Source organism: Lepidochelys kempii, chromosome 2, assembly GCF_965140265.1.
Source record: "Lepidochelys kempii isolate rLepKem1 chromosome 2, rLepKem1.hap2, whole genome shotgun sequence".
In the NCBI taxonomy this organism is placed as follows: Eukaryota; Metazoa; Chordata; order Testudines; family Cheloniidae; genus Lepidochelys; species Lepidochelys kempii.
The window spans coordinates 161,831,510-161,903,598 of record NC_133257.1 but is presented as its reverse complement, the minus strand read 5'-3'; positions in this window follow the sequence as shown (position 1 = coordinate 161,903,598).

Genomic DNA, 72,089 nt, shown 5'->3' with positions numbered 1-72,089 from the left:
TTGAGTTATACTGGAAGGATAAAACCCAGTGAAACTCAGATTAAATGCAGACATTAAATGCAGATGGTAACATGAAAAGACTGAGGATTTGTCCCAGCCATTCAACGGTCAGTGTTGTTTCACTCTAATAGAACTGAAAGTAGGATCTGGTCCACAAAATACACTTTAACATATCATAATCTACATTTACCATAGGCTTCATTAGTTGGTGTATGAGGTTTGTGCCAATGTGCCCACCTCCCTGCTATTTTGGAGCAATAGACATATCAAGCAACAATTGAATAAAATAATATCTATTGAATTATTTATATGAACACAGTATTGAAATAGATTCTAGTTAGCACAGAAGGTTAATGCAGTATCATTTCATCTTTAGAATCCAGGGTTCAAAGCATATTTAAATCAGGTGTGAAAGATGAGTGGGTTTAATCTAGTCCTCTTTAGTATTTTGTCCTCATTGCAACATTAAACATGTTGATTCGCACAGTTAACTCAAAGCAGCCCAGGTCTTGAATAGTAACAGAAGGAGTTGCAGGTCAGGTTAAAGTAAGAGCTGGTCAAAAAAATGTCCACCAGAGAAAGCCTTTTAATCAAAATCAAAACTTTTCACAAGATCATATTGATTTTGATTAAGTTTCCTTCAAGTTTTTTCCCCCCAAGCATTTCTGTTTTAACCTTATGGGTACAGAACATTTGGATTTTTCATTTAGAAATAACTTTTCAATTCAAAATGTATTTTATATTATATTATTTTGCAAGTTATAATATAGTATAAAATAGTCAAAAATGAAATGAAACATTTTGATTTGGAATTGAAAAGTTTTGAAACGTCAGAATTTCCCATGAAACGGAAATTTTGAGTTTCAAGCAGCTGTAGTGAATATACATGGGCAAATCTCTAAGGAGAAGCTTCCTGGGTACATGCTTATCCCTAATACATAAAGCAAATGGTTGGCTTCATTTTGTGCATAAAACATTTCTTAAATCTTTTTTTATTCTTCGATTGGTTATTACAATCTTCCCTTTAGTTAGCAGAAAAGGGAAGTCATAAAAGCTCATATTTGGCTCTTGATAAAAGGTGGTCAAATTTTTTCATGTGGAAACTTTTCCTGGGAGAAAATACAGTTTCATCTAAACCAAACATTTTCACAGAAAAATATCAATCCTGATGAGAAATTCTGGCTCCCCACATGCAGTTTTGAAATGAAATTGTTTTGAATTCACATTTCTGAAGGAGATGAAAATTTTCATTTAAGATCCGTTCAAAACTTCCCTTGGGAAAACTGAACAAAGATTTTTTTCCACTCAAAATTTCTCATGGGAAATTTTTTGGTTTTTCAGCCAACTCTTCTTTTAAATTGGGAAAATAAAAGTGTGATAACTCCTAAACGCAACACACACATATGTTTCAGGTGGCCACCTTAATTAGATTTTGCCATTCAGTGTGATATATATAAATGTGGGATGGCCCATGTGTAATATAGGCCTGGTCTGCAGGCCATTAAATCAATATAAAGACTCCCATTGACTTAAATGGGCTTTGGATCAGAACCACAAATATATTACATTTTGTATCCAACTTTCTCTTTTTTTTTTTCTGATAAGTAGTGCATATGAAAGGACTGTCTTGTTAAAGCAACACTTGTGGTCTCATATGACCCTAGTCTACATTATTGTTTAAGAAATACTTCTCATCCTACTTAAAGTGGACTCTGTGTTCCCGCAACATTACAGTGGAAAAATCTACTTTGGCATATTTCTATGGAGATAAATATAAAACGGTTTTGTGATGTTTTAAATATATTAACTATACTAATTCCAAGGGAAAACCATGTAGTGCAAGTCATTTTTTAAGCAAATATACACGGACATATTTTTAATTTGGCATATGATAACAAGGATTATAATGTAGCCCTGTATTCCTAGCAACATTTTTCTTCTTTCATTGCAAATGAAGTAACCCTAATGCCTCTGAAGTCACATAAATATATTCAAAATAGGCATGTACCAAATGGCTGTGTAATTTCATGGTAATTAAGAGGATAAAACTGTGCTTCAACATATGTTACGAATTCTTTTCCTTGTCACTTTTTGTTTGCAATTAGAAGGACCAACATAGTGTATTTTTTTAAAAATAACTACTGGAAGTATAGGGAATGGATCTAAATAGTATACCCATCCAACTATATCAAACTGTATCCTCCACCACCACCCTCCAAGTCATGACATGCTCCTCTTTGCCCCTGAGAACAAGGATCCTTCAACTCCACACGACTGCTCTCGGGACTAAATTCAGCCCTGGAGTGAACAGGTGCAAGTGCATTTATCTTAATGGAGTTGTGCCCACTTATGCTCTAAGGGCGGAATTTGGCTGACTGATGCAACTATCAACAGGCTGGAAAGGAGATTTTCCAGTGGGGACATCTTCAGGTCGTGAAAGATCTATTTGCTCTGGATATAAATGTGCTCCACCCCCATAATTTTTTAGCCAAATGCAAAGCTAGATTTTGGTTGTCTTAAAAACCATCCAAGTACTCGGATAGGTAACAGCCATGTCAAGGGACAGCCTCAAACTGACAGTCTTAGCTGCCAGTTTCACAAAGTCAGTCACTAGCTTGTACCTCCTTCCTCCCAAAAAAACTTTTGGGCTGATACAAACTCAAGATACTGTATCACGACATACTGTTCCACTTTCATCTGCTTTCTGTATTAGATATCTCACACCACAGTTATTCTTCAACTACATAGGCCTGCAGTAAGTCTACATGGATCCTAAGGATTACATCTATTCCAGGTTTGCAGACTTGGTCTGTTTTATACTGGGATAATTGTAGGTTGCTAACAAGATACAGAATGTGACAGAGTTATTTGGACATAGCTTGAATGAGAAATGGTCAGAGATAAGATGCCCTCAAGTGGGGCAAGTGTAAATAAGAATCAGACTCAGGGTCATCATAACACATCACATCATCATAGTAGCATAACACACAAGTCTCCCCTTCCTGGATTACATTTACCAGCTATGGTAACCACTTTAGTGCCCCTCTATCACATTCCAGCGCATCTGAGACTCTCACTTGGATTTTGCCCACCTAATTTGACTCAATTTCAGCTCTCCCCATCTCTGACACACAGTTACTGTTAACTTTCTTATGTTTTCATGATTTTTAAAATTCAGAGCTGATGATATGCTGTTAGGGTGCTTTTATCATTTTGGGCTAATCAAATCCCCAATTTCTAATAAGGAAAAATCTATTTAAAATATCCTGTTCAATACTATTTCATATTTTGGATGAGATGTAAAATGACAAGACACTCAAAAGATGATGTGTTCAGAAGCCAAAACTAAACCTAGTCCTACAAGGCACTGAGCACCTTTATTCCCACTGATGTTCCAATGCTTGACACTTAGAAATCCTGACATATAATTAGCAGTCCAGGAATTTTCAGGTATAGGGATGGAATTGTTTCACTGATATGTTCCTACATGGCAGTGCTGAGCATTGTATCTTCTCACAGATTAGTTGTGGGTCCAAAAAAGCTTCCAGTTCTAGAAGGAAGTTGATTTAGAGAAAATTGTACTAAATATTTAATAGTAGTGCTTCCCTAAGAGTGGATCAAATTTAATTCTAAAATCATTTGCTTAAAGAAAAAGGTCCAGACCTCCCAATTCTTCCTCATTTTACTACTTAGGTTATGCTTGGCAGTGAATGGTTGTACTTTGCAGACTTAGCTTTCACAGCAAGGGTCATAAACATAGCAAGCACACAGCTTGTTGTATTTCTACTAGAAAAACGCTACTCGCCTTTCCAACACTCAGCCAATCATAATGTGATGAAAGTACCATTTCTAGTCTTTGCCAATAGCAAAAAGCTTCTGACAAGTTCTCTGCCCAATCTCACTTTCTTTTGGGAAGCTTCTGTCAAGTTTAAAAGAAATGAAACCTAGCCCCATGCAGAGGACAGAAATCTCCTTGAACTAGAATACACAGAGGCTGCCATCTTCTGTCAAAAAAAGTAATTAAGGAAGTGATACAGCAGAGATTACTTCAGAGATAAAGGGGGGGGAGGGGAACCTCATGAGATTCCATCTATTTTAACACCTTTCTTGTCAGATGTTATGATTAACTAGAGCCATGAGACAGCCTCACATTTCTGTAGTATTTTTCCCCTGAAAGGTCCCAAAGTTTCTACAAAGTGATATACAAAACATAGAGAGATAATTTCTTCCACCACACAGACAACAGCTCACAAAACCACACCATTTTAGGGCAGCACATGAAGGACAATACCTACAAAGGACTCAGCGATAGTCACATTTGTGAGTCACGTAAAGAGATACAGTCAGGAATGCTGTGGTTCAGGCTCTCTTGGACAAAATCAGAGAAGTTGCAGTGCTGTTCCAGAGCAAAAAAGTGAAGTCCCATCACATTTGCTTTGCCTTCTCACAATAACAGGACCAGAATGATCCAGTGACATCCTCAGGAAAAAGTAAAATTCTTATTAATAAGAATATTAAGAATATATTTATATTTATTTTAGGTGATAGATCAGATGGATTAAAATAGTCATTTGGAACTGCAGGGGGGATTTAGGCTAGTCTAATGCATTACCCAAGACTGAATTTAGCCAGGACATTGGGAATAACACCCTTCTCTTATGAAAAGTGCAGACTGATCCAATGTCCAGTGAAGTTAACTTTAAGTCTCATTTAGTTCAATGGGGTTTGGATTCGGCCTTCACCAGTGCTGGGAAGTCATTGCAGAGGACAGCATGGCTGCCATCTTTGGCAAATCACCATTTTTCCTATTTAAGATAAACTTTAGAAATGGTATTCCCATGTGGTCACCAGCAAATGCAAAGCTGCAGACTGAACTCAATCAAACACGTGGACAGTTAGTCCAAGAAATGATCAGCTACATTACAACAGATCATAGGTATGTGCATTTTGCTCATTTTTCACACCCATTCCAAATCGAGGCCTCTCACCATACAGTGTATTTAAATACCGACTGTCCAATCACAGCACTCAGCTATGGGCAACACTCTGTAATGCTCAAGAAGATCAAAGACAACATCAACAGGAAAAACAACGAGGCGCCCTTGTGGCACCTTAGAGACTAACAAAATTATTTGGGCATAAGATTTCGTGGGCTAGAACCCACTTCATCTAGCCCATGGAAGTTTATGCCCAAATAAATTTGTTAGTCTCTAAGGTGCCACAAGGACGCCTCATTGTTTTTGCTGATACAGACTAAGCCGGCTACCACTCTGAAACCTATCAACAGGAAAGGATCACATAAGAAAATGTGTAGGCATTCAATATTTTTATCTCTTTGAGAAGCACTGCTCAAAATAAGTACAAATAACTCTCAAATCCCTGGGTTTGTGTACAAATCAAAATACATGTCAGACTGTAATTTCAACAGGCAGGCAAGGCCTCAGCTTTACTTCTCATCTGAAAGCTAGTACCATGCTGTGGCATCAGATCCATTCTGACTCAGAGGGAAAATGACATTCAATAAACTACCTTTTCAGTAGGTGACCCTGCCAAATGCCAGTGCAAGTTGATTAGAGAGACAAGGTGGGTGAGGTAATATCTTTTATTTGACCAACTTCTGTTGCAAGACAGACAAACTTTCAAGCTTTCCCAGATCAGAAGAAGAGCTCTGTGTCAGCTCAAAAGCTTGTCTCTCTCACCAACAGAAGCTGGTCCAATAAAAGATATTGCCTCACCCACCTTGTCTCTCTAATATCCTGGGGCCAATATGGCTTCAACAATGGGGCATCATGCAAGTTGATGACAAGGTGCAAAGATGAATACCTACAGTAACACTATGGTGTTAGACTGATTTGCTAACACCTCCTTTAAAGGTTCGGTTCAAATCCTCAAATAGTAAGGGAAAAGCTGAAGCATGAAAGGAAATGGAAAGATAGGTAGGGAGAAAGAGTGAGATAAAGGATATGGATGAACTATGCAAGATTCAGTTAAGTCTAGCTGACCTACATCCAGGCTTGGTGTATGAAGAATGCATTACCACTGTGCCTAATATCAGGTCACAAACCAGATGTTATTGGAATCTGTAGCTCATAACCTCACATCAAGATCTACTTGGCATATACATCTAGATATGGCTGCCAATTGGCATTGTGATGGTACAACACCATTCCTAGATATGCAGATTTCCAAAGGTGGTAATATTAAAAAATAAGCACATACATGAGTACGAATTACGTCTCGATACTAACATGACTAGCTCACTTCTTTTTCCCAAAGTCTCAAGGTGATTGGAGGAAAAGAAAGAGTTTGGCACAACCAAGTGCCCATAAATTGGTGAACTGGCCTGCCTACGGAATTCTTCTAGGGGCTCTTCACCACCTTAAATACAACTGACTCCACATGCAGAGTGCCTGCCATTCCTCATCTAGGAGTCTTGTGTGACTGCAGTCCTAGTGGCCCATGGCAAAATTTGAATTGCCCTCTTTGCATGGAAAGCTGTGCTTTGGTACATTTCCAGACTTCTCTGTCCAGATGTCACATTGCCTCCTATAAAGATAAGTACCAAGGTTACACAGGCTGAGAGGGCCAGTCACTAGTAAAAGAGTATCAAGAGCAGGGCGAGCCCTAGACCAAATGGCACCCCAGGCAAGGAGCGTCTTCAGTGTGCTTCCCTCTCCCCCGCCCATTTGTTAAACTTTTGAATACCTTAGTTTTTATTGCATTTGTAGCCCAATTCATGACTTTGATGCACGATTTGCATGCATGACAAATTTGCATGTTAGGATCTGTAAATCTGTATTTATTCATGCCATATATAAGCAAATGAAAATTGTTTCCTCTAAGTTTATGGAAACTTTTTAATTTTAAGAATAACTGAAATGTACTATCATCAAGAAATTGAACTGTGCACTAATATTGAGAGGACCAGTATTAAACAGTGTTACAGTAGGTCACAGCCTTAAAACGTTAACTCTAGTTCTTTAGTTCAAAAGGTTGCTTTTCCCACCTTTGCCCTTGTGAACTGAAACACAGAGAGATCCAAAGACTGTCTCTGCATCATGAATGATTTGGAGAACTTGGAGTAGAGAGTGCTTCCCCGGTGGCAAAATGTGATTGATGTTGTCCAATTCAACATAGAGGTCTTTACCATTGATGTCTGAACAGTCCATATGTGTTAGCATCCAGTGAAGATCTGTATAATTGTTCAGGAGTGTTTTCCTGTCTGCCAGCAGCTAAGGTCAGTCATACAAAAAACCCCAGATCTTTTTGTGGTGCTTCGTTTGTCCAAACCTGTCTTCGATGGACACCTGAGCAGTGTCAACGGGCAAGCAAAAAAACAACTTCTTAAATTTTTCTTCCAAGTTTCCCATCACCTCATCTCTGCCCTCTTAACCAAACTGTCTCTTCTTCCAGTGAATAAGAGTTTCCTTGAATACAGGCTGAACTCCTAAGTTTTCCATCATTTCTTTGGCAGCAGCGATGGCCTCTTCAAATCTGTCATCTCTGTAGGCCACAATGAAATCCAAACAGCTTCTCATCAAAGCAGAAGTGGTCGTGATGTCCATCAACTGAGTTTGTAATGCCTTGCTTATATTTATTTGGAAGAGGATATCATGTCAAATCACAATGGAGACCAGAAATTTGAAGTCAGTGATCTGGTTTGCCAGGCTTTGCGCCTCATGTCAGATTCTGGCCTTGGCTTTACTTAACTGCACCAGTTCCATCAGGGCATCATAAACCTCAGTCACTTGGTACCTCACTGGCCTTATGCTGCCAAAATGGCTCTCCAAGCGAGTGTCACTTAGCGGCTTCGCAATCAGATTTGTAACATTGTCTGTGAGGATCTTCCACCCCATAGTTGATGCTGAAAACAGGACACATATCCTTTGCGTTACTCTGAAGAGAGATAGTGAATCAAAAGATGACAATGCTGCATCTGACACAACCACGTTGAGGGAATGGCATCCACAAGACATGAAGAAAGCTCTTACATTCAGTGCAAGGATCCTTGCCTGGACATCACTGTTTCTTCCCTTCGTGTTCATACCATTGTCGTAGCCTTGGCTGTGGCAGTCCTGACATTTTATTTTATTCTCATTCATAAACAGTTCTGTTAGGCCTTTTACAATACAGTTGTCCAGAGACCGGAAACAGATAAAGTGTTCCTTCACTTGGATACAACCATCCTCGTCGTCAACAAATCTACTGTAAATGATGCACCTTTTCGCTGTGACTAATGTCAGAAGTGCAGACCATTATTACAGCGTAGTACTTCACTTTGCTGAGCTGCATCAACATGTTATCAAGCACTTTGCCATAAGGTCAATCAATTTATTTTGAATTCTTTTGCTGCACTAATGGTCCATAGCTTCTTTACAAACCACTCTATGTAGGTGCTCACACACTCTCGAGTGCTCTTTCGCAGTCTGACTTTGAGAAGTGCTGCCTCTGCTCATTTACTGGAAAATGTCATATCCTCAATTTTGCCCAGTCCGTTCAAAAACTGCCATTTCTGTTATCATGAGAGGGTGATTCTTCTTCATTGTTTCTTTCCTTTTTATGTAAACCAGATTTTTCTTTATAATTACTCTCCTTTTCACGTGAGCCCCACATTCTTAATCATCACTCTTCTTTACGCCGCCAGGCAAACTGGACGATTCTCCATCACTTTCCTCACATTTCCGTTCATTTTCTTCAGGTAAATCTGCAAATTCCTTTGTAATAGGACTTCCGTCATTTACACTTCACTCCTCAATTTCTTCTGCACTGGGATGATCGCTACTGCCTAAAGCCCGGTCTGTGTTGTTCTGTTTCAGATATTTCCCCATCAGATTTGCCCCTTGCTGCAAACTAGATTGTAATTGAGCATTTCGCTTCCTATACTGAGCTCCCGAAGCCTTCTTCGGGGCATCTTTTATTTTCTACGAGGGAAAACAGACTGTATTAGGGAGAGCAAAAGTCTATGTTCCGCAGTCTTAGAAAGTCATCCAACATTACGTGTAAAGCATGGCAAAAGTAGTAACAGTATTTCTTTTATATTGTCGCATAAATAGGGGTTTGATAGATATCTTTAGCATCTCATTAAATATGTCCTTTATTAGTCGCAACGTACACTCTTTAAGTCTTAAAACACAAGTACACTTTCACTTCACTTCATTCTTATATCTCACTGAGAGACTGGTGATGCCCCACATCTTATATAACCTGCCAGGATATGGCTGACAACATTCTAGGAGGTTCAAAGAAAACGTAGTTCTCAGAAAGTCTGGAAGGTTCCACAAGATTCTACAAAGATATAGGACATTCTAGGAGGTTAATGAAAAATAAAGCCACATACAAAGTATCTGAAGCATGTTACTTCAAACATTCTGTTTTCTCTTTTGACGCTAACAACAAAAATAGCACCCTGAGCCCAGCGTTCCTGATTAATCACCTGGGTCGCCTGCCCATAAATCCAGCTCTAATCAGCAATATGGGGAGATGGGGGAGGGGGGCGGGGGAACTCAGTCATAAAAGGGGTGGAAGCTGGATGGGGCAAGGCGCCGCATGTTACTATATGCAGGATCCTGCACAGCATAGAGCCATTTCTGAATTCAGGACATCTCTAGCCAAAATAATTAATTAAAAGCAGCAGGGAGAAAAAAACAGGAAAATAAAATAGGAAATGATTGTATATTGTTATGCTGGAAGGTGCTAATGGCTGCCATCAAGCGAGTCTTTGATCCAAAGACCATCACAGACCTTGTTAAAGTCAGTGGGTGTGCTAAAGCACTTTGTCAGGCTCAGTGGAAGGTAAAATTAAGTCCCCTTTTATGTAGTGAGGCAACTGGAAACAACAAAGGCTACCACCCAAAGTACCAGGAGAGACCTGATCAGAACTAAACTGTGGTCTGAGGGACTTGCTGGTTGCAATTGTGTGCATCTCTGTGTGTGTGTGTGTGTGTGTGTGTTTGCAATTGTGTGCATCTCTGTGTGTGTGTGTGTTTGAAGTGCTCTTCTGTACATATCTTTCTTTATTCTCCCAGGCGCATAGAGAGCCCGCCATTTCCCCCCATTTATTTTGGTCTTGTGCTGGTCTGTTCTGAGTGTCATGTTGATGGACTGGTCTTCTTTCTCTCTTGTTTTATGTAATGTTTCTCTGATTCTCTTTCCAGGTGGTATCCATATTATCACTTGATGTGGAAGTGGCACTGGTGGCATTCTTAAAGCATTTCCCAAAATGTCTTCATCGTCTCCTTTTTAGTATGTTTGATGCTTTGGTATGGTTGGTTTGCCCTACTTAGAATTTCTGATGGTGCAATAAACTCTTTCTTCTGGACTCTTAAATGTCCACAGACATTTACTTTGGAAGGAATTGATCTTCTTGGCCATTTCTGTTGTAGATTTCCATGACTTTGCTCCATAAAGGAGGACAGACATGACTCCAGTGTTAAAAATTCATATTTTTGTATCCATGCCAATCATGATTCTTTTCCAAATCTTTTCGAGTTTATGAAATAACTTACTAATGATAGCAATTTACAAAAGTTATATTATTTCCTCTGTGAGCCATGAATGCCAGGGATGAGGCCTTCAATAAGGGAAAGGAAGGTTATTTACTTTTAGACATGAACTTGGCACATTTTGCAAATTATAGTCTCTCAAGGAAAAATCCAAAAGCTGCAGGTCAGCAACAATCTCTTCCATTGAGTTTTTCTACAGAGAGTAGATCTGAAAAATTATGCATTGGCAGCAGCTATTGTAAAATCTATTATTTCAAAACCTAGTCTATTCAAAGTCACACAAAACACCAATCCATAACTCTATTAAACAGCTACTTTCCTCTGTCCCTCTCCCATCCATCATCATCCCCTTGTTCCCAATGCTAGGTCTACCAAGTTCTCTCACAGTCTTTGATTCTTGCAGGTTTCAGAATAACAGCCGTGTTAGTCTGTATTCGCAAAAAGAAAAGGAGTACTTGTGGCACCTTAGCCCTGGTCTACACTAGGACTTTAGGTCGAATTTAGCAGCGTTAAATCGATGTAAACCTGCACCCGTCCACACAATGAAGCACTTTATTTCGACTTAAAGGGCTCTTAAAATCGATTTCCTTACTCCACCCCTGACAAGTGGATTAGCGCTTAAATCGACGTTCCCGGCTCGAATTTGGGGTACTGTGGACACAATTCGATGGTATTGGCCTCCGGGAGCTATCCCAGAGTGCTCCATTCTGACCGCTCTGGACAGCACTCTCAACTCAGATGCACTGGCCAGGTAGACAGGAAAAGAACCGCGAACTTTTGAATCTCATTTCCTGTTTGGCCAGCATTGCAAGCTGCAGGTGACCATGCAGAGCTCATCAGCACAGGTGACCATGATGGAGTCCCAGAATCGCAAAAGAGCTCCAGCATGGACCAAACGGGAGGCATGGGATCTGATCGCTGTTTGGGGAGAGGAATCCGTGCTATCAGAACTCCGTTCCTGTTTTCAAAATGCCAAAACCTTTGTCAAAATCTCCCAGGGCATGAAGGACAGAGGCCATAATAGGGACCCGAAGCAGTGCCGCGTGAAACTGAAGGAGCTGAGGCAAGCCTACCAGAAAACCAGACAGGCGAACGGCCGCTCCGGGTCAGAGCCCCAAACATGCCGCTTCTATGATGAGCTCCATGCCATTTTAGGGGATTCAGCCACCACTACCCCAGCTGTGTTGTTTGACTCCTTCAATGGAGATGGAGGCAATACGGAAGCAGGTTTTGGGGACGAAGAAGATGCTGATGATGATGAGGTTGTAGATAGCTCACAGCAAGCAAGCGGAGAAACCGGTTTTCCCGACAGCCAGGAACTGTTTCTCACCCTGGACCTGGAGCCAGTACCCCCCGAACCCACCCAAGGCTGCCTCCTGGACCCAGCAGGCGGAGAAGGGACCTCCGGTGAGTGTACCTTTTAAAATACTATACATGGTTTAAAAGCAAGCATGTGAAAGGATTACTTTGCCCTGGCATTCGCGGTTCTCCTAGATGTAGTCCTAAAGCCTTTGCAAAAGGTTTCTGGGGAGGGCAGCCTTATTGCGTCCTTCATGGTAGGACATTTTACCACTCCAGGCCAGTAACACGTACTCGGGAATCATTGTAGAACAAAGCATTGCAGTGTATGTTTGCTGGCATTCAAACAACATCCGTTCTTTATCTCTCTGTGTTATCCTCAGGAGAGTGAGATATAATTCATGGTCACCTGGTTGAAATAGAGTGCTTTTCTTCAGGGGACACTCAGAGGAGCCCATTCCTGCTGGGCTGTTTGCCTGTGGCTAAACAGACATGTTCCCCGCTATTAGCCACAGGGAGGGAGGAAGGTTGAGGGGGTAGTCACGCGGTGGGGGGAGGCAAAATGCGACCTTGTAACGAAAGCACATGTGCTATGTATGTAATGTTAACAGCAAGGTTTACCCTGAAAGAGTGTAGCCACTGTTTTATAAAATGTGTCTTTTTAAATACCGCTGTCCCTTTTTTTTTCTCCACCAGCTGCATGTGTTTCAATGATCACAGGATCTTCTCCTTCCCAGAGGCTAGTGAAGCTTAGAAAGAAAAAAAAACACACTCGCGATGAAATGTTCTCCGAGCTCATGCTGTCCTCCCACACTGACAGAGCACAGACGAATGCATGGAGGCAAATAATGTCAGAGTGCAGGAAAGCACAAAAAGACCGGGAGGAGAGGTGGCGGGCTGAAGACAGGGCTGAAGCTCAAATGTGGCGGCAGCGTGATGAGAGGAGGCAGGATTCAATGCTGAGGCTGCTGGCGGACCAAACCAGTATGTTCCAGGGTATGGCTGAGCTGCAGCAAAGGCAGCTGGAGCACAGACTGCCACTACAGCCCCTGTGTAACCAACCGCCCTCCTCCCCAAGTTCCATAGCCTCCACACCCAGACGCCCAAGAACGTGGTGGGGGGGCCTCCATCCAACCAGCCACCCCACCACAGAGGATTGCCCAAAAAAAAGAAGGCTGTCATTCAATAAATTTTAAAGTTGTAAACTTTTAAAGTGCTGTGCTTAAAGTGCTGTGTAGCATTTTCCTTCCCTCCTCCACCACCCCTCCTGGGCTACCTTGGTAGTCATCCCCCTATTTGTGTGATGAATGAATAAAGAATGCATGAATATGAAGCAACAATGACTTTATTGCCTCTGCAAGTGGTGATCGAAGGGAGGAGGGGCGGGTGGTTAGCTTACAGGGAAGTAGAGTGAACCAAGGGGCGGGGGGTTTCATCAAGGAGAAACAAACAGAACTTTCACACCGTAGCCTGGCCAGTCATGAAACTGGTTTTCAAAGCTTCTCTGATGCGTACCGCGCCCTCCTGTGCTCTTCTAACCGCCCTGGTGTCTGGCTGCGCATAACCAGCAGCCAGGCGATTTGCCTCAACCTCCCACCCCACCATAAACGTCTGCCCCTTACTCTCACAGATATTGTGGAGCACACAGCAAGCAGTAATAACAGTGGGAATATTGGTTTCGCTGAGGTCTAAGCGAGTCAGTAAACTGCGCCAGCGCGCCTTTAAACGTCCAAATGCACATTCTACCACCATTCTGCACTTGCTCAGCCTGTAGTTGAACAGCTCCTGACTACTGTCCAGGCTGCCTGTGTACGGCTTCATAAGCCATGGCATTAAGGGGTAGGCTGGGTCCCCAAGGATACATATAGGCATTTCAACATCCCCAACAGTTATTTTCTGGTCTGGGAATAAAGTCCCTTCCTGCAACTTTTGAAACAGACCAGAGTTCCTGAAGATGCGAGCATCATGCACCTTTCCCGGCCATCCCACGTTGATGTTGGTGAAACGTCCCTTGTGATCCACCAGAGCTTGCAGCACTATCGAAAAGTACCCCTTGCGGTTTATGTACTCGCCGGCTTGGTGCTCTGGTGCCAAGATAGGGATATGGGTTCCGTCTATAGCCCCACCACAGTTAGGGAATCCCATTGCAGCAAAGCCATCCACTATGAGCTGCACATTTCCCAGGGTCACTACCCTTGATATCAGCAGATCTTTGATTGCGTGGGCTACTTGCATCACAGCAGCCCCAACAGTAGATTTGCCCACTCCAAATTGATTCCCAACTGACCGGTAGCTGTCTGGCGTTGCAATCTTCCACAGGGCTATCACCACTCGCTTCTCAACTGTGAGGGCTGCTCTCATCTTGGTATTCATGCACTTCAGGGCAGGGGAAAGCAAGTCACAAAGTTCCATGAAAGTGCCCTTACGCATGCGAAAGTTTCGCAGCCACTGGGAATCGTCCCAGACCTGCAACGCTATGCGGTCCCACCAGTCTGTGCTTGTTTCCCAAGCCCAGAATCGGCGTTCCACAGCATGAACCTGCCCCATTAGCACCATGATGCATGCATTGGCAGGGCCCATGCTTTCAGAGAAATCTGTGTCCATGTCCTGATCACTCACGTGACCGCGCTGACGTCGCCTCCTCGCCCGGTATCGCTTTGCCAGGCTCCGGTGCTGCATGTACTGCTGGATAATGCGTGTGGTGTTTAATGTGCTCCTAATTGCCAAAGTGAGCTGAGCGGCCTCCATGCTTGCCTTGGTATGGCGTCCGCACAGAAAAAAGGCGCGGAACGATTGTCTGCCGTTGCTCTGATGGAGGGAGGAGTGACTGACGACACGGCTTACAGGGTTGGCTTCAGGGAGCTAAAATCAACAAAGGGGGAGTCTTTACATCAAGGAGTATTTCAGGCAGGACTTCACGGAGGGTTCCAAATGGAAATGGTGCACCTAAGTTATCGTTCTTATTGGAACAGGAAGGTTAGCCTGGCCTCTGATTGATACATGGCTAGATTTACCTTGCTGCACCTTCTCTGTGAGTGACTGCAGTGTGACCTAGAAGAATGAGTCCCCTAGATGGGGGATGGGGGGAAGCAAATGAATACAGAACAAATCTGGTCTATTTCTTGTTTTGATCCACTCCATCTATCTTTTACATCTTTGGCTGGCAGCAGACGGTGCAGAAGGACTGCATGCCATCCACATCTCATGGCTCCTCGGCAGAAGATGGTGCAGTAGGACTGCTAGCCATCCTCATCTCTTGCCTGCCTGGCAGAAGATGGTACAGTACGACTGCTAGCCATCCTCATCTCTTGCCTGCCTGGCAGAAGATGGTACAGTACGACTGCTAGCAATCCGTATCGCCTGCCTGCTCACCATAAGATGGTTCAATAGGACTGACTGCAGGACTAAATAGAATGACCTGGTCAAGTCACTCCAAATTTAATCCCTGCGCCCATGTCTGTCCAGGCGCTCCCAGCCGACGTGGGCAGGAGCACCTCGGACATGACGATGACGGCTACCAGTCGTACTGTACCGTCTGCTGCCACAAGGCAAGGGGTTGCTGCTACTGTGTAGCAATGCCGTACCGCGTCTGCCAGCACCCAGGAGTCATAGGGTGACGGTTACCTGAGCGGGCTCCATGCTTGCCATGGGTATGGCGTCTGCACAGGTAACTCAGGAAAAAAGACGCGAAACGATTGTCTGCCCTTGCTTTCACGGAGGGAGGGAGGGAACGGGGGCCTGACGATATGTACCCAGAACCACCCGCGACAATGTTTTAGCCCCATCAGGCATTGGGATCTCAACCCAGAATTCCAATGGGCAGCGGAGACTGCGGGAACTGTGGGATAGCTACCCACAGTGCAACTCTCCGGAAGTCGACTCTAGCCTCGGTACTGTGGAAGCGCTCCGCCGAGTTAATGCACTTAGAGCATTTTCTGTGGGGACACACACACTCGAATATATAAAACCGATTTCTAAAAAACCGACTTCTATAAATTCGACCTTATTCCGTAGTGTAGGCATACCCTTAGAGACTAACCAATTTATTTGAGCATAAGCTTTCGTGAGCTACAGCTCACTTCATCGGATGCATACTGTGGAAACTGTAGAAGACATTATATACACAGAGACCATGAAACAATACCTCCTCCCACCCCACTCTCCTGCTGGTAATAGCTTATCTAAAGTGATCACTCTCCTTACAATGTGTATGATAATCAAGTTAGGCCATTTCCAGCACAAATCCAGGTTTTCTCACCCTCCCCCCCCCGCACACACAAACTCACTCTCCTGCTGGTAATAGCCCATCCAAAGTGACCACTCTCTTTACAATGTGTATGATGATCAAGGTGGACCATTTCCAGCACAAATCCAGGGTTTTTCACTCCCCCCCCCCCTTTTTTTTTTTCCAAAAACCACACACACAAACTCACTCTCCTGCTGGTAATAGCTTATCCAAAGTGACCACTCTCCCTACAATGTGCATGATAATCAAGGTGGGCCATTTCCAGCATAAATCCAAGTTTAACCAGAACGTCTCGGGGGGGGGGGCATAGGAAGAAACAAGGGGAAATAGGCTACCTTGCATAATGACTTAGCCACTCCCAGTCTCTATTTAAGCCTAAATTAATAGTATCCCATTTGCAAATGAATTCCAATTCAGCAGTTTCTCGCTGGAGTCTGGATTTGAAGTTTTTTGTTTTAAGATAGCAACCTTCATGTCTGTAATTGCGTGACCAGAGTGATTGAAGTGTTCTCCGACTGGTTTATGAAAGTTATAATTCTTGACATCTGATTTGTGTCCATTTATTCTTTTACGTAGACACTGTCCAGTTTGACCAATGTACATGGCAGAGGGGCATTGCTGGCACATGATGGCATATATCACATTGGTGGATGTGCAGGTGAACGAGCCTCTGATAGTGTGGCTGATGTTATTAGGCCCTGTGATGGTGTCCTCTGAATAGATATTCATAAACCAGTCGGAGAACACTTCAATCTCTCTGGTGAGAAACCCTGGATTTGTGCTGGAAATGGTCCACCTTGATTATCATACACATTGTAAAGAGAGTGGTCACTTTGGATGGGCTATTACCAGCAGGAGAGTGAGTTTGTGTGTGTGTGGCGGGGAGGGGGGGCAGAGGGTGAGAAAACCTGGATTTGTGCTGGAAATGGCCCAACTTGATTATCATACACATTGTAAGGAGAGTGATCACTTTAGACAAGCTATTACCAGCAGGAGAGTGGGGTGGGAGGAGGTATTGTTTCATGGTCTCTGTGTATATAATGTCTTCTGCAGTTTCCACAGTATGCATCCGATGAAGTGAGCTGTAGCTCACGAAAGCTTATGCTCAAATAAATTGGTTAGCCCTGGTCTACACTAGGACTTTAGGTCGAATTTAGCAACGTTAAATCGATTTAAACCTGCACCCGTCCACACAGTGAAGCCCTTTATTTCGACTTAAAGGGCTCTTAAAATCGATTTCCTTACTCCACCCCTGACAAGTGGATTAGCACTTAAATCGACGTTCCCAGCTCGAATTTGGGGTACTGTGGACACAATTCGATGGTATTGGCCTCCGGGAGCTATCCCAGAGTGCTCCATTGTGACCGCTCTGGACAGCACTCTCAACTCAGATGCACTGGCCAGGTAGACAGGAAAAGAACCGCGAACTTTTGAATCTCATTTCCTGTTTGTCCAGCGTGGCAAGCTGCAGGTGACCATGCAGAGCTCATCAGCACAGGTGACCATGATGGAGTCCCAGAATCGCAAAAGAGCTCCAGCATGGACCGAACGGGAGGTACGGGATCTGATCGCTGTTTGGGGAGAGGAATCCGTGCTATCAGAACTCCGTTCCAGTTTTCGAAATGCCAAAACCTTTGTGAAAATCTCCCAGGGCATGAAGGACAGAGGCCATAACAGGGACCCGAAGCAGTGCCGCGTGAAACTGAAGGAGCTGAGGCAAGCCTACCAGAAAACCAGACAGGCGAACAGCCGCTCTGGGTCAGAGCCCCAAACATTCCGCTTCTATGATGAGCTGCATGCCATTTTAGGGGGTTCAGCCACCACTACCCCAGCCGTGTTGTTTGACTCCTTCAATGGAGATGGAGGCAATACGGAAGCAGGTTTTGGGGACGAAGAAGATGATGATGAGGAGGAGGTTGTAGATAGCTCACAGCAAGCAAGCGGAGAAACCGGTTTTCCCGACAGCCAGGAACTGTTTCTCACCCTAGACCTGGAGCCAGTACCCCCCGAACCCACCCAAGGCTGCCTCCTGGACCCAGCAGGCGGAGAAGGGACCTCTGGTGAGTGTACCTTTTAAAACGCTATACATGGTTTAAAAGCAAGCATGTGAAAGGATTACTTTGCCCTGGCATTTGCGGTTCTCCTAGATGTAGTCCTAAAGCCTTTGCAAAAGGTTTCTGGGGAGGGCAGCCTTATTTCGTCCTTCATGGTAGGACACTTTATCACTCCAGGCCAGTAACACATACTCGGGAATCACTGTAGAACAAAGCATTGCAGTGTATGTTTGCTGGCATTCAACCAAAATCCGTTCTTTATCTCTCTGTGTTATCCTCAGGAGAGTGAGATATAATTCATGGTCACCTGGTTGAAATAGGGTGCTTTTCTTCAGGGACACTCAGTATAGCCCATTCCTGCTGGGCTGTTTGCCTGTGGCTGAACAGAAATGTTCGCCGCTGTTAGCCACAGGGAGGGGGGAAGGTTGAGGGGGTAGTCACGCGGTGGGGGGAGGCAAAATGCGACCTTGTAACGAAAGCACATGTGCTATGTATGTAATGTTAACAGCAAGGTTTACCCTGAAAGAGTGTAGCCACTGTTTTATAAAATGTGTCTTTTTAAATACCGCTGTCCCTTTTTTTTTCTCCACCAGCTGCATGTGTTTCAATGATCACAGGATCTTCTCCTTCCCAGAGGCTAGTGAAGCTTAGAAAGAAAAAAAAACGCACTCGCGATGAAATGTTCTCCGAGCTCATGCTGTCCTCCCACACTGACAGAGCACAGACGAATGCGTGGAGGCAAATAATGTCAGAGTGCAGGAAAGCACAAAATGACCGGGAGGAGAGGTGGAGGGCTGAAGAGAGTAAGTGGCGGGCTGAAGAGAGTAAGTGGTGGGCTGAAGACAGGGCTGAAGCTCAAATGTGGCGGCAGCGTGATGAGAGGAGGCAGGATTCAATGCTGAGGCTGCTGCAGGACCAAACCAGAATGCTCCAGTGTATGGTTGAGCTGCAGCAAAGGCAGCTGGAGCACAGACTGCCACTGCTGCCCCTCTGTAACCAACCGCCCTCCTCCCCAAGTTCCATAGCCTCCACACCCAGACGCCCAAGAACGCGGTGGGGGGGCCTCCGGCCAACCAGCCACTCCACCACAGAGGATTGCCCAAAAAAAAGAAGGCTGTCATTCAATAAATTTTAAAGTTGTAAACTTTTAAAGTGCTGTGCTTAAAGTGCTGTGTGGCATTTTCCTTCCCTCCTCCACCACCCCTCCTGGGATACCTTGGTAGTCATCTCCCTATTTGTGTGATGAATGAATAACGAATGCATGACTGTGAAGCAGCAATGACTTTATTGCCTCTGCAAGCGGTGATTAAAGGGAGGAGGTAAGGGTGGTTAGCTTACAGGGAAGTAGAGTGAACCAAGGGGCGGGGGGTTTCATCAAGGAGAAACAAACAGAACTTTCACACTGTAGCCTGGCCAGTCATGAAACTGGTTTTCAAAGCTTCTCTGATGCGTACCGTGCCCTCCTGTGCTCTTGTAACCGCCCTGGTATCTGGCTGCGCGTAACCAGCAGCTAGGCGATTTGCCTCAGCCTCCCACCCCGCCATAAACGTCTCCCCCTTACTCTCACAGATATTGTGGAGCACACAGCAAGCAGTAATAACAGTGGGAATATTGGTTTCGCTGAGGTCTAAGCGAGTCAGTAAACTGCGCCAGCGCGCCTTTAAACGTCCAAATGCACATTCTACCACCATTCTGCACTTGCTCAGCCTGTAGTTGAACAGCTCCTGACCACTGTCCAGGCTGCCTGTGTACGGCTTCATGAGCCATGGCATTAAGGGGTAGGCTGGGTCCCCAAGGATACATATAGGCATTTCAACATCCCCAACAATTATTTTCTGGTCTGGGAAGAAAGTCCCTTCCTGCAGCTTTTGAAACAGACCAGAGTTCCTGAAGATGCGAGCATCATGCACCTTTCCCGGCCATCCCACGTTGATGTTGGTGAAACGTCCCTTGTGATCCACCAGAGCTTGCAGCACTATCGAAAAGTACCCCTTGCGGTTTATGTACTCGCCGGCTTGGTGCTCTGGTGCCAAGATAGGGATATGGGTTCCGTCTATAGCCCCACCACAGTTAGGGAATCCCATTGCAGCAAAGCCATCCACTATGAGCTGCACATTTCCCAGGGTCACTACCCTTGATATCAGCAGATCTTTGATTGCGTGAGCTACTTGCATCACAGCAGCCCCCACAGTAGATTTGCCCACTCCAAATTGATTCCCAACTGACCGGTAGCTGTCTGGCGTTGCAAGCTTCCACAGGGCTATCGCCACTCGCTTCTCAACTGTGAGGGCTGCTCTCATCCTGGTATTCATGTGCTTCAGGGCAGGGGAAAGCAAGTCACAAAGTTCCATGAAAGTGCCCTTACGCATGCGAAAGTTTCGCAGCCACTGGGAATCGTCCCAGACCTGCAACACTATGCGGTCCCACCAGTCTGTGCTTGTTTCCCGAGCCCAGAATCGGCGTTCCACAGCATGAACCTGCCCCATTAGCACCATGATGCATGCATTGGCAGGGCCCATGCTTTCAGAGAAATCTGTGTCCATGTCCTGATCACTCACGTGACCGCGCTGACGTCGCCTCCTCGCCCGGTATCGCTTTGCCAGGCTCCGGTGCTGCATGTACTGCTGGATAATGCGTGTGGTGTTTAATGTGCTCCTAATTGCCAAAGTGAGCTGAGCGGCCTCCATGCTTGCCTTGGTATGGCGTCCGCACAGAAAAAAGGCGCGGAACGATTGTCTGCCGTTGCTCTGACGGAGGGAGGGGCGACTGACGACACGGCTTACAGGGTTGGCTTCAGGGAGCAAAAATCAACAAAGGGGGTGGCTTTACATCAAGGAATATTTCAGGCAGGACTGCACGGAGGGTTCCAATAAGAAACGGTGCACCAAAGTTATCGTTGTTATTGGAACAAGGAGGTTAGCCTGGCCTCTGATTGATACATGGCTAGATTAACCTCGCTGCGCCTTCTCTGTGACTGACTGCAGTGTGATCTAGACAGGGGAGGAGGAAAATGAGTACAAAACAAATCTGGTCTATTTCTTGTTCTGACCCACTCCATCTATCCTTTACATCTTTGGCTGGCAGCAGACGGTGCAGAAGGACTGCATGCCATCCACATCTCATGGCTGCTTGGCAGAAGATGGTACAGTACGACTGCTAGCCATCTTCATCTCTTGCCTGCCTGGCATAAGATGGTACAATACGACTGCTAGCAATCCTCATCTCTTGCCTGCCTGGCAGAAGATGGTACAGTATGACTGCTAGCAGTCCGTATCGCCTGCCCGCTCACCATAAGACGGTTCAATAGGACTGCAGGACTAAAGAGAATGACCTGGTCAAGTCACTCCAAATTTAGTCCCTGCGCCCATGTCTGCCCAGGTGCTCCCAGCCGACGTGGCCAGGAGCACCTCAGACACGACGAGGACGACAACCAGTCGTATTGCACCGTCTGCTGCCAGAAGGCAATGGGTTGCTGCTACTGTGCAGCAAAGCCGTACCGCGTCTGCCAGCACCCAGGAGACATAGGGTGACGGTTACCTGAGCGGGCTCCATGCTTGCCGTGGTATGGCGTCTGCACAGGTAATTCAGGAAAAAAGGCGCGAAATGATTGTCTGCCCTTGCTTTCACGGGGGGAGGGAGGGTGGGAACGGGGTCCTGACGATATGTACCCAGAACCACCCGCGACAATGTTTTAGCCCCATCAGGCATTGGGATATCAACCCAGAATTCCAATGGGCAGCGGAGACTGCGGGAACTGTGGGATAGCTACCCACAGTGCAACGCTCCGGAAGTCGACGCTTGCCTCGGTACTGTGGAAGCGCTCTGCCGAGTTAATGCACTTAATGCACTTAGAGCATTTTCTGTGGGGACACACACACTCGAATATATAAAACCGATTTCAAAAAAACCGACTTCTATAAATTCGACCTAATTTCATAGTGTAGACATACCCTTAGTCTCTAAGGTGCCACAAGTACTCCTTTTCTTTTTGATTCTTGCAACTCCCTTGTACTCTTGTTCCTTTCTTTCTCTTCCTATCTTCCCCTCCTCCTCTTATTTTTCCCTGCCCTCTCAGCACTCTACCAGTTCAGATTCAGCCAGTCCAAAATGGAGCTCCTGGCTTTTTCTCCTCATTTTTCTACTTCTTCTCTTCTCTGTTAGTGCAATCTCAGAGTCTACTCTTCTACTCCTACTGCCACACTCTCACTATTTTTTGCTGTATTGTATCACTAAAATCCATCCTATTCTATTGCCCACTGCTAAAACCCTTGTCAATAGAAGGATTTTCTAGATCTCTCCCCTTGATTACTCTAAGCTTCCTCTGTCCAGTATCCCAATTCTCATTCCTCCTTTTTCCAGTTTGGCTGGGATTTCCAAAGGAGCATAAAAAATCAGGACACCCAACTCCCTTGTGTCCTGTGAAAATCCCAGCCTTTATCTACATGCTACTGTTAAAGTAATCTTCTCCCACCATTTCACTCATGTCACCCCTGGTCGCCCTTGAATCCCATCATTGACTTACTGACCTTTACAAAACCAAAGTCATTCTCCTCTTCCTGACCTTACAGGCCCTATGTGTTCTTGTCTTGGCCTACATTTTTATTCTCATTTCCTCCTCTTCAAACTTTTGATCCCAACCCCCTCTCATTTTTTTGTGTATTGAGAGTATTGAACCAATCGTGGTAAAGAGCTGAGTGGTGGTTTGCCCTCGCCCACTCTCAACTGTGTATCATGTGTCATGATGCCTCCTATAGTTAAAACAGCCTCGCAATTTGTTTGGCCAAACACCACTTCTGTCCCCCTCCCAATTTCTCCTTACATCTGCCTTCCTACATCCTTCACCCCTGATCTTGCTACACCCTCCCTCAGCTGAATTGCTGTCCCATATTGTGTCAGATTGTAAATTCTTTGAGGCAGGGACCATATCCATGGTATATTTTGTGAAGCAGCATGTTCATATGTGGTACTACTGTATAACAATGCTTAATAAGTATTTTAAACAGGAAAAGAAATGAACATTTCCCCTTTGTTTTAGATTTCTTCTGTGGAAAAAATGTACATAAGTTAATGCTCTATAGATTTATATTTTACTGTGCGTGGTGGGAATGACATTACCACCCCGAGACGCTCCAACAAGATATATTCCTGATGCATTGGGTCCCATGGGCAGTTCTAATACACAAATGAGGCAATCATGCTGCCCAATTACCTTTACTTTCCTATACCCAAAATACAGTTTCCTTAAACTAAGTTTTCACAAAATCATTTTCACAGTTCTCCCTAGTGATGCTTAAGCCAAGTCAGAGGAATCAAGCTACTTTGGGGACTCATAACCAAAAGTGAGCAGTGGAAGTGATTCATGCTGTGAAAGAAAGGACATCAGGATTGAAGGAGAGTGTTCATTTTGGTAGTAAAATGATTTGTAGGATGGGTTGTTCCAGAGGAAAATAGAATTTTATGCCATCGTCTAGCTTATATGTTTGCACACTGAAACATGTTTCACAAGCAGCTTACGAAAGGTTTGCCAAGTGTTGTATTATATGACTTAGAAACTTCCATTATGCTGAACATCTGTTTATGAAGTTATTTACTCTGTGCAGTAGGTATTCACTCGGTGCACATAATGTTTTAATTGCAATTTGTATTATCCTTTAAAGTATACCTTCCCTGTCTAGTTTATGTATGAGTTACAGGAGAACCCAGCAAATGTTTATTGTTTATTTTCAGCCTGTCGTTCATGGTTTCATTGTGATCATTGTGATCCAAACCATTCAGTTTTAATTATAGATAGTGGGCAAAACTAGGATGTTTGATGTAAATCCATGTAAGATTCAAACACGTTAGCCATTGCTATTAAGAATTCAGATTATGGCTTGAGTTTTTAAATACTTAATGTAACTAACCTATAGCTGTGCGATAGGGGCACATCAGTAATTAAATAATTAAAAACAAAAGCGGTTATAGACAGCTGTTGACAATCAGTGAGCGAGTGATAGCGGTATGTTTTTTCACACTGCTTCTGCTCCTAAGAATTTTAGGAGGCACACATTAGGGAGATCTCCTCCCAACATCAAATCCCATGTCCCTCCTCAGTCCTGTATTTAGTTCTACCTAAAAATCAAAAGAATTTCCTACACAGCAACACTTGGTTAGAGTAGCGGTAAGGTTGCAGGGTCTCGGCAGAAGTTTGTGTGTGTACTTCCTTTCAAGAAGGATAGGGTTGCTGTGACACTGCACCCCATATTCTTCACAGAGATATTATATGACATGATTATGGCATAATTATGATATATGTTATGAAAGCCAGGTCACATGAGAGGTCATTGGAAAGGTTATGATTTGCTGAATGAGTATCCTATTCATGTATTCATGTATCCTTTTTGTATCTAAAGTTATAAATACTATGTATTTGTAATTCAAATGTAGTTACACCTGGATAATGCCCAATAGACAAGATGCTTTCAGTCTAGATAGCTGGTGGGGAAGGGCCTATTCAGGGCAATGAGCCTTTAGGAAAAACAATAGGCCTTAGGAGAAGTTTATCTCCTCCCTGGTGAGCCTTTCTGAGTATGCTACAGACATTCTGAGAGCGATGGCTGCTAGGACTCTACAAGGACATGTGACCAGGCCACATGATGCTGGACTCCATCTTGGGATGTCAGTATTTTTCCACAAACTGATCTAGAAACCAAGCTTTGGAACAAAGGTTTCCTGCCATATGCAAAAGCTATAAAAGGCAAAGAGTGACATCATAGCTTGGTGCTTAATGGACGTCTCTGAAGGGCAAAGTTAGGGTAGTTTATGGTGTTCTTAAGATAAGTGCTTCCTTATCTTTGGGGTTTATTTATTTTAAATTTTAAACCTTGAAAGGTAACATGCACTCAGACCACTGATACATGTCTGAAACCACCTTAATGAATAAGTGTGAATGTAAATTTAGATTATAATTAAATCACCTCTCTTGATTGGAATATACCAGCTCTTGCTTCCACAGGATTTATTAAAACTCTCTCACATGGGCTTTCTCCAGCTGTTTACAGGTTTTACTGCAGCCTCCATTGGGAACTACAGAATCTATTAACCTCTTCAAACCAGGTTGCATGGTACAAAGTATGGGAGGTGCCTTTGCTCATCTCATCTTAGAGTTTCAAAAAATGCTGAAATTAATATTCTTTGTTTGTGGTTTATTTATGCTGAATTGTGCATGGTAGGAAGAAAGGTCTTGTAGTTAAGGCACAGGACAGGAGGTCAGGACAACTCTGGGTTCTGGTCCCAGCTTTTCCTCGGACTTTTTACTTTGCACTTACCCACAAGACACTGAATCACTCTGTTTCATGGGCCTTATTTCTAAACAGGGATAATACTTGCTTACTGTACACGGGTGCTGTGGGTCTAAATGAATCAACATTTGTAAGTGTTTGTATGGAATATTCTATCCAACTGCAAAGTATCATTATTGTGTTTTGAAATTTAAACACGATGGTCTGAGGAAAATGATGGTTCCCTTGAAAACACCATGAATTATGTAGGAGCAGAATAATCTGCCTGTATTTGTCATGATTAAAATACTTTAACTTTGCTAGAAGTAGATGAGAAAGGAAAGGAGAAGCTGAGTAGGTGATCCATAAATACATGTAACTAAACATTAAAAAATGAACCAAACAGATTATATGTGCTAAAGAGAGAGTATTGTGTTTGAACACACAGATCGGCAACTATAAGGTAGTATTGGGCCCCAAAAATAGACTAAAACCCTTTGGTGGGCCATAGAGAATTTAAGATTAAGCAAGTCACAGTCTTATAGAACAGCTGCTGCTGCCAGTCATACTGATCCACTTGGCTCTGCTTCCCCATGAACCCAGGCTCCGACTCTGCCCCACACCACTTAGCTCCAGGTAGTGCCTCCCCATTGGCTGATTGGGAGCGGAGAGCCAATCAGATTCTGGCCAGGCCATCCACCAGTGGGCTGGACTAGGCACACCTCTGCAATTGGGAAGGAAGTAACTAGAGCTGGGTGGTATGGGATGGAGCCGGCGCCTGTGTTGATGGGAAGCCAGGCACATGGGTTCCCCATGGGACAGAGTCTGTATCCATGGCTGGGCAGAGCAGAGGCAGAGACTGGAAGCAGCACAACCCATGTGCCAGGTCACAATGCCACTCAGATATGGTCCAGCTGCCCCTCTGTCATGCCAGCAGGGAAGGGGCTCTGCTGTTATGCCCCCCCAGCCCTGGCTACTGTCCTCGCATTGGCAGAGATGTGCCCTAACACATCCATGGACTGGTGGGAGAGAGGAGGGATGGGCTGACCACAATCAGTTGGCTGTGGGAGCTGGGAGCCAACGGGACAGCAATAACCAGAGCTGGGTGGCATTGGGTGGAGCCCCTTCCTTGTGTGAGTGATGGAGAGGTGTTTGGGCTAATGAGTGGCGTTGGAGCCTGGCATACAGGATCCTGCTCCCAGTCCTGGGCTCTGCTCCAGACCCCTTGTGATGCCCCTCACTTTAAGCACTGTGCCTGATACTCAGATTCGGGCAGACCTGTGTGCTACAGCCCACCCAGTCCCACCCATTGCTATGGCCCTGCTCAGCCCCACCAAAGAATATTTTCACCAGCTGGCTATGGGAAGGCCAGATAAAATGACCTGGGAGGCCAGATGCAACTCCCACGCTGCCAGATGTCCAATCCTGATTTAACATAGTAATGATACAGCTGCAGAAATCAGGACCATATCCCATCCAAACCATCCTCCTATTTTGAAAACATGAAATCCTCTCTAAATTCTCCAGAGCATTCATATCATTATACCAATCAGCCATTTAATCCAGATGCAGTCTTCCACTTGCGCAATATGCCTCATAAGAAGATGCTCTTAAGAATGGTTTCCACAGCTTACTTAAAGACAAGATGCTTTCCTCATCTTGTAATGCTCAAAATTGTTATTAAGCATAGTATTGCGCTCTATGCAAATTTATTCCCAAGAGATCTGAATATCAAACACTGCCCAAAATCTCAAATCCCCATAGTTCCAAGACAAACTATAGCTCTAGCCCCAGACCTTGGCGTCCTGCTAGACATTTAATATGTACTGGAAATGACTTTCTTGTGAATTAAATCAAGCCCCATATCCTATATTGACCTTGTCATGGTCTGATTTATCCTCAGCCAATTTATATTATCAGTTTGATAGCATGTGCCTCTACAGTACTTCACTCTCCATTGATCTGCTTAACACATGGTAGATTATACAAATAATTTTAAGTAATATATACTGAGCTTCTAGCTTGCAGCAGAAAATAAATTTAATACATGGAAACTGGGTCAATTTATTGCCACCTTATTAGGCAATCATTTCAGCAACACTTATTTGCAATTATTCCCACTTACACAGTTTATTCAACTGAAAGCCACATGAATAAAAGAATCAGACAACTGACAGGGAAATATAATTCCCTTCTCACTCAGGAGAGTCCATAGGTGGTTTTCTTCCCTCTGCTGTAAGGATCAAGTTATCCCATATCCCTGCAACCCATTGTGTGACCTCCTACAGCTAGATTACTAACTGGTGGTATTTTTTATTACATAATTGGCTACAGTGAGCTACAGGCAGAGACCCTGAGTTAATATAGCCTTGTTCCAAGCCCCTGTAATAATTCTGAACGGAACAAGAATTTTCCAGGGCTTACACTCAATAACATTATGTGGATTTGGGTTAGTATTTCACTGGGATCTATACACTAATGTTATGCTTTGTTATACTTGATGGATTTTCACAAAAAGGGTGGGTGGAGTGTGTTGTTGACCTGCTATTACAAGGCCTCATCCAACACCTACTGAAGTCAATGGAAAGACTCCCATTACTTCTGAGTTATATAGATTTTAATGCCAGAAGGGATCATCATCTAGCCAGACCTCCTCAATAACATAGGTCATAGAATTCCACCCAGTAATTTCTGCATCAAACCCATAACTTCTGTCTGAGCTAGAGCATATCTAGGGATTCTGATTTTCAGCTTTAACCAATAAACACGCCAATACAAAAAATAATAATAATAATTAAAAAAAATCGGTGCTTATCCAATAAATAGCAGAAATATACCAGAAATGGTGACTTGGGTGTAAGGGCTTGTTTACACAAAGCAGTAATGCAGTCTACAGGGTTATGATTTCTACAGCACACCAACATGTGGCATATTAATTGGTCCATGTAGACCTTGCTGGTGTGCACTAAAGGTTCCTGAAGCTCTTTAATGTACTGCTGGTTGAAAGGATACTAAATTAAAACACACTAGGGAACATTACAAAGAGATTATTCATTACAGTATATACATAGGAAAACCCCACAATCACCCCTCACACCGGATTTAAGGACACCTACTCAAAAATTTATTAAATTTATTAAAAAATAAACCTTGAAAAATGAAATTAACAAACCCTGAGAAACAGAAGCCCTAAACAGATCTATCTTTTAGAAAGACATCCAGTCTTGATTTAAAGAATTCAGTTGATGGATAATCCACCATATCCCTTGGGAAGTTGTTCAACTGGTTAATGACTCCCACTGTTAAAAATATGCACCTGTCCATGTTTAACATATGGAATAAGTTGAGAGTCTGACATGGACTTTCTACAAGTGCCAACATGGAGCATGCATGTGCACACAGACAGACACAGACACACCTTTATTAATAAGCCCACTTGATGCTTGGCTAATAATTTTAAAAACAGATGCTAAAAGGACATGAAAGTTCAGTGACTTAAAAAATAAATGCCCCCAAAACACATATCGACTGTAGGCTGATCAAAGAAACATTTGTCTTTGCAGACTTTATTAAAACAAAATCAAAGTAATTAAATTATGAACAACATTAGGAACAAAAGGAAAGCTAGGGCGGTGTAAAGGTTTAGCTAAATATTAAAATTCAAGTTATGGCATTAAATGCTATGAAATAAAGCCATAAAATATATTGACATGAGCTGCCAGCCCTCCTTCACAGTTCCAGTAATCACAGAATAATTAAATGAAGACCCGTCAATGTCAATCTTCATAAAAAAGGGCATTAAAGGGGGGAAATCACTCACAGTAGTGCAGGCTTGAAAAGGAGAAGGGAGTATGTGAGACTATTTCATTATTAAAGGGATGTTTGAAAATGATGATATATCTTCTTTCTTCAATGAAAAATGTATCATGAAGGGGTACTTGGCCAGAGTAGAGCTGTGTTAATTATCTATTCATGGATATGAGATAAAGTGAGCTTTATGTTGAAATATTTAAAAATAAATAATAAATAATAATAATAATAATAATGAAAAAACCTTCTTGAGCATTACATGCATTGAGTCATCTCAGGCCATGAACTTTTGCAGATCACCGACCATGCGACAAATCAAAAAAGTATTTGTGATACAACCATAGAGCTATATGCCTCACCACCACCTTGCAAATCAACCTTCTTCAACCTCACCTAATATAAACACAAAGCACAGTAAATATAATGCATTCACACACACAGAGCCAAAACGCTACACTACACAACTCAGTTTTCCTCTTGGGAAGAAAATGAGAGAAACACCACCTCACATTACTTAACACATGACTGAAAAGTGCTCGGATATGAGGATAGTACGAGAACCTCTGTACAACTGAATTAAGATGCTGCTTGCTTTTTGGATATCTCAATTGACAAAAAGGCCTGGAAATTGTTAAAGGTTATGGGATTAAAAGAAAAAAAAATCAGCAGAGCTGGAAACAAAACTATCCTCTGCCAGTATGTTGCTCTCTTGGCATGTTAGCCAGCTGTTGAAACATGCTTGCCACACTCATTAAAAGTATTCATTTCAAAAGAACTGCGAATAAACGAGAACACTATATGCATTGTTCATTTATCTGACTAATCTTCACCATACATGTTGCCATGGCACTTTAGAGAGATGAACACAAAACACCAAAAAACAAAATGACAAAACAATTAAAACAATTAAAAACTAACCAAAATGAGCCAATCAAATGGCAAACACACTGCGCCTCACCAGAGGGTCCCAAGGGGTCTCTAAAGTCAGGCTCTGCTAGGCATTCAAGGGGAGGCAATTCCCAAAGCAGGGACTCTAAAATGAGAAAACTCTGCTCTAGACATGTAGGGCCCAGTTATCATTTTATATCAGTGTAAGACCAAGACTAACTCACTCAAGCCAATGAAATGTCATGGGTAAAATGGGAAGGTTTCCCAGCATGACCATGATAGGTTCACATTTTTCCGTGATTGTGAAGAAAATCTTCAGCCTCAACCACCTGTTTATCAGCATCTCCCATGACCACATCTGTGCTTTCTTCCCTACTGCCCCTTGCGTATGGAATGGCATTCCTCAGTTCCGCTGCTTCTCGCCCTTCAAACCCCTCCTCAGAGCCCATTTCTGTTATAATGCCTGCAGCGAATGCTAAGTTGAGGGACTGGTGGGGATAGCTGATAATGACTTTTTATTTTTTCAAAAAAGCGATGTATAAATAGGTAAATGTCTCTCTATATATAAACATTGTGGATGAAATGCTGGCCCCACTGTAGTCATGATAAAGCTCCCATTGACTTCAATGGAGTCAGGATTTCATCTTGACCTGTGAATAGAGGAAAGGGAAACATTTTTCTTGTAAGCTCTTCAGGGCAGAAACCTCACTTTCTGTGTTTATAAAATGACTAATGCAGTGGTCCTGATTCTGATTGCGGTCTTTGGTGGAATATAGCTGGGCTTGGAAGAATTCAGGCTTTATTTTTTATGTAATTTTGATGGATAATAATGTTTATTTTAAAGCTTTTTTCAATTTTTTTACCTATTTAAATTTTCAGAGTTGCAGGAAATTATGAGGGGAGTGAAGTGATGGGGGGTGCCAGACAATTATTTAATGACAGAAGACATTGAGATTCAAAAAAGCTTTATTACCACTAAAAATGCAACATCACATGTCAATATATACAAAGTAAATATCCTTAAATCAAACTCCAATAAGTTCTCAAGCAGCATTTTTCTTACTTTGCCTATCTGTAAATTTTGATTATCATCAATGGAAATATTTTTTCAATTTGTATGGGTATGGTGAAATTGACACATCAACATTTTACTGATCATCATCTATACTTAAGCTTGGGAGAATTAGATTTTTAAGTATCTTAATTGAATAAGATTTTTCAGCTCAACTGACGTCATTCTTATTCAATTGAATTACCTTGAAAGCGGTCTCTAGCTTTCATTTTTACCCTGTGAATTCTCAACAGCCAAGATCAGATGAAATACAACAATTTTCTGGTTTTCAGCTTTTTTATTCACATATCAGTAGTGGTAAGACAGCATTTTTACTCAAATTCTTTATGGTGTATACTTTGGGGAAAGGTTTTCCTGCTGGCAGGCCAGTCTCTTCTCTTAACTGAGATCACACAGCTGGAAATTTATTTATATTATATATTAGAGAGAATAAATGAAGATAAATTAATTAAAACAATCAACTTTGCACCTTCAGGAAACATTGATTTTTTTCTTTATTTACCTTGCTCAAGCAGTCTTTAATTTTCTATGGAGTACAGTAATTACATTATATCAGAAGTTTTAACATTGCGCAGCTTAATTATTTACAATGCAATGTGTTTAATTATGCATTGTAATCTTTACTTGGGGTTATATAGCTATAGCATTAGAAGGCAGCAAGCCATGCAATAAAATTATTGGGAATATATAGACAGCTTAAAAAACTTCCTTGGTTTAACTCAAGTCATTGATCATGGCCCTGCAATCTTCCAAGACTGTGAATGGCTGCCCTGAAGGGATTTTTAAAAACTTTCTGAAAAACTCAAACTTAATTGAACTGAAGATCAGAAAGAACAAGTCACATATTTCACATTTAACAAGTTTATTACACCAGCACATTGTTCTCTTGATGGTTGCTTTTGCAAAAGCAAACTGAAAACAAAGACTTTTGGCTAAAAGGTTCCTAGATTTCATTCTACTATATAACAGTAATATGATGATTTTGTATGTAGTATGGATTTATATGCGTTATTTCAAAAGGGTTTACTTGTAGTTACCCTGTGAGACTTTTCTTAATTATATTTTATTGTAATAATGAAATGCAGAACTACAGAAATGCAATATTAAATTCCAAAGCACACTTATGAAAAGTTGGTAAAGCTTGCATTTATATTGCAAATATTTATTAGGAACTCAAGGGGAAAATGCCCTAAAGATGTGTGGCTAAAAAAAGGGTTAGAAAGGCAGGAAATTCCTAAATAAAGTCACACTTTAAAAAGGGACAAAACATTTGAAATCTCCTCCTCTGGCTCTGACCTCTCCTAAATCCCTGTTGAGCATTGATATACAGGGAGTATACACAGAACTGGTTTCTATGGCACACAGCAGATACACATTTAATGTGTCGCCTCTCCAAATTTTGCCTCCTTTCGTAGAGCAGAATTGCATTTGTTTTCATGAAAAAGAGTTCCCTCTCCACAACCATAAAGTATGGAGGAAAGGTTTGTACCACCAAAATCTCCTAAACTAGCCAAAAGGCACAAGAACTCAATTGAGGCCAACAGAATTAATTGTGATTTTGGCTACATGCCCAAGCAGAAGAGTAAGAATCCCCCATCTTTTGTGCCCCAAATGGGCAATCCAGACCTTGGATCCAGATGCAGAGGAATGCAGGTGCTGGGTAGTGGGCAGGGAGAGGTGGTGAATGGAACTTTAGTTCCAACCTCCCCCCAACTCATAAGAATGGCGATATGGGGTCAGACAATGGCCCATCTAGCCCTTCCAACAGTAGCCAATGCAAGGTGCTTCAGAGTGAATGAACAGAACAGGTAATCAAGTGATCCATCCCCTGTCGCCCATTCCCAGTTTCTGGCTAAGAGAGGCTATGGACACCAACCCTGCTCATGCTGGCTAATAGCCATGAATGGACCTATCCTCCATGAATTTATCTAGTTCTTTTTTTCAACTCTGTTATAGTCTTGGCCTTCACAACATCCCCTGGCAAAGAGTTCCACAGGTTCACTGTGCGCTGTGTCAAGAAATACTTCCTTTTGTTCATTTTAAACTTGCTGCCTATTAATTTCATTTAGTGACCCCTTGTTCTTGTGTTATGAGAAGGAATAAATAACACTTCCTTATTTACTTTCTCCACACCAGTCATGATTTTATAAACCTCTTCCCCCATAAGTCATCTCTTTTCCAAACTGAAAAGTCCCTGTCTTCTTAATCTCTCCTCATCTGGAAGCTGTTCTATACCCCTATTAATGTGTGTTGCCCTTTTCTGTACCTTTTTTCAATTTCAATATATCTTTTGTGAGATGGGGTGACCCAATCTGTATGGAGTATTCAAGAAGGATTTATATAGCAGTAATATGATATTTTCTGTCTTATCTATTCCTTTACTAATGATTCCCAACATTCTGTTCGCTTTTTTGACTGCCACTGCACACTGAGTGGATGTTTTCAGAGAACTATCCACAATACTCCAAGATCTCTCTCTAGTGGTAACAGCCAATTTAGACCCCATCATTTTATATGTATAGCCGGGACTATGTTTTCCAATGTGTATTACTTTGCATTTATCAACAATGAATTTCATCTGACATTTTGTTGCCCAGTCATCCAGTTTTGAGAGACTCATCACCCAGAAGAGCTGAGTTTGTGTGTTGGGTGTTGTAATTTGCAGCAACTACAGAGAAAGGGGTGAGCAGAAAGGGAGTAGTGTCTCAGAGACATCATCTAGCTGTTTGCAAACTTGGAGTTTCTAGGCCAAGTCATTCTTGAGTTACAATTTTGATAAGCTAAGGAAATTATAGGAAATTATCCAAGAAGTGAAAAGCAATGTACTTAATTACCATGTCTCAGAAATGCCTTTTCTGGTTTTTACTTTTTCCCCAGACCTGAAGAAGAAATCTGTGGAGCTTGAAAGCTTGTCTCTTTCACCAGTGAAAGTTGGTTCAATAAAAGATATTACCTCACCCGTCTTGTGTCTCTCATATCCTGGGACTAGCACAGCTATGACACTGCAAACAATTATCTGATTTGTATTATGCTTTTAAAAAACAAACCAAAAAAACCCTGCAAAAGGCAATTCTGAGATCAGAATTTGCATAGAGAATTTCAGATGGCTTGATTTATTTTTGTTGAAGTTAGTGCTTTAAACATGTTTACAATGGAGAACTATTTTCAATCTGAAATGTAGAGATAGACTAGCTTCTTTCAATAATTAATATTTAAATACCAAAGTCAATCAATCTAGACTATCTAACTAATAGCTACAATAGTATATTACTTAATGTATATTTAAATCAATGCTGTAGAAAGTCTTGCTTTCACAAAATTGTTTTAAGTTAACCAGAAAAAAACCCCGACAGCAATATGTGGACTTTGAAGGTATTTACAGAGTGAGCATATCCTCCTCTGTTCTAGATAAGAGATAGCATAAGGTAGAAGTCACATCATAATACAAATATTTAGATCACTGGAAAAGACAGTGGCAAAATCAGGCATGAAATCCAGGCTAGACTGAAATCAATAGCAAAACTTCAATCGGGCCAGGATTTCACCCCAGGAGAACACAGACTATATATAAAAAAAAAAAGATGAATAGTTATATGAGAGACTTGAGAGGTGAAAAGAGTAAGGGTCTGATTCAAGTCACTGGGAGTCTTTCCATTGGCTGAAATAGGCTTTAGACCATAAAAACCTTAAAAAGCAGCAGCAGGCAGAAACCATTAAGAGAAGAAGTAGAAATACAGCCAGAGAAATTCTGGGACCAAGAGAAGAGAAACCAGGAAGGAAAGAGACAAACCACTCAAAGAGCTGTGAGCTGAGCAGAAAATATAAAATCAATAAACAGCAGCAAAAAACTAAACACAGTGAATTGCATTCAATTTTATTGGCCATTTACAAATTTTCTAATGGTCAAAAAATGTGTTTTATGCAAAGCTTGAAGTGTTCCAATCTCATAAAAAGCTGTGCAGATTCATGCCCTGGTAAAAATGCTGCTGAAAACAAGAAAAGAGAATAGTAATATTTTGAGAAAAATTTAAAGGGAAGTAATTATGCCTGAATTTAAGGTATTTATGAGCGGCATGCTAAATAAAGAGTTTCGAATGTAGAAACTGAATGAGAAAGATTATATCTTTAAGGTCTGTGATGACATATTTTCCGATTAAAGGAAATACAAGAGTTCTTTACAGAACATTAGGGCCACATGCAGTGGCTTTAAAGACAAGCCTGCATTGGAGTGCTACAGATGCAAACTCTCCTAGTGAGCGCTCACAAAGAAACAATGTCTTCGGGGCTCTGGCGAGCACTGCCACGATGCCACCCTTTACCCAGGCTCACTGTGGGCTCCCCTCCATGCTGTTCAGCACAGAGAGACAAGGAATTAGCTTTGCAGAGTCATTCCATAAAGGGATTTAATATATCATTATAAAAGGGAAACAGAATTGTCATAAAGTAATATTGATATCTGACACAGATCCTCAGTCTTGTGTCCCACACAACGTTCCAAAATTTCAAGCTAATCTATTATGCTACCTGAAGGCAGACAGGTGTATCTCAGCATTTGTGCCAAGATGGGGTTGTGTGTTGTTTTGCTATACATGAAGTCACCCCAAACCACAGATGTCTGCCTTAAAACTATTAGCCTAGTGACTCTGCAAGGTCTGCATTAAATATGGAAGGAACAATCCTGTTAACTGAACAGCCAAGTCTCTTTTTGTCTGTTCACCTTTACATATGTCTTTCTAGAGCCAGGTGTGTCTTGTAAAAATGCCATTTAGATTTCAATCTACTTTGCATCTGTTCTCAGACTTATGGAGGCCCCTGATATTAAATGGATGGAATGTCACTATTTTGACATTGGTGTGATTTATTATTATTTTAATTACTATATTTGCAATAAATGGTTTGCTTTTATGAAATTAATTCTTGCCCCTTGTCCCATCCATCTCAGCTTCACTTCTGAAATTTTGTTCAGCATGCACCTGAGCAATAGATTGCATAGCTTTGTACCTTTGTGAAGCGGACAGTGATTCAAAGATTTAAGCAAAGATACAGGGAGAAAAACTTAATGACATTTGTAACCTTTAAAACAATTTGCTTTTCATGTGTCACTTTGAGCTCTGTGAAGAGGCTACCCTTTCATAGTCAATCTCCACCAGCCATCTCTCAATATATTGCAAACAAGATTAAGCTTTTGTTACAGCCTCAAAGTCAATCAGGGTCATCTGCGGCAGACAAGGATTGAAGGGGTTTCTTAACTTGCTCCTTATTCTTCAGTGATAAAGGTTTGTTCCTTTTCAAATACTTTTCAAGTTGTGAGAAAAATAATCTCTCCGCTCTTTTCAAACTTTGGAGAAGGCTCATCTTCAATTCCCATTCACTTCAATTAGAGTTGTGCCTGAGTAAGGACTGCAGAATTTTGAGCCTCCTATTATTTTATTTACAAGAGTAATTGATCTGGCTCATTAGGATTACTTTAATTCATCCGCATTTACCTCTTCAGTTTCTAGAGGTTGACCCTTTTCCTTCTGCTATGACATGGATATTAGAACTCCCGTTTGTGAGGTCTTTCATTTCTCTCTTTAGATGTAAAACTTTTCTTCTGTCACCTATATGCTCCTTGGGCAGATTAACACAGATTCTATGTATAATCAATGTATACTATAGAATCCACATTAATTATAATGGAGCTGGTTAAATATTGCAGAGACAGTGGATGTGATCCATGAAGGGACTTAGGCCTAACATTTAGGCACCTAGAAAATCACTGCAACAACACTGGGAGGAAGGGAGCAACTGTCCAGGGGCCTGGGTGCTTTAAATTAAATGGGCCCAGGGCGGCCCAGGCCCTTTTTAAATCACCCGGGCGGGCTGTAGGGTGCCTAGGTGCGCAAGACCACTCTGGGCCCCTGCTTTGGGGGGCCCCCACAGGCCAGCGTGGGCTGTCCCAGAAGTGACGGATTTGTCACTTCCGCCCCCAGGCCCTGCCCCCCCAGGGACAGCCCTGGAGCCCTGGAGCCTGGAATTTCTGTCAGCGCGTCTGACTGGGATCCACAAAACCTGAGTTAGATCCCTGGGCTCCCTGTACAATGAATGGGCAGAGGCAGGCCTTAAACTGCAATTCACAAAGCCCACAGGGATAGGCGGGGAGCCACCTAAACTAGCCAATGGGATATGTTCACCAGAGGGAGGTTGTGACAAGTTTCCCTTTGGGTGCCACCTGGAACTGGGGTATGACTTGGGTACCCCCCCATCCCACCAGCCTGGGCTCCCTTTACACTGTACTGCTGTGACCAGCCTGCCAAGCCCAATCCCAGGCTCCAGCCTGCACTTTTACCAGCACACATACAGGTAGGGACACACCCAGCTGCAGTTACATACAGTTGCAGTGATCAGCTACTGCATAGGGAGGCTTCAGCTAAGGAACTTCCTGGCTACTCAGGCACGCACCCCACTCTGGAGTGTAAACCCATAATTACAGCATCTTGCGCTGCACAGGGAACTCCCCCCTGCCTTAAACAGCTTTTGCATATGGCAGGAACCTTTTGTCTCAAAGCTTGGTTCCAACATCAACCAGTGGAAAAACACTGGTATCCCAAGATAGAGTCCAGCACCAGGTGACCAGGTCACATATCCCTGTAGTGTCACAGAAGCCATAACTTGGAGTCTGTCTGTAGCATCCTCAGGAAGGCTCCCCAGAAGAAGCTTATCTCCCAAGGCCTATTGTTTTCTTCTAATGGCTCTTCAATCTGAAAGGGCCCTTCCCAGCCAGCCATCTAGACTGAGAGGCTTTTGACAGATGTAAACACATTTGTAATACAGATATATAGTCAATATTCCTAACTTCAGATACAAAAATGATACATGCATGCAAATAGAATAATCATATTCAGTAAATCGTAACCTTTCCAATTATCTCACATGACCTATCTTAGTTATGCCTTAATCATAATAATATCTCTATGAAGAATAGGGGGTGCAGTGTCACAGAGGTGTGCTAACCCTACCTCACTTTTGGAGATAGGAGTCTAAGGCCAGGCTGCAAAAAGGCACTTAGCTTTGCTAGTAATCCACCTACCAGGTGAAGAGATAGGCATCTGGCTGCCTAAGTTGTGTGCAGGACCCACAACAAAACAGCAGGAGGGGAGTGGGAGGATTACCTCCCTTATAATCTTGAGTCTCATGGTTAGGGTATTCAACCTGAATGTGGGAGACCCCCAGGTCAAGTCTCCCTTACTCCTGAGGGGGAGAACAGATTTGAACAGTGACCTGCCACTTCCTAGGTGCATGCCCTAACCCCTAGGTACAGTGTCCTTCTTACACTCTCTTTCTCTGGCCCAAGTAATATTTAAGTATGCCATTGTTTAAAGGGAACAACTTCAATAGGGGAGACTGAGGGAGACCAACATCAGAATATTCTATAGCTTTGTGTGTGGTAAGGACACTTCTCTGAGAAGTAGTGAATCCCAGTTCAAATCACTTCTTCCCCTCAGACTTGAATCAGGGGTCTCACATCCCCTGGACTAGCAAGCACTGAACTAAAGGTTATAAGGGAGAGCTTGGTACTCTTCCTCCTCTCCCCCACAGCTGTTTTGTGCAAACTTGCCTAATGGACCCTATCTAGTAGGCATGCTTAGAGCCTGCCTACCAGCTCTAGCTCCCATACACCAGTTGGGCAGGCCGAATGCTTGCCTGTCCTGGTTTGTGGATTGTTCTGGAGCCTAAGCGGGACATAGGCACCTGGACACCTATCACAAGGCACTAGGGTGCATATGCTGAGGCAGGAGATAGGCACCCAGATGCCGAGAAGGAGACTGCAGTGCTCATGCTCAAAGGAAAGAAAAAAAAACAAAAACAAAAAAACCTTAGCTACCAAGTGAGTTTAGGTGCCTACAGGATTAGATGGCAGCTGAGTGGGAGATTGTGGATCTCAGGACGTAGGCTTTTAACTACCTTCATGAATCCCACCCAGTGTTCACAAAGCCAGTGTCTGAATTTCAAATGGCTGCTGGGTTTGACCATGTTCACCTCCTCACCGTTTTTTGGACAAGTGTTTGGGGAACAGCTCTTGGTTATACAGGTACCCACACTCACATGTGAACAAAGGGTATTCAGTCTCTGTTGTGGTCTGCTACCTGCCCAGGTCTTGTAAGGCCACCCATACAGCTAGAATAGGGTCAGTCAGGGAGGGCCAAAGCACAAAACCCAGTTTTTCTTCCAGCATTTAGGCTTTGATTCTGCTAAGACACCTGCTTAATTTTGTCCTCTGCAACTAGTTCTATCTGTTTCAGTAGGACTGCTCAGTGCATAAAGGTAAGCACATGTATAATATTTTCGAGAATTGGAGCCTTAAAGTGCAGGGGTTAGGTGTCTGATATAAAATGGAAGGAAGAGCCAAGGAAGTGTGACTGGTGGTAGAGAAATTCTGGTCTCAGTCTGTGAGGAGACTGAACATCACAGCGTGACCACGGGAAACATTGTGTTTTGCTTTTTTCTTTATACCATGGAAAACGGAAAAACTCTTTGGACAAAATTAAACCGTAGAAAGGGAAGAACTCTGTATATTTCTGTTTGTCCATCTAGTTAGAATAAAAATGAAAAAGTGCATTATTCACTATTAGATATTTGGCTTTTTAAAAAGAGTTTGTCATCCAATCAGGGTACGGAAGCAATACCATTTGATTTATGCAACCAACTATACACTGTCATTAGTCAAAACAGCTCAGACAATCCAGAGGCTGAAATTGGCTTGCATAAGTTGCACAAGCAATTATAAATAGCAAATAAATTAATAAGAATCAAATTGTTTGCAAGCAATGTGTGAATAGAAAATAGGCTAAAAGTAAATAGAATGTTTCTTGCAACAAATTATTTGACCAAATCTACTTATTAGTGCTCCCTCCATTAACTAGACTTTCACCTCTAAGGGTCAAGTTCCATCCTCAGTTACACCCATGAAACCTAATAGACTTTAATAGGGTTTAATAGGACAGAATGTGTGACCCTTCCTCTCCTATTGTTTCAGCCAGGTTTCAGACACTGATATCAATTTTAGGCAATATGGCTGAAGTCCAGTTGGGCCAAGTCACGTGCTGAGTAATTTGATGAAGTTGCTTCTCTGATTCTCTCTTTGCAGTTTCCACATCTGCTGATACAGCTCATGGCAGTTTTGGTTTCTGCTTCCCCCCCCCATCCCTCTTGATACCTTTGAGTTTCCCCTGCCATTTTCAGCCAGTGATTGCCTAATGATATAACTTGAACTCTTGAGCTAAATCAAATGTTAAAAATTAATATAAAAGTACCTTTAAAAGAAAAACAAAACAGTTTTCTGGTGAGTTGATATTTAGTATCCTCACCTTGCCATGCCTGTCAGTGTATTCACTTACAGGGTTATAATTTACCCTCTCAAAAAGAAAATAATTAAAATTAAACAATGGGATATTTCATTGAGGAATCCACTGAATGCAGAAAAACAGAGTAACAGAAGACTTGTTTGTACTACTGCTTTGATGCAGGGCAAAGGGGGTGCACATGCATCCCTTATCGCCTCCCTCCACCCCCTAAATACCTTCACTGTGCTCCGGACAAGTGCACTCTGAATATGATGATGAATCCCTGTGGAGACTCATCAGGTTTTCTAATGAAAAAGTTGCCAGCCTCAGCTGGCTGAGCCACAACAGCACAGGTTTAAGTCTCTCTTATCCGCTCGAGCACAGACTAGCTCATTTAACCCTGCACTGGGGCCTGATCTTGGAATGCCCCCCACTCATGGAATGAGTAATCAGTGTGGCCACAGGACTCATCCTGTGCATAAGGGCAAGATTAAGGATGCAGAACTGAGCCTAGGAAATAAGGTTCACAGATATCAGAGTTCTAGTCTACAACGGGAACTTTCACCATGTGTACAGCCCAATGCTACCCCCGGTAGAAGTCATTAGCAAAACTCCCACTGACTTCGACAGGAGCAAGACGAGGCCCTTAATAAAAGGCATGAAAACAAATTTCAAAGAGACCCAGGAAAAATGGATCAAACCTAAGCTCTATATTCTGGGGGACTCCTTCTTCCCATTCACCTCAGGCAGTCATTAGGCACTAGTGTGTTCATTCTCAGGCTGAAAAATGCTGTGTGCTAATTCAGAATTAGACACCTTCATGATTTATCTGACAGCAGCAATACAGAATGAAAAATAAAAGAACAGAGCCCTTGTCTATATATTAAAATTCTACCTCTTTTCACTTTGTCACCAACTGCCACTATCGAGTTTTACATAATTTAGCACAAGGGAAATCCATGGGTATTATCCTCTTTTACCTGGTTTCTGAAATAACTAAGACGACAGCTTTGAATATTGACAGAGAGAGTTGCCAAAAGAAGCCTGATTAATTGCTCAGGGACATCCATCTTTACTCATTACTCTCCGAAATTGCCCTGTCAGTCAGAGCAACAAACGTTTCTTGCACAGAGGGTTTATAGAATCATACTGAGCTAGAACCAATGGGCTCTGTCTGCTCAATTTATGGCTGGTATTATTTGCAAGGACGGGGGGGGAAAATCACTGTCAGAGAAGAGGATAATGACAGGTTGCTAAACCTACTGTACTGATTAGAGGGAGGATGAAAGGGAGAGGGAAGATAGGAATTGGATCTCCTGAAGATTTTTCACTGCTAGGGAAATTCTACCCTCACAGCTGTTACACACAGATAAAAAGGCTTCTTATTTACTACTTCTCTAAGAAAGAGAAATCATTTGTAATTTCAAACAAACAGTAATAATATAAACCAAATCACCCTATCGCAGTATGTTCTGAAATATAGCCAGCATAAGAGGAATTAAAGGAGGACAATTTAACTCTAATGGAAAAAGCATTATATGGGGCTTTTCTATAGTTCAATGGGGGGGATCCCCTACATTTTCATTATGTTTACTTTGATAAGTGAGAGTAAAATCAAAAAGGAGGAGACCTAAACCAGAGAAAAGTAGAGATCAGCCACTGGCTAACTCCTGCTTGCCTTAGTCACTTGACAAGTCCCATTGGCTTCAATGGCTTGCATCTACATGAAATTGTTTGGGAAGTGTCCCACCTTTGTAGCTCCACTGGAGGTAGCAGCAGTGAGAGGGCAGGTGCTTCTGCCACAGTGTAGCCTAACCCTGGCCAGAACAGGTCTAGACAACACAGGTATTGACACACCGGTGCATTGCTTACATTAGTGCTTTCACTGTTGTGACCAGCAGGAGAAGTGCATCAGTATAGTGCGGTGCTAGGAGATTGCCCTAAGAATTCAAACACAGGCAAGGTGAATGGGACTAGTCATCTGAGCAGTAAGATTTGGCCCTGGATGGATAAAGACATCCAACAACAGTATAATGCTTCATTTGAAATGTTTACAGAGAGGGAAAAAACAAACAAACAAACAAAAACTTACAAAACATGAAATAAAGGTAATTCTTCATATGACTTTGCTTAGTTTGATCTAGAGTTTAAAAATGTAAAGTGAGGCTAATTCTTCTTACGATTTTACAGAGAACCATCTGGCAATGTCTGACATTTAGGTTTCAGTTCTCTGAGGAGTGAATACTGACAGCCACTGTACAACATATGAAGGCTTCTTTTTTCTCCCCTCAAGCTTGCCTCTTTGAGCAGAGGCACCAGCCCAGAGACATTCCACGGAACAGTTGAAACTTTGAAATGTTCCAGTCCTCACCCTGCTACCACACTGCTGTAACAGTGTCAAAAGACCCTTCTCGCCTCACCACCTTTAACTGGTGTCTTTGAAAATAATAAATATTAGTGCAATATTGAAATTGTGCATGTTCATGCCACCATTTTTAAATGGAAGTCGCTGTGTTTATTTTATTTTCTTTAAGCAAAGAAAGTAACTAATCTTCATTAAGGCCCACTGAATGGCCATTGAAAACAAAAACAAGATAAAAATTGCCTTTAAAAAGAAAAAAACACCTCTGTAAGTGCATAACAGTCTGAAATGCCTAAGATCCTGTCCCTCACTCACGCAAATTTTCCACTGAAGTAAATAGTAGATGTGTGATTAAGGAGATCAGCCCCAGAGCCCATGTGTAATGGTAATGCGGCCTCCTTTTCAGATTTCATACTGAGGATACATTAGGCTTAATCAAAAAAGGCAAGGCAGCCCTACCAAATGCAGTGACTGAATAGGTCACTGCAGAAGGAACTATTGAGAACTACTGAGAACCCTAACCCTAACTACTGCAGAAGTAACCAAGGCTGGTAAAAGCCCAAGTGCCAAGTATGGCTGGCAGGTTGCAGTTGCAAACAGACACTCAGAGTGTGGATTGCTTGAGAGGCCTAGGTGGGCACTACTACAGCAAAGCATTGTAAGGAACCCAAGATTGCAGGGCAGGGTGACATACCGGCTGCAATCTAGACCAGTGAAGGACGGTCACAGGGCGCTACTGTTTTACTGATTTAGTTGCACTTTTCTTCATATTCTGACATAATCTGACTTGCCACAATGGCAAGTCACCCTAATGCAGAATGTCAGATAAGTACAATGTGGTCTTACTTTTGGCATAATATTTCTCGAGCTTTCAAGGTTCCCTCCCCACTCTGAACTCCGGGGTACAGATGTGGGGACCCGCATGAAAGACCCCCTAAGCTTATTTTTACCAGCTAAAAACTTCCCCAAGCACAAGTTCTATCTTGTCCTTGGATGGTACACTTTAGGCTTTAGGTTTGAGGTGGGGGATGCTATGAGATAGTTAACAGCTCCCAGGAGCTCCTGACCGTGAATGGCCCATCCCATGACACTTCCATCTCATGGGCCTGGAGCGCCTTTAAGACCATGACCTGGTCCCCTACTTTGAAGGAACGCTCTCTGGCATGTTTATCATACCAGGCTTTTTGCTCTTTCTGATCAACTTTTAGGTTCTCTGTAGCTAGGGCTAAAGAGTCTCGGAGGGTGTTTTGCAGGTTGTTTACAAAGTCCAGCATGTTAGTTCCTGGAGAAGGCATAAACCCCTTCCATTGCTCCTTCACCAACTGTAATGACCCCTTAACCTTGCAGCCATATACAAGTTCAAATGGTGAAAACCCTAAACTGGGATGTGGTACAGCCCTCTAGGCAAAGAGCAACTGCTGCAACACTAGGTCCCAATCATTGGAGTGCTTATTTACGAATGTACATATCACGGCCTCCAAAGTTCCATTAAACTTCTCCACCAGGCCATTTGTTTGATGGTGGTAAGGGGTGGCAACCAAGTGATTCACCCTATGAGCTTCCCACAGGCTTTTCATGGTCCCTGCCAGGAAATTAGTTCCCAAATCCATAAAGATGTCGGAGGGCCAATCTACCCTGGCAAAAATGTCTGTTAATGCCTGACACACACTTTTAGCCCCTGTGTTGCTTAGAGCTAGTGCTCCGGCCATCAGGTGGCAAAATCCATGAAAGTCAGGATGTACTGTTTTCCTCTGGGTGTCTTTTTCAGAAAAGGACCCAGAATATCCACAGCTACTCGCTGAAATGGAATCTCAATGATGGGGAGTGGCTGGAGAGGGGCTTTGACCTGGTCTTGGGGTTTTCCCACTCTTTGGCATACTTCACAAGACTGGACATAGGTAGAAACATCCTTGCCCATTCCCTCCCAGTGGAATGACTTCCCCAAACAGTCTTTGGCCCAGCATGGCCACTAGGATGATCGTGGGCTAAGCTCAAGAGCTTGACCCGGTACTTAGTTGGACCTACCAACTGTCTCTGAGGATGCCAGTCTTCCTGGTGCCCACCAGAAAGAGTTTCCTTGTATAAAAGTCCTCTTTCTACAATAAACCGGGGTTGATTAGAAGAGCTGAGAGGCGGTGGGTTGCTCAATGTCGCCGTCCAAGCTCCCTGGAGGCTTTCATCTGCTTCCTGTTCGGCCTGGAACTGTTCCCTTGATGCTGGGGACATCAGTTCCTCACTGGATTGTGGTCCCTCTGGAAGCGATGCAGGGGATGGGGCTGTTTCTGTTGACTGTGAACCGCTCTCGGCTGGTGCACTATGTTGGGATTCAGGCTCCGGCTGAGCCTCTTGTGTAGGTTTATCTGCTGCTGCCAGGGCAGGCTTGGTGGTGCCCTCTGGTGTTGGAGCTGTAGACAGGATTGCAAGTGCTGGATTCAGTGCTGGCAATGGTTCTGGTGCTGGTTGCTCCACCAATTCCGGTTCTGGGACTGGCTCTGGCTGGGTCTCTGCGACTGGGTCCACTGGGTTCCACTGGGTCACAGACGTTGGCCTGGGGTCCGGTTCCACCACCTCAGTTTGGGGCTCTGGTAACACAGACAGAGCCCTGGTAGAAGGCTCAGGAACAGGGAGAGATGTGGAGGCTTGCTTAGCCTAGCTGCGGGTGACCATTCCCACCCTCTTGGCTGGCTTCACATGGTTGGCCAAGTCTGCAAAAGTCCACATTCCTGACAAGCCCTTGTACTGGACAGGCAACTTGGCTGTAGGCAAGTCAAAAGAGTTTGACTTGAAGGGTTGAATCGTCACTTGCGCCTCTGGGTTATTGAATTTGGGGTCCACTAGGGATTGGTGGATAGCTGACACCTGTGCTCCAGTGTCCCTCCATGTGATAACCTTCTTCCCACCTACACTCAGTTTCCCTTCGCTCTGAGGGTATCTGGGAGGCATCTGGGCCTGGGAACCTTTGGTGTGATTCCAGTGTAATGAACTGCAATCTGTTGGGGTTCTTGGGGCAGCTGGCCTTCACATGCCCCAGCTCGTTACATTTAAAATGTCGCCCAGCTGACTGGTCAGTGGGGCAAGGTGGGTTGCTGGAGAATGGTGGGATGGGACGATAAGGTGTTTGGGGTTTTCCTTGGGATGTAGGTGGGGCCTTGGGCTGCCCCCGGTGATAGGGTGCTGTCTCGGGTTGCCCCTTCTGATATCCACTCCAACTGCTACTAGCTTTTTTCTTTTCCACCACCTCCATCCATTTGGTTCTGATCTCCCCTGCCTCGATTACAGTTTTGGGCTTCCCATCTAGGATCTACCTTTCTATTTCCTCAGGAACACCCTCTAAAAACAGCTCCATTTGCATTAGGAAGGACAGATCTTCCAGAGATTTAACGCTTGCTCCTAATATCCAGGCATCCCAATTTTTTACAACGTGGTAGGCGTGTTGGGAAAATACCATGTCTGGTTTCCACCTTAGGGCTCTGAACCACCGATGGGCATGCTCGGGTGTTAGCCCCATTCTAATTCTGGCCTTTTTTTAAAAAAAAGTTCATAGCTGTTCATGTGTTCCTTAGGCATTTCAGCTGCCACCTCTGCTAAGGGTCCATTGAGCTACGGCCTCAGCTCCACCATATAGTGGTCTGTAGTGATGCTGTATCCAAGGCAGGCCCTTTCGAAATTTTCTAAGGCGGCCTCTGTTTCATCGCCTATCTTGTAGGTGGGGAATTTTTTGGAAGGGGGAGCGGTACCTGGAGAAGGATTGTTAGGGTTATCTGGTAGACCCAGCTTAGCCCTTTCCAGGTCTAAGCACTTCAGCTCTAACTCTGTATCCCAGCGTTTTGCCTCTGCCTCCAAGCGTTTAGTCTCCATTTCCATCTCCAAGCATTTTGCCTGTTTCCTCTCCTCCGTTTCCAACTCCAACTGCTTTAAGGCCATCTGTCTTTCATGTTCTTTCTGTCTCTCTTCATCTTCTAATCTGTCTTATTCTAGTTTCTTTTGGACCTCACTTTCCATCATCCTAGCCTTCCTGTGCTTAGCCTAGCCTAACCCAAGAGCTAGAAAGAAAAGAAAGAAAAAAAAACCAACCCAGCTTGTGAATTCCCTTTCTGTAACTTAACTCCTCTGCCTCCAGGCAAAGAAAAAAAAATCCAGCTGCTCTCAGCTTAAAAATAAAACAAAACTAAAAAAAAAAAACACCCCACCCAACAAAAACACCTCCCTGGTTTTCAAGCAGCACGCCCCCCCCCAAAAAAATTGTGTCCTTTTAAAATCCTGAGCTCTGTGCTTCTGGTTCAAAATGATCCCACCACTCCCACCATGTCAAGGTTCCCTCCCCACTCTGAACTGTGGGGTACAGATGTGGGAACCCACATAAAAGGTTACCTAAGCTTATTTCTACCAGCTTAGGTTAAAAACTTTGCCAAAGCACAAGTTCTTCCTTGTCCTTGGACGGTATCGCTTCCACCACCAAGTGAGTTAGACAAAGATTCAGGAAAAGGACCACTTGGAGTTCCTGTTTCCCCAAAATATCCCCCCAAGCCCCTTCACCCCCTTTCATGGAGAGGCTTGAGAATAATATACCAACCAAATAGGTAAACAACGTGAGCACAGACCAGACTTTTGGGTTTTTAGGACACTAAAAACCAATCAGGTCCTTAAAAGCAGAACTTTATACTAAAGAAAAAAGTAAAAGAAGCACCTTCTGTAAAATCAGGATGGAAGGTAATTTTACAGGGTAATAAGATTTAAAACACAGAGGATTCCCCTCTAGGCAAAACTTCAAAGTTACAGAAAACACAGGAATAAACCTCCCTCTTAGCATAGAGAAAATTCACAAGCTAAAACAAAAGATAAGCTAATGCATTTGCTATTACTTACTTTTGTAATCTTGGATGCTTATTGCAAATAGAGTTTTAGGAGACGGTATTTCCTGCCCCGGTCCCTCTCTGTCCCAAGAGCACAAACAAAAACTCCCCTTCCCCTCACCCCCCCAATTTGAAAGTATCTTCTTTCCCCATTGGTCCTTCTGGTCAGGTGCCAACCAGGTTATTTCAGTTTCTTAACGCTTTACAGGTAAAGGAGGGATTTTATGCTGCCCTTAGCTGTATGTTTATGACAGGAGCAGATTGTGAGGAGGAAGCATCTACAGCATGGCTATGGTTTGGGCACAGTCCATAGCTAGCATTGCCACTGGAGTGAGAGGTTAAAAGTTAGAGGTGGGGGCATCTTTTTACCCTGGCCAGCAGAGTTAGAAAGGAATGGAGAGGAATGCACACTACACCCTCCCCCAAGTAAGCTGAAATGTTGCTCTAGCATGATTCCTACTACAATATGGCTCCTCAACACTCTCTCTGCCGAAGACTGTAGCTTTAAGACATAATCTAGCCCTTTGTTTTGAAATATTTAAACCTAAAATGGAAGAAGTTGTACCTGGTATTTCAACATTTTCCAAGGGAGGATCCTTGGATCTCCCTCCTTTCTGCTGTTCCGCATTTTCTAACATCCTCCACACTTCAAAGTGGCTAGCTATTGGACTGATCATTTTACTTGCAAACTGAGCACATTTAATCTGGAATTCAAGTCTAAAGAAAATGTGGGACCCCAGGAGGCCAATATTATACATTAGAATTGCATTTGAAGAGACGCTGCATTATACACATTGCAACAGGTTGTGTGTTTTCCTAACACCTCATTAAGCAACCGAAAGGGAAGAGGTGAATTTTGAGTTGAGCTAGCTGTCACTTACAAGATTAAAACTAGAGAAAGTATTCATATTACTTCCTTATTTTCAGATTACCATTCAGTTTCACTCCACCACCATGAGAGATGCATATTCCTTTAATTGCAAAATGCAGACAAGAATGTAACCAGAGAAAATGAAAAACTCAATGTTCTAATCTAGTAGATTTCTTTTTTAAATCCAGTTTCTCTGGATAACTAAAGCTCTTCTTGTTTAAGCTTTTATCATTAGTATTAGGGCTCTAATATCAGATGGTGGTTGGCTTGGTTAAAAAGAGACTCAACTTCCTTTGAAAGTGCTTGCACCCTTTGTGCCACATGAGCCATGATTTCCTCAACAACCATTAATTGGAAACAAAGTGGCACTTGCAGGAGGAGCGCTAGAATAGCAACACAAGAGCAAAATGATAACATGTCATAGCTGATGCCACTATATGAGAGAGTACACATTCTAACTGTTTTGAAGAACTATGGGAATGCAAACAGCCTGAGCACAGCCACTCTCTGGCAAACATCTATATCTATTAATCTCTTTGGTGTTTGCAAATACATCAGAAAAAGATGGTTGTATCACGGTTGCTGCTATGTGATGGGCACTATATCTCATTGAGAGACTGTCAAGCGGTTTAGTACTCACCTCTGGGGTGCCTCCTTGTGGCTCATCTGGGGATTAGCTCTCAACCAGTCAGATGCCCCCTCCTTTGGTTGTTTGCTCTGTGGTCTCAGGTTGCTCCCTCTTTGAGGGTCAAGTCACTACAGTCCTCCTTTTCTGGGGTAAGAAAGTCCCTCAGGACAAACTGTCTCGGCAGTCTTCTGAGCCACTGCCCAGGCTGTGTCACTTTCCCCAGAGGCTGGTAGGGGACCCTGGGCCTGTCCACTACTCTGGGTTACAGCCCAGCGACCCTATGCCCAGCAATCATGATCGGCTCAAGCTCTGACCTTGTTGCTGTTTCCCTGCGCTCTTTTCTACCTTTCTTTCCTATTTTGTGCCCCCCCTCTGAGTTACCACTGGAGCTTCCTCTACTCCCTGTGGCTACTTCACCCTGTGGGTGTTTGCCAGCGTATGTAGTCCAAAGCAGGATCCTAGAGCTTAGTCTCCCTCTAGACCTCCTCTTTGTACCTAGCCAACTCCCTCTCCTCTCTAGGGAATGCCTGCAGAGCTTTTCACTGCAGCCCTCCTCTTACCACCAACTTCCTCGCTTTATAACCTATCCCAGCAGGCTTCATCAACCATTAGGCCTTGGCTCCCCTCCCTGTTCAGCCTGTAGGTTAATTGGCCTATTTTACCTGTTCAAGCCTTGTATGGCGTAGAGACCCCATCACAGAGACATTCACCCAGGAACCAGACTCTTCAGCCAGGTCTAGAGCTTAATAGTAGAGCTAGTCAAATTTTTCCTGTAGATAAATATGGTTTAATCAAAACTGAAGGTTTTTGCAGAAAAATGTTGATCCAGACAAAAAAATTTCTGATAAGAGACATTGAAACAAACATTGTAATTGCAAAACATTTCTAAATTAAATGCCAATGTTTTTGTTTTGACAAAAATGCAAGGAAATAACATTTCAAAATGAGCCAAAATGACGGTTCAAAATGACAAGTTTTGTTTCATTTAGGCCAAAAGGTATTTGGGTTTTTTTTAATAAAACATTTCTTATTCTAAATTTTTCATAACTTCATCCTGTGATTTCCACTCCCAACCCCATATTAAGATTTTCTGCTCTGATACAGAATGGAAACTCAATTTCAAAAGGTCAAAAATTTCCAGCAGAATGAAAATTCCATGTTTTGAACATTTGACTTAAAGTAATCCCTAGAGTCCAACAGGGTTATTTACAAATCAAGGAAGGGTTCCAACAAGAGAGGGTAAGAATACAGGTTCTCTCTGGTAGGGTTTAGTTATACCAATACTGCTACCACCAGTCAGCATGTGTTATTCATCCCATTCTTCTTCTGTGGATCAGGCACAGTAAGTCTGTTAAAACCCCAGCTCTTGAGCTTGACTCCTAAGCTCAAGATGAGGAAACTCCTAACTTTCGAGAGCTGGGCCCCCCAGTTCAATCCACAGCACTGGCCAAAATAGACCCTATCGTACTAGCACCTCAGATTTCTCAGCCTCTGCGTCAACCTCCAGCCAGATGGCTGCATGCCAATACACGGGTTTTTTACCAGGCAGTCTTCTGTTGTACTGGAGACAGGACATAATCAAAGCTGGAGAAAACTGCATGCAACATTGGATCAAGGACTCTGAGCTGAGGCGTATGAAAGCAGGCAACTTCCAGACAGGGATTAGAGCCAGAGGTGAGCTGGAGCTGGTTCACACCAGTTCGCTAGAACCGGTTGTTAAATTTAGAAGCCGTTTTAGAACCGGTTGTTCCGTGAGGGACAACTGGTTCTAAAAGGGCTTCTAAATTTAACCGGCCCAAAGTGGCGCCTTAAGCGCCGACTCCATGGGTGCTCCAGCCCTGGAACACCCAAGAGGAAAATTTGGTGGGTGCATAACACCCACCAGCAGCTCCCCGCCCCACCCCCAGCCCCAGCTCGCCTCCACTCTGCCTCCACCTCCTTCCCTGAACACGCCGCCCCGCTCCGCTTCTCCGCGCCCCCCCCAACCCGGCTTTCCACGAATCAGCTGTTCGCGCGGGAAGCCGGGGCGGGCTGAGAAGCAAGCGGTGGCTTCGGGCTCAGGCCCAGGAAGGCAGAGCGGAGGTGAGCTCGGGTTGGGTGGGGGGCGCGAGGAGGGCCGCCCTCACCGCAGCAGGTAACGGGGGTGGGGGACACCGCTCCCCATCCCAGCTCACCTCTGCCACCCTCGGCCTGAGCTGGAAGCTGCAACCTGCTTCTCAGCCCTCCCTGGCTTCCTGCCGAACAGCTGATTTGCAGGAAGCCTGGCGGGGGGGCGCAGAGAAGCAGAGCGGGGCGGTGTGTTCAGGGGAGGAGGAGGAGGCGGAGCGGAGGCGGGGGGGCGCGAGGAGGGCTGCCCGCGCTGCAGCAGGTAACCTGTTGGGGGGGAGGAGCATAAGGGAACCGCTCCCCACCCCAGCTCACCTCCACCTCCCTCGGCCTGAGCAGGAAGCCATCGCCGGCTTCTCAGCCTTCCCTGGCTTCCCGCTGAACAGCTGATTCGTGGGAAGCGGGGTGGGAGGGGGGCGCGGAGAAACAGAGCGGGGCGGTGCATTTAGGGGAGGAGGCGGAGGTGGAGCGGAGGTGAGCTGGGGCCAGGTGGGGAGCTGCCGGTGGGTGCTCTGCACCCATCAAATTTTGCCCATGGGTGCTCCAGCCCCGGAGCACCCAGGGAGTCGGCGCCTAAGGCACCACTTTTGATGTGATCAGTGGGGGGAGCAGCCACTCCCTCTCTTCCCCCCCTAGCTACGCTCCCCCACCCCTAGGAGCCAGAGGGACCTGCCGGATGCTTCCTGGGAGCTGCCCCAGGTAAGCACCACCAGGATTCCCCACCTCACCCCCCGGCAGGTCCCTCTGGCTTTTAGGGGTGGGGTGGGCACCCACTACAGTGGCCCATGAGACCCTCCTGCCCGGTTATGGGGGCAGTCAGGGGACAGGGGAAGGGGGTGGATGGGGCAGGAGTCCCGGGGGGCGGGGGTGGGCAACGACCCCCTTGTGGGGTGAGGAGGGAACCCGTTGTTAAGATTTTGGCAGCTCATCACTGATTAGAGCACAGGTAGATGACATATTATGCAAGATTAGGTGCCCAGAGGGCTTGTGGGAAGGGATTGGTGAGCCATCATTAAGGCTAAGATTTTGTCATGGTGAGTTTTAGTAAAAGTCATGGACAGGTTGCAGACAATAAACAAAAATTCACAAGAGTCTTGACCTGTCTGAGACTTACTAAAAATAACAGGGGTGGGGTGGGTGAGCAGGGGGAGGGGACTGACAGCTAGATCCTCACCCTGGGGAGGGTAGGGAGACTGACATTCTGAGCCCCACCGCTGTGGGGAGCAGAGCCCTGGCTCCATCCCCACCAGCAGGTAACCAGCCCTTGCTCCGGCTGCAGCCACTTACAGCTAAAGCCGAAGAAGTCACGGTGGTCTGGTAGAGTCCTGGAATCTTTGACCTCCCAGGCTAAATAATATCCTTAGCCATAATCTGTAGATTGTTGTGACTAACCATGGGTGTGCACTTTCATTGCAGTTGCAATGGGTTCATAAACCGTGAGATAAGCTAACTTGGCATCCACCCTATCCCTCAGGGTGTGGTAGCTTCCTTGCCATGCAGCAGGATTACAGCATGGCTGGGCAGTGTTAATGTGTGAACAAGCAGCATGTGAAATAGAAAGCTCACAGCTGATGCAGAGTTAAATCTCCAGTGTGAAACCCTCATTCTCTCTTGAAAACCATCCTTTCCCAGCCTCTGTCCACCTCTTCCCTAACATACGATCCTCATGATCTCAGAATTGTTTGGAAGCAAGACGTCATTTCCTTCCTCCTGCATCTTTTATCCCCTTCCTTCACCTATCTAGGCCCATCGCTAGCAGTCTGCTCAATATTAATGGATCTTATTTTTTAAAATCAATAGAATGTTTTAATTATTTACTGTAAAGTCCATACAACTGGATCTTTTGGAAAGACTTCTGGACTCTAGCCAGATACTCATCCCAGCTGTAAACACTCCTACTGGCATAATGTTACAACATCCCAGAAAGTGACAACTCCATGGTGACCACTCAATGTTACCGTGTCTTTCTCATAAATTCTACCTTCCAAAGATGGTTCTTCGGGGAATGGCAGAAAAGGATGGCAGTGTCTATGGCTGGCAGAGTGTGTAATAGGCAGTAAACTACTTGACCTATATGCTTGCGCATCTCCAAATATCTGCCATGTGCAGCTGCTCCAATCAAGTACTTCTCTAATAGGGTATGTCCTAGGACTGAAACTTTGGAAGAGGTGCTGGTTCATCAGATCTTCATTTGATGGTTTCCAAAAAGAAATAAAAGATTCTCTAGGTTTTCCTGCCGAATTTCATCACTTATCACACATTTTAAGACACAGTCAGGCTCTTACTTTCCCGTTAGTGGATATCTTATTTGTGCCCTGACAAAATAAGTTATCAGCATTGTACATAATGTTCACTGTTATGATGTGCCTACTCAGTAAAATCATGGTCAATTATATGATGTGACAGGCATGTTCCATTAGAACATCTACTATAATCAGATCCACTTCCACCCCCACCCCCTGGAAGGCACAGTAAAAGTCAAAATTATCAAAACAAATGGTTACAGGTAATCCATCCACAAACAACCTCAGAGGATGTCAAAACATGCATTTAAACCACAGTGGTTGCCAAAAGCAATGATATCCTGAGTCTTGAATGAAAATATAAAGATGATAGAGGCAATCCAGGGATTGTGAAACACAACAGGGAGATTGAGTAATGGATTTTAATTTAATTAAATCCTAGAATAGATTTATATTCAAGGGGAAACTTGACCCAGAAAGTCTTTTTTGGACTAAACTTTCAGAAACCACCTCTATATTTGAGTCTGCAGCAGGCACAGGCCCAAATGATAAGATTTAGATATCTAACTACCTGCTCTGAGAGAACAACAACATTTGTGCTGACAAATTAGTTAGCTAGCTAAATTTTATCACTCCTGCCATCACAATTGTGGTAATAAGATTAGAAGCTGGTTTGAGACACTTAAGAATGTGGCCCTGATAGTGTCTGAATGAGACAGTTTGCAGTGTGCTTGCCAAAAATGGGGCAAGAAGAGCTGTTAAATGGCTGAATAATGCCATCTCTCTCTTTTTCCTTTCTATTTCTGGCTCTGACATTCTCAGTCCCACATTTAACATGTCTGTAGTTAGGTACAGGCTTGCTTAAGCATCAAGGAGGCAAGGTGCAACTATTAGTTCTTTGGATTTATTTTTTAGTTACAATTATTAAAAAGCTGATCTGATGTCAACAAGTAAGCATACGTCTTGTCAAAATAAATCCCTCTCACGTGCACATGAAGCAGAACAACAACTCATTGCCTTTGGCAACAGGGCAACATATGTTGCAGAGCAGGTAGGTGGAACTCAGATTTGGCAGTGACTTCAGGACTTTTACTTGTTAAGGCAGGAAGGGCTGCTGGGTCACCTTGTTCCCATTACTAGTAGGTCACAGTGACCTCTAGAATGTGTTGTAAATAAACCATGGGAGAATGTGGAGAGGAAAAAAAAACCCTATTCCTACATTAAAAAAAAATCCAGCTATTTGCCGCTACCAAAAATAGACAATGCACTGTGTGAAATGTGAAGAATAATAAATATTTGGACCTTTGTGATAAATTTCACAAGCTAGAAAAGCCTAGTAAAAATCCCCGGTAAGACAGAAAAGTCAAAACTGAAGCTAAGATTATAAATCATGGATTCACATTGCGGTAAAACTCTACCACCCAAGAGCAAAAATGTTAAGAGGTGAAAATGGAGGCCCACATACACAACTTACCTCTCATACCTGTGCATGATTTCCACATAGTTCTGTGCACAAAGTTCTGTTTGCATGTGCAAATATCTGACATGAGTGCATACAAGACTATTTGAGCACATATATTTAGACAAATGTTTTGCATGAGCAAGCAAGCTTCAATCTTTTACAAAATTTGGCCACTAATGAGTTCCAGCCTTTGGTGCTAGGAGCTCAGAAGCCTTTCTAGACAGATAACTCCCTCAGACAAAAGACATTTTCTACATATTACACACACAGTTTACTATGACATAGAATTTGAGTACTCGGAGTATGGCTAGTGAGTACAACAGTTTACATATCTCTCTGGAGAACAACCATCCTATGATCAACCACTTTTTACTTATTCATTTCAAAGAGAAAATTGGCTGATTCTCTAACATTGTGGTGACTAAGGCTGAGAAGGCACTTCCATTCTAATCCCCTATTTTCAAACACTTCTGTGTTCCAGAAATGGCATCCTGTGAAGTGATGAATTGAAAGAGAAAATGCTGATGACTGAAGTTAATTTAATTTCATGCAGCCGTTCTAATTTTTGCAGAATAATGATGAGACTCTTCATGTTTGGATAACACTGCAATATTAATTTCTCCCAATTTCCATTTTATTTTGAAGTAATTTTTTCAATGGGTTCTATTATAGTTCAGCAGCACATACTTCTTTATCTGAATGCAGGAGGGCAGTAACTAGTGTTTCAGGAAAATCCAGATTCCTTCATAATCGGTACAGTTACTCTCAGGCCAGGAGTTATGTGAAGAGTTTAATATTCAATCCTTTTTATCTGACTCTTTGGACACTACCACATTTTTGTTGTTATGCCCAGAAGTGACTCCCCATATACATTACAAAGATGATGTTGCTGTGATGGAAACAATGACCCCATGGAGGTCTTATAAATCAAAGATCCAAAACCAAACTGAGTGTGATGGGTGTGTCAGAATGCAAACCCAGATCTATTTCAGATTTTTGCAGTTGAGCCTCTTTTTACTGAGCAGTGAGTCCACAGTCAGATACAAATACCCCAGAAATTTGGGAGCACTTCAAATCAAGGTCTGAATTCAAATTCAGATTTTGAAGCTCAGGCCCATTTCTAGCAGTAACATTCCAGGCAATGCTGTCCTCTAGGGACAGTACAAGACGGATGGGGTTTCACTCAGTTACAGAGAGTTCTCACCTGAAGAATAGACTATAACAGGCATTATCTTCTCTAAACACATTTTCTGGAGGCTTTAGAATACAAGTGGAAATGACGGGCCTGATTATGATCTTACTTACACCAGTTCTACACTGGTTTAAGTCCACTGAGACTTCAGTGGAATTACTCATGATTTATACCAGTGCTAGTGAGATTAGAATGCAGCTCAAAATATCCATTATGACCATTAGGAAGCCCAAAATAAACTGCAATAGGGACAAAGATTTTTCAATTATTGATGTAATGTATTGAAAGAGGTATGTTGTGCTGGGTCACATCAATTTATGTCAGGTCTTATGCCATAGCCCCTAATGTGAAGCAACACAATCCTAAACAGATTTTGTGACAAATGCAAAGAGAGATCCTGCTTTTTCATAGTTGCTTATTTAATGACACACAAGCTGCTGAAAGAACCAGAATCCTCACTGTGTTGTGTGCTGTAGACAGTTCCACAACTGCAAATGCAGAACACCTAACAGGAAGTTATTTCAGCATGTCTTTTTTAGTCAACAGTACTTGAGAATTTAAACATTTTGTGCAGTACTTAGTACCAAGTGACTGATACGAATTTTTTTTAAGCCAAGTTGACCTGATGTTGGCCTACTGCAGTACTGTGCTGGAAGGTCGTCATCCTGACAGCTGTAGTGCTTTCCAGGCCTCCAGTGGCCAGGAATGCTTTAGGGAACCTGAGTAGGTGGAGATGGGGATAATTGATTCTATTGTGTTCCCTTATAGTAAGCCTCCTAGCTGAAAAAGGAAGAAACACTTAGCCAAGTTCTGACCAGAATCCTGTAAAAAAAAAAAAAGAGAGAGCTTGCCAAATTCAGAATGGGAACTGACCAAAAGAATGGAGTGTAAGCTAATGGCCAAAATCTCTGGGACCAACAGAGACGCAGAAAACAACCAAGGGGTGGGAGTGAAAGAGCTGCTATGTAATGACAGCTGCGGGATGGGTGGGGAAACTTTAGACCTGTGTTTCATGCAAAGATCTCAAGTGCTCATAGCTATTCTTAGAGATGGGCCAAACCAAAGTGGTTTCAATTTCAAAATTTGTCAGTAGACCTTTGATTTTACAAAACAAGCCAAAGTTTTGGATTAACAACCAAGAGATATGTAGAATGACTGCATACTATTAACATTGAAGGCAGCTGTTAGGGTCTAAAATTTATCACAAACCTACATTACTGCCAATTTACCAATATCTTGGGAATTTATTTTCCCTTGTCCTCTTCTCTCTGAAGGCAAAAACAGAAAAACTACAAAGTGGATTTACTTGCCCACAAACTTTCCTAAAATTAGAGAATCTAGAGAGGTTAAGACCTACTATGTCATCTATTCCATCTCTATGCCAGTGCAAGGTTGTTCCATATTATATGTTTACCAGTGCTTGGTCTAGACCAGTGTTTCTCAATCTTTTTTGATACCAGAGATCAGCTTGCTACCTTCCTAAACTATGCCAGGGAGATCCCAGGAACTGGTGCTGGTCCACAAACTGGTGGTTGAGAAACACTGGTCTAGACTAACTTTATATGTGCCTAGTGACGCGGCTTCCACCACTGCCTTTGGGAGATTATTCACAATCTACTGGAAATCACTTTCCCTGCTCTGGCTCCAACTATTTGCATGCTTTTCCATGCCAATGGCAAAGGTGGAGTGGCATCGGCAGCTATTAAGTCCTTGAAATATTGCAATAATACATCTGAGATCTTTCTGTTCCAGAAATACTGTATAAACACTGGTTTCAGAGTAACAGCCGTGTTAGTCTGTATTCGCAAAAAGAAAAGGAATACTTGTGGCACCTTAAAGACTAACCAATTTATTTGAGCATAAGCTTTCGTGAGCTACAGCTCACTTCATCGGATGCATATTGTGGAAAGTGCACAAGATCTTTTTCTACACACAAAGCATGAAAAAATGGGTGTTTACCACTACAAAAGGTTTTCTCTCCCCCCACCCCACTCTCCTGCTGGTAATAGCTTATCTAAAGTGATCACTCTCCTTACAATGTGTATGATAATCAAGGTGGGCCATTTCCAGCACAAATCCAGGGTTTAACAAGAACATCGGGGGAGGGGGGGAGGGTAGGAAAAAACAAGGGAAAATAGGTTACCTTGCATAAAGACTTAGCCACTCCCAGTCTCTATTCAAGCCTAAATTAATTGTATCCAATTTGCAAATGAATTCCAATTCAACAGTCTCTCGCTGGAGTCTGGTTTTGAAGTTTTTTTTGTTGTAATATCGCAACTTTCATGTCTGTAATCGCGTGACCAGAGAGATTGAAGTGTTTTCCGACTGGTTTATGAATGTTATAATTCTTGACATCTGATTTGTGTCCATTTATTCTTTTACGTAGAGACTGTCCAGTTTGACCAATGTACATGGCAGAGGGGCATTGAGATCCACTTCCTGGACACTACAGTGCTAATGAACGATGGTCATATAAACCTACTGACCGCTATTCCTACCTACATGCCTCCAGCTTTCACCCTGACCACACCACACGATCCATTGTCTACAGCCAAGCTCTGCGATACAACTGCATTTGCTCCAACCCCTCAGACAGAGACAAACACCTACAAGATCTCTATCAAGCATTCTTACAACTAGAATACCCACCTGCAGAAGTGAAGAAACAGATTGATAGAGCCAGAAGAGTTCCCAGAAGTCACCTACTACAGGACAGGCCTAACAAAGAAACGCCACTAGCCGTCACCTTCAGCCCCCAACTAAAACCCCTCCAATGCATTATTAAGGATCTACAACCTATCCTGAAGGATGACCCAACACTCTCACAAATCTTGGGAGACAGGCCAGTCCTTGCCTTCAGACAGCCCCCCAACCTGAAGCAAATACTTACCAGCAACCACATACCACACAATAGAACCACTAACCCCGGAACCTATCCTTGCAACAAAGCCCGTTGCCAACTGTGCCCACATATTTATTCAGGGGACACCATCACAGGGCCTAATAACATCAGCCGCACTATCAGAGGCTCATTCACCTGCACATCCACCAATGTGATATATGCCATCATGTGCCAGCAATGTCCCTCTGCCATTGGCCAAATTGGTCAAATTGGACAGTCTCTACGTAAAAGAATAAATGGATACAAATCAGATGTCAAGAACTATAACATTCATAAACCCAGTCGGAAAACACTTCAATCTCTCTGGTCACGCGATTACAGACATGAAAGTTGCAATATTACAACAAAAAAACTTCAAAATCAGACTCCAGCGAGAGACTGTTAAATTGGAATTCATTTGCAAATTGGATACAATTAACTTAGGCTTGAATAGAGACTGGGAGTGGCTAAGTCATTATGCAAGGTAACCTATTTCCCCTTGTTTTTTCCTACCCTCCCCTCTTCCCCTCCCCCCCCCCCCCCCCGATGTTCTGGTTAAACTCTGGATTTGTGCTGGAAATGGCCCACCTTGATTATCATACACATTGTAAGGAGAGTGATCACTTTAGAAAACATTCCTGAAAGCGATAAATTAACTAGATTGAACTCCTCAAGTCTAACAAAGAGAAGATTAAGGAGTGACTTGATTATACTTTATCTGTACTTGCATGGGAAACAAATATTTAATAATGCGTTCTTGAATCTAGTAGAGAAAGATACAATCAATGGCTAGAAGCTGAAACTAGACAAATTTAGACTGGAAATAAGGCATAGATTAACCACTGGAACAATTTATCAACAGTTGTGGTGGATTCTCCATCACTGACAATTTTTAAAATCGAGATTTGATGTTTTTCCTAAAAGATAGCTCTCAGAATTACTTGTTCCATGGCCCATGTTATCCAGGAGGCCAGACTAAATGATTACAATGGTCCCTTCTAGTTTTAGAATCTATAAATCTAGAAATACCTAAGATTGTTTTGTATCTACTCAAAACCCTAATATTTGGGGCCTTTGAGGGAGACACTGATTTCATGGAAGTTTTGAGTTCCTGTGCATAGCCTGCACTTCTCAGAAGCCAACAAGTACTTATTGTTCTTGTTTATCTAAGACATTATTCTGATTCTTCCTACTTAACTCTTTGTTTTGCTTCTATTTGGTTTAGGATTGGCTATATTTATGTTTTTATTGCTTTATCATATTTTGCCTTTCCTGAACTCCTTGACTGTGTTTATTCCATTTGCATAAACATTTAAAATTATAGTTCAGGCTTCCTGGTGTTTTATGTCTATAAGAGTCAATCAGTCTTGAACTAGAAGAAAGAATCAGCATATGGAATTTTTTACTTTTGCTGGCTACTGATAATGATAATTCCCCCACCACCACCGGCATAATAGTGTAGCTGGCGGATGTCATGGAGCTACCATTATATGAGATTATTAAAAGGATACTTTTAAATCAGTCTGAAGATCAGTCAGCTGTAAATGACACTTTCTTTGTCTTTTTTTGGACTATTAACTTTATCAGAATAGTAATACCTGGAAACATAATTGACTGTAAGTGCTCATTATGATGGCAAGTTGTTACTTATTGAAGAAGACAGGAAGACTGTGTGTGTATAAATGGTTCCCATTTTTCATCCATAATGTATGTCTGAGTTCTCATTTTTGTCATGACTGTGCAATAACTATTTTGGCAGGGTGCAGGTTACCAAACATACAGAGGGGGAAAGTCACCCAGACATTTTGTCAGAATAAAAGGCCAACCTGGTTGATTCAATTCCCAGAAACATAATTGTATTTAAATGTTGACTACAATAGTCTATTATTGAGCCAGCCTTTTACAATGGGAAGGCAAAGCGGTTTGAAGTAATGTTTGGGGGGGGTTGTTTTTCAATTATTTATCAGTTAGGGATGGCCCAGATTTTAACCCAAGGATTGAAATTTAGAAAATGTGGGCATAGATTCAGACCCAATCTAAAATTCACAGCTAACCTTATACCTATACTGGGCTGAATCAAAACCTCAGGAAGTTGTCATCTGGATCTGAACTTTGGGGCCTATGCCTATCTGTAGTATCGATACATAATGAATCCCATCATTGCCAGGTTGACTACAGTCTCCAGACCCATGACAACAGAGAGAATGCTCTGTATGAGACATCCAGGAAATGATTTAGTCACAGAATATGAAGTGTATTTTCAAAAGTGGTGCATGGAATTTGAGTGCAGAGATCCCATTATTGCTGTATTTTATAGCTGGCTGTAGTGTTGTGCCACAATGAAAATATACTTCAAATCATACGCCCAAAGAGCCATTGAAGGGTAGAAAGAGAGACAGTAAAGTGGATAAATGTTTACTCTATGGCTCTTCAAATGACTGCATAAATGGTGGGGGAAGGGAACCAGTCTAATAATGGTGATTAGGAAGCGGATACTATTTTGGAATAGTTTCACCTATACAGTAAATGAACAGCTGAGACATGGCTGGCTAGCAGGGTTTTCTCAAGTAGCACTGATCTCTCTTTTCCTGTGCTATCAAACTGTCCATTTTATATTGTAGTGCTGTCTCTCCAGCTGAAAGGGAACTAATGTTAGACAAGGGTCTGGGCTGGCACACTACAAAATCTCTGCCCACAGAACACCAGAAGTTAGATATTTCCACTAATTGGGATTCAATCCTGCCAGGTGCTGAGAACTCTGACCCCGATTCAGTAGAGCACCTCAGTACATACTTAACTTTAACACTCTGCATTCACTCTAGACCCACACATCCTGGGATGTCTAGATCTTGCTGCTTCTTCCTGTGCAAGATTACCGAGAAGTAGCCAGTCAGTGACTGGGAACTCTAAGCACGGCCCCAATACAAATACATAATTATTATTATTACTATAAATGAGTAGGTGTTTTGATAGTAATGGGACTACTTGCATGTTTAAGAAATTAAGTACTTGTTTAAGTGCTTCATTGGATTGAGATCAGGATGCTCAACACTTCCTGTATTGAGCCCTTGATTGGATGTTAACCAATAACCCCAACATCCACTGAAATGTTGACAAACAGTTCAGATGAATATACCTCTCAGAGCTCTAATTTGTCTGTCTTTCTACAAACTCAGTGAAGCAGCCCGGCATCGATTCACAGCGGACAGGTAATAATTGCAACCTGAAGAGTGATTTTTTTTTAAAGTTAGTCTAAATTCTGCCAGAAAAGAATGGAGCCACTAAAGTAGCTCCAGTGTGGTGCGTTACCAACTATTTGCTCCGATCAAGCAGGCAGAGCTGGCCTTCGAGAAAATAGCGCCCTGGGCAAACTTATATTTTGACGCCCCTGGTCCTCACTGACTCCCAGTCCCCCCCAGCCATACCCCCTATCGCCCCGGACCCCTGCTGCCTCCCCATCTGGAAACTGGCTTTTTAACCAGTTAGTCATCTGGACCTTACAGATCTGGTAAGAAAAAAAAATTCCAGTGCCCCTGCCAGCCTCTTTATATTAGCCCTGGAGTTATGCTGGCGGAATTGCAATGGTGGGAGGCTTTTACAAAACATTGCTGGTGCAGAAAAGGCTTTAGGATCTCTGCGGACAGGCAAATTGGCTGCTTTAGGGCAGGAGGGGCTGCTTTAAAACCAATAAATATGCATTGTCAAGGAAGGCAGGCCCTTAATGGCACCCGTTGACATATACGTCCCTCAAAGTCAACCCATGGAAGAGATGGCAAAATCCCTGGCCAGTTTTGGTTGCCTCCAAGAGTTTTCTTGCAGCATGTGGCTGGGAAAACTACAAAGCCACTTGAGCATCACATTGAAATGGGAAAGCACAGCCAGCAGGAAGTTTGTGGGAATACAAATCAGTCACACCAGGGAACAAATGGAACCACGAGAGACCCAAGCAAGCGTTGCTTAAGACAGAGGCTGTGCACTAGAACCAAGCTCTGAGCAATGTCTATGCAACAGAGCAATGAAAAAGTAGGCAACCTCCTTCAGTATGTGGCAAGAAGTCTGAGGCATGGCAGCCATGCTGAATCAGCAGGCTCTGCTCTAGTGCATCAGCCCTCCATTTATCCCATAGAAAGTAGTATCATAGGGAAGGGGGTGCAGGAATCTCAAGGCTTTGCCTTGTTGAGTTCCCCACTGCTAATGTATTTCTCTTTAGAGACACCATGCCTCCCCATGCATATTTCCCTCTCTGTGCTAGTTTCCTATAGGTCCCTTTGGGAGCAGACACAAGGAATCCCATATATAACACCACCACCTGCAATAAAAAGAAACCTGAGAAGAGGGATCTTATATTGCCTAGCTCGTCTACTGGAAAGACCTAGGACGAAAAGCTACTTGGGCCCAATACTTGCTTCCCATCACCGCAGGAGATGGGGTTTTCTGGTGGTTGTTTTTTTTGGTGCATTAGTCTGCAAATTTCCTTGCAAATTGAATCTGAGTAACAATAAAAGTAAGTATTGGAGCAGAATAAGAAACAAAACCAAAAAAACTAATTTAACTTTGTACTAATGAGCTACTTTTCTGAATACGACAGACAAACACCAAAATAGGAAGGAGTGTACAATGTCTGAGTGTACAAATAGTTCTACAAGAGCAAACTCCAAAAAGCCTGCAGAACAGAATCAGAAACACTGGACTGCTGTTTGTTATGCTGGAGAAATATCGGTGAATAGTTGTCACAGGTCTGTGACACTCGTGAGCACTCCCTTTTGACCACTCACCTGATTGCTGTGGGGGACATCCAAGTGTTTAAATCCTCCGGAGTCTGAACAGAACTGTCCCCACCTTGGGGCCTTAAAGAACGCTGTCAGGGTGCAGACCCTCTATCTAGCACCCCCGTTCTCAAGAGCTGTAACCAGGCAGTCCACTGCTCAGTCCCTTAGACACCTCCATAGTTTAAACAAACCCTCTCCTAGAACTCCAGCCATGTGAGCATTCTGGGCCCACAGTTTACCTCTTCAAAGGGCGCATGGTGTAGCACCTACCACATACAGCCTTCTTTGCACAGCATTCTAAAATACCATTTACTTATGCACGCAAAATCCACAAAGAGTTTACTGTATGATCTGTACTCAAACATCCTGAATGCAATGCCCCTCACCCTAGCTCACCCTTCAGTTGGGAGTCCTTGGATGACCCTCTCAGTTCAGGTGTGCAGAACCTCCACACCTCATCAGACTCCTACAGCAGCTGCACTCTACCTGAGCAGCTGAAAATGGTCACAGACACCAAACAGAGCAGCTCCTGTGCTTTTATATCTTTCCGGTCCCTGTCAGGTGACTCGCAGATTAGCCTCCTCAGGGGATCCTAGATTTTTACCAGGTGACTTCATTACTAGGCAACCTCTCCCCTGACAAACCATTTGTCCTGGGTGGAAGGCAGTCTATTGTCTAGGCATTTGTATTTGAATAGAGGATCATCCCTCTATTGACCCTCTGTGGAAGGCAGTCTATTGTCTAGGCATTTGTATTTGAATGGAGGATCATCCCTCTATTGACCCTCTGTTGCCAGCCCTGTATCACTATCCCTTGGAATTTCAGTCCAGCATGGAGACAAAAGCAAACAGAGAAGACTACAGCCTGCACTTTCAAAATAGAGTATGCCGCTTGGTCAAGATACCAACAGAGCTAATTATACCTCACAGAATCGGGCAACAAAATGTAATGTAATTTTAACGGTCGTCCGCTGCCCCCCCCCCCATACCTTTCTAGCCTTTATTGTGAGGAAAACCTACTAACTGTGAAGCAAGTGTAACTGATGTAGCAATGTCTGCCCAAGTCTGCAGCCAGCCCAAAACATTAGCTTTGATGCATGACTGTCCCCATTCATTACAGTGGGGAGCTAACTAACTCTGAAGCCTAATGATTCTAGCGCTGCCATATGTACTGTCACCTATTTTACCAGCATTGTTTTAGCAGAATCATGTTGCTTCATCATACATTATCTATCATTACTGGAGCAGCAGCAAATTTGAGGATGCTATCAAGCATTGCTGAGTTGGGGAAATAGGAGTTTACCATCCCCACTAAAGCAATCTCCAATTCTGCCCACTACAAGAAAGGAAAGAGAAGATGCATCATGTCCCCATTATCAAAAGCCACAATTATCTCCTGTGTGCCAACGCCCATCCCACCTCCAAAACTTTCTAGCTGCCAAAAGTCCTACTGTCCCCTACCCTGCTACCAAAGTCGGTAGCCTCCCCCACTCTCTCCACAAAAAATAAAATAAAGTTTGCAATACAAAGTTATGTACCACCAATACAATTGTTCCTAAAATACATTGTTCCTAAATCTTCAATTGTTCAGTGTAAAATAAATGTAACTTAATATCACAGTAATCAACAAGGAAAACTCACTGATTGCACAGGTCAGTTCTCTCTCTAATCCAGCAAGAGGCTCCATTTAATAATTTATCTGGAGATGCTGTAATATTTTGAGACTGCTGCTGAATTCAGTACCCCATGTTGCAGAAACCAAGGGGCTATGTTACAGAATCTAAGTGTTCTGCATGGAGGCCTGGCATATGTGGCACACAGCATTAACCACTTAAGTCAGAACTCTGAAATTCCAGCGGCTTCAGCAAGGTAAAATAAGGCTGGGCTCCCAGTCGAAATGCTAACTTGTTCCTGTGTTGCTGGTATCAGACCCATGATGTTAAGGAAGTATACAAGGGCTGGCCTAATACACCACCACAGCCTATTTTAAAAAGGACTATGTACCATTTTGGTTTGTCTTTTTAACTGAAAGGCTGGATTATGGACGTATATAGTTTTGGTGTTTTTTTTTTAAAAAGGTAGATTATTGATGCCCTCTAATATAATGACTGCTTTGTAGCTGTTACAATCCGTCTTCTATATCTAGAAATGTTTTTTTTAATACACACCTGCATTATAGATACGAAAAGAGTTCCTTTTAATGCCAGAAGTTAGGAATGGGCGACGGGACGGATCACTTGACGATGACCTGTTCTGTTCATTCCCTCTGGGGCACCTGGCATTGACCACTCTCGGAAGACAGGATACTGGGCTAGATGGATCTTTGGTCTGACCCAGTGTGGCCATTCTTAATGTGGAACCATTAAATATCTCCTTCATTTCATGTAACTTTCTTTTAGATGGTCTTCCAAAGGGCATGTCTACCACTGCAACTGGTGCAGAACACAGCAGCATGCCTGCTCGGTGACTAGAACAGCCATGATTATATTACACTCCCCTTAATTCTTCATATTGGCTGATTTTATGCTTAATAGGGAGGGACTTGGCTCTGCCTGAGACCTCTTTCTCCCTGACCTTCATTCGGATATGTAAGTGTGTGTCCCAAGACCACTATTTACAGTTTTCACCATTGAAAAGGAGGTTACTTGCTGATTCAGTTTTTGTTATGATTGCCTCTGAGCAGTGGAATTCATTCCCTTTAGACAGCTGCCTCATCACAGATCCAAATTTAAACCTTTTCTAAGACACTTCCATTTTATGCTTTCTTATTTCAACTGTTTAACTGGTGTGTACATAGACTGTTACTCTATTACATAGTTATTTTATTTTAATTGGTATGTACGGAATACAGATAACAGTATAGTCTGCATTCATTTTAATATAATATTTAGACATACCAAAGAAAATAAGATATTAAATCAAAATTTGGCTAGGTTTGGGTGTACTTAGTTTTAAAACAAGAACATAAGTGTCGCTGACAGAAATAACCCTCTTTCAGCCTGTTCATGATTCAGAGCCTCAGTTTTCACTGTTTTGTATGTAGTGCAAAGAACACAGAAAACAGAGAAACCAAGACACAAGGCTCAGAGTTGCTAGCAGCAAGATAACAAGCCCATTTGGCTCAGCACATTTTGAGAAGTTCACATGTTAAGAAGCATCTGTCCCCATGCATCCTCTCTCGATTTGATAGAAATCGGTAATTACTGTTGGGCATTCTTGTGTTGGCTCAATGATTTAGTTACAGCACAACACCTTCCATAAAATGAAATGCAAATTCTGGTGACCTGCTTCTGTGCTGGTAAGAACTGGAACGGTTTAAGAGGCAGTTAGGAGACTAAGTGGCCTTGTGGCCAGTTTCTAGCACAGCCCTGTAGCTGACTCATTGACAGACATGAATGGACACCGCAAGGATCTGTATCCATCCCTTCACTGGCACAGGGAAGGTCACTGAGACTCTGCAGCAGAGGAAGGCAGTTAAAAAAAACAACAGGCCTTGATGGCAATTGTCTTACTATAAAGTGACATAACTGGACACCAGCAGTATGAGTCACCGTCAGGGATCATACACACTTATTTCTGTTCTGCTATTATAATCAGTCAGAGAAGTTCTTTTCTGTTTAAACTGTATATATTTTATGTATGTTTGCAGTGTTGTTGTAACCATGTGGATACAGGATATTAGCGAGACAAGGTGGGTGAGGTAATATCTTTTATTCTGGACCAACTTCCATTGGTGAGAGAGAGAAACTCTTGAGCCACACGGAGCTCTTTTTCAAGCTTCTATGTAACTCTAAAGCTGGTCTCTGTCACCAACAGAAGTTGGTTCAATAAAAGATATTACCTCACCCACCTTGTGTCTCAAATATTTTTTTACTTAACTATTATTAAGCAGCTGGTTTTTCAGTAGTGTTCAAAGGCAGAGTTTCTTACTGTTAGAGACTTAAGAGGTTAGAGAATAGTGAATGGTCCCTTATCATGAGGGACATTCTTTATTTTGGGCCTAATTTAACCTCAGTCTTGGTGGATTTTTTAAAATATATATAGCTGTAATTTACTTACATTACAAATGGTGAACCATGAAGCTATCATTATGGAGAATTTAATAGTATTTATGTTACTGACATGTCACCTCTATCCCTTGGTGGGGTTGGGTTTTTTTTGTTTTTTTTTTACAGTTGTGATTTTAGAGAGAGATTTTCAAAGGCACAAACGGCAGTGAGGCACTGAACTCCCATGGAATTTCAATGAGAGCTAGACATCTGACTGCCATTTGTACCTTTGAAAAAAATCTCCCTTTTAGGGGATTTGGAAGGTACTTCACTGATATCCTGAGGAAGTGGAGTTCACTTTCTCTACAAAACAAGTACAGAAATGCTGGCAGGAGAGTGGCCCAACGCAAAGTGCTAGTCTGTGACTCAGGAGACTTTGGGTCAATTCCTTCTCTGTTGCAGACTTCCTGGTTGACCTTTGGAAAGTCACTCAGACCTGGTCTACACTATAAAAGTTACTTTGGTGTAGTTATGTCAGAAGGGAAGTGATTTTTTTATTAATAATAAATTATGTTGGTATAAACATTAGTGTGGATGCAGTTATACTGGAATAAAGTTGTCTTATGTCGATGTAGCTTATTTTGGTTCTTGTTGATACCTGTATAGCTCTGTCTGCACTAGGCAGGATAAGGAGACTTTCCATTTTAGCTATACTAGTAATGTAGACAAGCCCTTAGTCTTTCTGCCTTGGTTCACCATCTGCAAAATGGGGATAGTAGCAATTCCCTAACTTCGTGTGGTTTGGGGACAAATACATTAAGATTGTGAGGGGCTCAGACACTATGGTGATGGAGGCCATAAAAGAATGTTACAGAGACAGACAGTGCAGGCTTCCTCATGTGGTCTCACCAATGTGCTAAGCTCAACCCTGCTTCACAGTAGAGCTGGCTATTCCCCTTCTATTTTATGACCAACTCGACTTTGCAGCACTGTTCCAGAATCAATGGCTCTGCTGTGCATTGGGTTCTTCCGTCCTAAGTGCAGGACCCTGCACTTATCCTTATTGAACCTCATCAGATTTCTTTTGGCCCAATCCTCCAATTTGTCTAGGTCCCTCTGTATCCTATCCCTGCCCTCCAGCGTATCTACCACTCCTCCCAGTTTAGTATCATCCGCAAATTTGCTGAGAGTGCAATCCACAGCATCCTCCTGATCATTTATGAAAATATTGAACAAAACCGGCCCCAGGAACGACCCCTGGGGCACTCCACTTGACACCAGCTGCCAACTAGACATGGAGCCATTGATCACTACCCGTTGAGCCCGACAATCTAGCCAACTTTCTACCCACCTTATAGTGCATTCATCCAGCTCATACTTCCTTAACTTGCTGACAAGAATATTGTGGGAGACCGTGTCAAAAGCTTTGCTAAAGTCAAGAAACAATACATCCACTGCTTTCCCTTCATCCACAGAACCAGTAATCTCATCATAGAAGGCGATTAGATTAGTCAGGCATGACCTTCCCTTGGTGAATCCATGCTGACTGTTCCTGATCACTTTCCTCTCATGTAAGTGCTTCAGGATTGATTCTTTGAGGACCTGCTCCATGATTTTTCCAGGGACTGAGGTGAGGCTGACTGGCCTGTAGTTCCCAGGATCCTTCTTCTTCCCTTTTTTAAAGATTGGTACTACATTAGCCTTTTTCCAGTCATCCGGGACTTCCCCCGTTCGCCACGAGTTTTCAAAGATAATGGCCAATGGCTTTGCAATCACAGTCGCCAGTTCCTTTAGCACTCTCGGATGCAACTCGTCCGGCCCCATGGACTTGTGCACGTCCAGCTTTTCTAAATAGTCCCTAACCACCTCTTTCTCCACAGAGGGCTGGCCATCTATTCCCCATGTTGTGATGCCCACCGCATCAGTCTGGGAGCTGACCTTGTTAGTGAAGACAGAGGCAAAAAAAGCATTGAGTACATTAGCTTTTTCCACATCCTCTGTCACTAGGTTGCCTCCCTCATTCATTAAGGGGCCCACACTTTCCTTGGCTTTCTTCTTGTTGCCAACATACCTGAAGAAACCCTTCTTGTTACTCTTAACATCTCTCGCTAGCTGCAGCTCCAGGTGTGATTTGGCCCTCCTGATTTCATTCCTACATGCCCGAGCAATATTTTTATACTTTTCCCTGGTCATATGTCCAACCTTCCACTTCTTGTAAGCTTCTTTTTTATGTTTAAGATCCGCTAGGATTTCACCGTTAAGCCAAGCTGGTCGCCTGCCATATTTACTATTCTTTCGACACATCGGGATGGTATGTCCCTGTAACCTCAACAGGGATTCCTTGAAATACAGCCAGCTCTCCTGGACTCCTTTCCCCTTCATGTTAGTCCCCCAGGGGATCCTACCCATCCGTTCCCTGAGGGAGTCGAAGTCTGCTTTCCTGAAGTCCAGGGTCCGTATCCTGCTGCTTACCTTTGTTCCCTGTGTCAGGATCCTGAACTCAACCAACTCATGGTCACTGCCTCCCAGACTAGGGACCGAATGGCTCGGCAGCAGTTCTGCGGAAAAGGACCTAGGGGTGACAGTGGACGAGAAGCTGGATATGAGTCAGCAGTGTGCCCTTGTTGCCAAGAAAGCAAATGGCATTTTGGGATGTATAAGTAGGGGCATAGCGAGCAGATCGAGGGACGTGATCGTCCCCCTCTATTCGACATTGGTGAGGCCTCATCTGGAGTACTGTGTCCAGTTTTGGGCCCCACACTACAAGAAGGATGTGGATAAATTGGAAAGAGTCCAGCGAAGGGCAACAAAAATGATTAGGTGTCTGGAACACATGACTTATGAGGAGAGGCTGAGGGAACTGGGATTGTTTAGTCTGCAGAAGAGAAGAATGAGGGGGGATTTGATAGCTGCTTTCAACTACCTGAGAGGTGGTTCCAGAGAGGATGGTTCTAGACTATTCTCAGTGGTAGAAGAGGACAGGACAAGGAGTAATGGTCTCAAGTTGCAGTGGGGGAGGTTTAGGTTGGATATTAGGAAAAACTTTTTCACTAGGAGGGTGGTGAAACACTGGAATGCGTTGCCTAGGGAGGTGGTGGAATCTCCTTCCTTAGAAGTTTTTAAGGTCAGGCTTGACAAAGCCATGGCTGGGATGATTTAATTGGGGATTGGTCCTGCTTTTGAGCAGGGGGTTGGACTAGATGACCTCCTGAGGTCCCTTCCAACCCTGATATTCTATGATTCTATGATCAACTCCAGGGAGTTGCTCCAGGTTACAGCTTGCCAGCATTACTTCTTCATATGTAATCTTCACTCTTCAGTTAAAAAGAAAAGGAGGGCTTGTGGCACCTTAGAGACTAACAAATTTATTTGAGCACAAGCTTTCGTGAGCTACAGCTCACTTCATCGGATGATACGCTCTTCTTTTCCCTACTGCTGATGTCTGCCATCACAAATGAATCCTGCCTAATGTCAGTGATATCTACTCATTAACACTGAGTCAACGAACATATTCAGCACTGAACAAGGTCTCTGCCTAATGTACCTTGACATTTGAGTAGATAATTTAATCAGGATAGATTCGTTTCATCCAAACTATACCAGAGTTTCTTTTCCCCGTCTCTTTCCTTCTGGTATTAGAAAATAACAAGTGTCAATAACATGTGCCAACAGGCCCCTTTGAGATACAGATTTTCTCTTCTTAGAGAAGAATTGCTCCTCTAGACCTTCTCCCCAATCTTCTATACCACATTCATCATGAGTGGCTCCTCTACATTTTTAATGAGTCTAAACAACATCTCAAGGCAAGGTTTGATTAGCATGTTAATGAGGCAGTTCCCAATAGGCAGTTTGGAGGCTAGCTCAATTCCAAACACCAACAGCAAAAATGCTATTCAGATAAATGTAGTGTCATTTCATTAGCATGAAACCCAGGACAAGATGGACTTACTTGTCACAACCTGATAAATGCTTAGGCCTTTTTCTGTATGTAGCATAGTTGTAGCCATGTAGGTCCCAGGATATCAGAGAGACAAGGTGGGTGAGGTAATATCTTTTATTGGACCAGCTTCTGTTGGTGAGTGTCATGGGATCCACTCACCACTAGTGGTACCTTCTCCTGGCCATCCAGGGGTTTAACTCCAGCCAGGCATTGCGCCCTCCTCTGGCTGTGACTCTCCCATCCTGTGCACCCCTATCACTCTAGGAACTGCAGCCTCTTCTTCATGACTTGGCCTCTGGCCAGGTCACCATATGTGGTTCCATCCTGTCCTCTGCCTGATA